Here is a 71,361-nt window from a genome sequence, read left to right as displayed (position 1 = left end):
CACGCGGGGACCAACCTCTTAACCCCTTCTCGTCGCACCCCTAGACCCTCCGACCTCCGGTTTCTCTCCGGGCACCACCTCCGGTGCCCGTCCGAGCCGTCCCGTCCCGCGAAGCGGACGATTAATAACCGAGGTGTTTCGAATAAATTAAAGCACTTACTTATCTTGCGCGGCCAGCGCGGCCCCGATAGCGCGGCCAGCGCGGCCTTTGTCGTGACACGACGGACATATTCGCTTGGATTCGTTCTCACCTATTCACGCGACGCTCCGGCCGCGGGATTGCTTACACTCGCGGCTACTTGGGTGGTTCTAGACTCGCCGCGAGACTCGCGGCGAAAGGGACGAGCCGCGCGCGCGCGCGGAGCGCGTTGACGAACGACGTCCGCGGCCGTTATCTTCGCCGGGCATGGGAGGGTTTGCCGGGCGATCTCGCGTTCCGAGAGCGGCAATCTTCCCCGCTATCGTTTCCGATTATCGCGAGTCGGATAAACGTGAAAACGATCGCGACCGAATGCCGTTCGGATCCCGTCGACTCGTGCTGTGGTAGCCCGAGTCGCGGCTCGGGCGACATTTCCGGCGTGACGCGCGAGTCGCGGCGCGCGAGACTTTCTAAATTTCTTCCGGTGAAATCCGCACTCGAGCCGAGTGAAAATTCACTCCAAATCATGGCAAAAATACCGCGCCGCGGCAAGAGAGTGAATGTCTCAATGAAAACCGGGCTCTCGAGTCGCGCACAAGCGAACGCTTCAGCCGATTAGAAGCAAAGTTTGCTTCACCGTCGATGGTCCGATCGATAGCATATCGCAAGGATTCACTTTTCAATTTCGAGTGAACATACTCCGGAGCGGAAAAGTCACTCGACTCGACCAAGCCGCCGACTCTTTTCCCGACGTGACAAGTTTCACTCGAGGAGAGGAAGAGAGAGAGAGAGAGAGAGAGAGAGAGAGAGGGAGAGAGGGAGAGAGAAAGAGAGAGACAGAGAGCCCAAGATATCCCAAGTTCACGCGACGTGACTCAATTTTCCGACGCGACCGCTCGTTAGCGCGATACCGCCTCGTTAAGTAATGACTTCATTCCCGCTTCGTCCCGATGCGAGAGGGTTAAGCGATCACCGGCGGGGTCTATCGTTGAATTTATCGCCGGGTGCGCCGCGTGTGAACAGTTCTCGACCTCGCGCGCGGCCGCTGCGCGAGAGGACTCGTATCTCTCCCGTTGCCACATCGAGTCGTCGGGTTCAAGATTCCCGTCGTAGATCGATCCTCGTTGCTATCGACGCGCGCGTGCACCGCGCTCCGACGGTAATTAACCCATAAGGAGATGGAGAGTCCTCTCGGCTGCGGCTGCGACGGCTACGGCTACGGCTACGGCTACGGCGGTATCGGCGGCGCGGCGCGGCGCGGCGCGGCGCGGCGCGGGCGGCGGTATCGGCGGCGTGCCCGGCATGTAGGCATAAATATTCTTTGTGCAGATAAACATATATATGCGCTCGCGGAGACAATGGAGCGAGGCGTTCCGATCGCTTAACTTAACGGTATAGAAATATCCTCGCTGCTCCGACCGACAGAGACAATCGCAGGCCGAGCGAGAGCAGGTCGACGACGTCTTATTCCCGTGGCTAAGGTCGTACCCTTATACGACGATCTATATAACGTATACCGCGAGGGGGCGAGAGAGGGGCAGGGCGAAAGGCGCAGGAGGAGAGGAGAGAGAGAGAGAGAGAGAGAGCATCGGACAAGGCTCTAACCGACATCGTGCAGGAGCCGGCAGGTTCAGCGGGGTTTAACCTTGAGGATGATTAGAAAGCAAAAGATCCCACCGTCGTCCTCCGACGGCTCGTACGGTGGATCACGACTCGTTCTCGCTCCTGCGGCCTCTCGCGCGCCGCAGAGTCCCAGCGAGTCGCCGAGAGAGAGAGAGAGAGAGAGAGAGAGAGAGAGAGAGAGAGAGACAGGGAAAGAGAGAGAGAGAGAAAAAGAGAGGGAGAGAGAGATATATCTGGGGCAATATCTTCCGAATCCTGCACGCGAGAGCCCCGTCTATAATCACAGAAATAATCGTGCGAAAAGTATGATGATTGCGACCACCTCTTCTCGTGAAGAAGCTGGCTCTCGCGGTTGCGAATTGCCGGGGCGAATTGCCGGAGTCGAGAGGAGCCGCGCGCGCGGCTCGGTTTTCGGATCCTGCGGATGCCTGCCGGACGCGACCGCCACCGTCGCGGTTCCCCGATCGAAGTCTGACGATTCGAGACGCGATGCTTCGCCAATCACTCTAGAGAGGCAGTCCAAGTGCACTTTCACTCTTCACGAACCGGTCAACTTCCAATCTCCCTCCGTCTTATTGATCCAACGACCCGAGCGAAATAAGACACGAGAAAGAAAGAGAGCTATAAAGAAAGGGAGGAAGAGAGGAAGAGAAACATGTCGATCGATCATCGCTCGGTCGCTCCGCTCTCGTGCTTTCGCAACCGATCTCCAGTTTCTCGGTCTAGGTCGAGAACGCCGGGGACGAAGGGGGGGGGGAGGGGGATTCGCCGGGAGAGATTACCGAGACGCGAGAATCATCCGGCATAATTGAAGGTTCGCGGTCCGACCGAATTATAAGGACTACCTATGTATAGCGACCTTTCGCGGATCATACACACCGAGAGAGGCATTGCGCCTCTAATTTTCGACGGTGCTTCCGAAGGTCGTTCTCACGGCGAACAAAGCGTGGAAAACGGTACCTCCGCGCGGCATCTATTGCGTGGCAGGCGCGCGCGCGCGCGCGCAAGCGCAAGCGCATGTGGTCCTAGATTAAACCTACCATTATCCTGTGTACGACGCGCTCGTAAAGATCACTTAAAATTACTCGCGCTGGTAATTACGGGTAAGTGATGGTTATTATACAGCGCGGCGCAGTCGCCTTCGATTTCATGTCGGGGGATCGGTTTTAGGCGCGATTAGCGGATTAATTGATTTCGCTATCGATGGCTTCCTCCTATTAAATACGAGTTACGACCAATCCTTGCCTCCCGAGACAGAGAGAGAGAGAGAGAGAGGGAGAGAGAGAGAGGGAGAGAGGGCGCAAGCCGTAAAAAATCGTCTGTAATGCCCTTCGCATACTTCATTATGCGGAAAGAGCAGAGAACAATTATCGGCCCGGCCTTGCACTTCCGTTCTATCGGCGCGTTTCATCTACGCGCGCACTTTCAGGCCGGCAAGGGGGGCGGGGAGGGGGAGGTTAAATTAATACATTCGCCACGGCGCGACCCCTCTGCCGTAGCTCTACTACCACTAATACGCTGTCAATAAGACGATGGAAACGACGTCGGCGATGCGTCTTCGGTCGCGCCGAAAGTTCAGCGCAAAGTCTGCACGTCGCGTTGCGTCGCCTTGCCTCGCCTCGCCTCGCTACGAGACGATTCGAGCGACGGGACGAGCGACGTATACTTATCCCGCAGAACGTGTAGCCATTAAACGAAGCACAGGTATCGACAGTCCCGTTCAACGCGCCTAATATCCCCGCGGCTTGTTAATCATATCGGCCGTCGTATCGAGTCCACGTTGATCACTCATAGTTACAAGCGAGAACGAGCGGCGCGCGTGACACTCGTGACGTGTCACGTCTTTCTCTTGCTCTCTTGCTCTCTCTCTCTCTCTCTCTCTCTCTCTCTCTCTCTCTCTCTCTCTCTCTCTCTCTCTCCGTGCGAGCAGGCTTTTTAAACCGCGTTATCGCGGCCCCATCGCGGCCGCTCCTGTGTGTACACGTTCGGCGAAGGAGACGAATCCACCTGTCGACAGGTACGCCCTTATCGAGCGGACGGATCGGCCGGTTTGATTTAATAAGACCACCGCGCGATGACGCGATCTTGACGGACGTCAGGACGAGCGACTACGACTGCGGCGGCGGCGGCGGCGGCGGCGGCGGCGGCGACGACGACGACGACGACGACGACGACGACGACGACGACGACGGCGAGCACGACGACGAAGATGAGATCGCCGCGCGTATCTCCATGGGCGCTTCGCGCCGCTACTCCTCCGCTTCGCTCGTGACTCGCTCCTCGCCGAGGAGCTCGCTCGTGGAATGCGCGCCGGCATCGAACTCGCGGGATTCGTGGCGTCTCATTTGAATTCCGCGCGGGTATCGTTCGCTCCATCGAAGGACCCGCGCTCACGGTATGCGAGGGCCCTTCGAGAGATCGCCTTTTAGGTTTACGAGCTACGTAAAGTTACCTACGTCTCTCGCACGCCGCTTCCACCGTCGCCGACGCCGACGTTGTCGTCGTCGTCGTCGTCGCCGCCGCCGCTGCCGTCACGGATCCGCTCGAGTCACCCGCGGGGAGAGCGATATTTCAGTTTTCCCAAGCCGCGCTCCGCGTCGCCAAATTTTCACGCATTCGCCATTTTCTCCCTCGGCTTCCTCGCTCGGTGTCTCGCACGTTGCGCTCGTGCGGGTTTCGTTTATATCAGGAAAAAAAATTTAGTATCTCTAACAAAACTGTTTGGTTGAGGCATTTTTTAATATGCAACCAAATATCTCGTTTTGTATAACAAAATATTTAGTTGTCTCAACTAAATATATTTTTCTGCTTTGTTCTCTCTGATTTTGTTCTTAGACTTCATATATAAAAATTAAGCACTTTAGTTATTTTATCCATAAAAATTACATAATAACGAAATATTATTTTACATAAACTTAAACAATGCCCAATGGGTACTATCTTGTCTTTCTGTGCACTAAAATTTAGATTTTATTTATTAAGAAAAATTTACAGCACTTTTAACAAAATTCACATAGTTGAAGCTTTTTGGTTGCTATAACAAAAGTATTACGTTATACGAACAAACCGTAATCAAGCAAGATATTTGTTTACAGGAACTAAACAGTTTTGTCGAGCATATTTTAACCAAATTATTTTGTTGTTACAACAAAATTTTGTTGCTTCACGCAACTATACATTTTTCCTAGTGTACTCGTCGTAATCAGCGATGCGAGTTCGCGGGCCGACCGTGAGCGCTCGTAATCCTGCTCGTAAATCCCGATACGATATATTTTCACGCGAGCTGCACTATATGATAAAGGCCAGGCAACGAATAGCGCGTTCGACACGAGTCGTAAGACGCGCGAGCGACGCCTCGACGAGCGACGTGCGTGCGCGCGAAATCATTATCCTATACGCGCGCGTATGTAAGCGCCTGTTACGTGGGAGTTCTGTTTGGAGCATGCATTATCCCGCTGTCGTCGAGCGTCGAGAGGCTGACTAATGGAGAAAAAGCGCGTTCCCAACGAGGTGACGGCGCTGGGCCCGGGTTTGCTTACGCGCGTCGAGCGAAGTCCCAATTTTTACGGCGCACGATTCTCTCGTGGAAAATACGCAGGGTTGGGAAGTAACTCGTTACTTCCTTGACGAAGTTACAGTTACAGTTACTTCTTTTTAGTAACTATAACTTAACTTCGTCCCATTTTTCCATCTGTAACTGTAACTTAACTTTACTAGTTACATTTATTTGGTAACTAGTGACTAATTTAATAGTTACTTTATATATTTCAGACCTAAGTTTCTGGTAGTATCAGCATGATAATGCTACGTGCGATGCTCGATATCCAATAAGCATTGGTTATTCCAGCTGCGTTCGGAAAGTGTGCTATTGCGCCATCTTTATCATTCATTAGATGTAAAACAAGGGTAAAATGATGGGCAATAGCGTTGATAGTCTCCTCCTCTTCAAACGCAATCTGTATTCCTTTCAAAAAATTATAATCCTATTGGACACTTCCGTCGCGCGTCGCCAGTGCTTAGTCGTGAACGTAACCTGCGTTTAGCGTGAAGTACACTGCGTGGTTCCAGTTACTTAAAAATTGAAGCAATGGATAAGACATCGCAATCATTGGAAAAAGATTTTAAAATGCCATGGCCAGCATATGCGGAAGTATTCGAGGTATTATTCATTATTCAATATATTTATAATAAAGTAACACTGTAATGCATAACATTTTATATTCATAATAAAGTACAATTAACTAAGTTGTAATTTAAATTAATTTGAAATTTACACAATTACGAGATTTAAAATAATAGCACACTTATTATAGAAAAGTAACTGAAAAGTAACGGCGAAAAGTTACTTTTTAAGTAACTGTAACCGTAACATGTTGTACTTTTGAAAGTCAGTAACTTGCAACTGTAACTAGTTACTTTTTCAGTGAAGAAAACTATAACTGTAACTAGTTATTTTTACGAAGTAACTTTCCCAAGCCTGAAAATTTCCAAAAGCCTGCGCGAAACTTCAAAACGCAACGAAACTTTTGCGAAACTGAACCGTCCACGTCACTATTGTCACATCCGTTTCAATATTCGCGTCTGAAAATAAAAAAAAGTTCCACGCAACTGAAAAGAGATACTGTCGCGAAAGGTCGCGCCGCCGCTCGCGTTTTTTCTCGCGCCATCGACTCCACGCAACGCGTCCCTCCCACCGGATACAATTGTCCGACCACTAACGATCCCGCCGATCGGTCGATTGATTTTGCACCCGGTTAGATACCTTGTGGAGCCCCGAGAGGAAGAGAGAGGAGGGGAAGAAGAAATCGGCTGTTCGCGCCGCGTCGTCGCGACGATGCAGGTCGCCGTTCGGAGGAAGTGGCCGCCGTAGAAGGCGGAAGATGGAAAGAGGAAGGAAGGAGGATCATGAAGGGCGAAGACCACGCGCGAGTGAGAGAAAGGGATAGAACGAGTGACCACGACAGAGAGAGAGAGAGAGAGAGAGAGAGAAAGAGAGAGAGAGAGAGAGAGAGAGAGCGAGCGATGTGGACGAACGGCCGTAGAACGCCGGACCGTTGGCGCGCTCAAACGCTCCGCGGCGAGATCCCACGGCGCGTCCCGGCGAGATTATAGGGTCAGTAATTAATATATTGAGCGGTAATTAATATATTGGTCGGGCCACGGCGGCAACGTGTTATTACGTGGACCATGGCGTGCGAGACGGGAGAGGTGCGCGCGGACGAGAGACACGACGGCGTCCTCTCTCTCGTGGCGACAGATTCGGCCACGTCGTGACCGACGTTCGACGTGCTCGCTCGCGCTCTCCGTGCTTGGACGAAGGATCGAGGGAACGCGTGAATGAATGAAAACGACGAGAGCCGGGAGTCTCCTCCTCCTCGCGCTCGCGCTCCGCGAGAGCACGGCTGGTTTTACGACTGATATTTCCCGCGGGCGAATAAAAAAAACATTATTGCGGTCGCATTATCAGGTCGCCATCGAAGGCACTCGTGAGAGGCCGCCAAGGAGGCAGCGAGAGAACGCACGCGCGGGAAGTTGTGCGCGACCCCCGAGCGGTAGGCTCGACGAGGCACAATCGGAGACGGAATTGCGCGCGTATCCGAATCGGCGAGTATCGATGTTAATTCGCCGGTGTTACGTCCGGTGGTTAATCCGCAGGTCAGCCGACAAAAGCGCGATCGATCGCGAGAAATCGTCTCGCCGGGTCCCGTTACGCGCGCGCGTAACGCGCTGTAGGTCGTACGTGGAGGAAGAAGACGCGCGTCTGACATCGTTATCGGATCGTCGATGACGACAGCGTTACGGGCGCATCGTCCGCGGCATCATTAATATGTAACCTCCTCTTCCTCCTCCTCCTCTTCCTCTTCCTCTTCCTCCTCCTCCTCCTCCTCCTCCTCCTCCTCCTCCTCCGTCGCCGCCACATCCGCGAGAAAACGCCGAGGAAAATTCGCTCGGAGCGAAGCGGCTATTAGCCGAGAGTTAAGGATCGCGTCTATGTACGGAGTTTATTAACTCGATATTACGACCGGAGGAGCCGTGCCGACCTCGCGCGGTCGGCACGGCGCGGCGGCGATCGCACGCCGAGCGCTCTCGGGCGCGCACAACACATCGCGCGGCCGCTAATGCCGCCGGGTCGCCGTGTGCCGCCTCTTTTCGCCTCGCTTCTCCACCCCCCCCTCCTCCCGCCGCCCGCCCTTCTTTCCCGTGCACACTGCGCTTTCTAATTTCACGTCCCTTATTACCGCCTTAATTATCGGCCTTTAGTCGCCGCCGACGTCGTCGCGAGAGCGGCCGATTTTTCGCGTTTCACCCGCGGCGCGACACGCGCGGATCGTGCTGTGATGCAGATCGAGCCGATAGCGACGACCTGTGTCGCGCGATACGCCGGGCGACGACTCTCTTTCTCCTCCTCCCTCCGGCTCCTCGCTGAGAATCGCTGCCTCGAGCCAACTGGCTCACTTCTCTCTTTTTTTCCGCGTCGTCTCCTTGCGCTCACACATATTTCATGTCTACCGCGAGCATTACGTGATTTTTCCCGCCTCAGTCGCGGCGCGCGCTGCCCCGATTCGAGTGTCGTTGAGAAATCGCGGAAACCCAGCCGATTCGAAAGGTCAGCCGCCGGCGACATTTCGTGCGCGATTCCACGCGCGGCGATGGCGCGCGCGAAATTAATTCGCGGCTTGACCCCGGCGACGTGACGCGACGTGTTAATTCAACTTTTATCGGCCTCTCTTTTTGTTCGTCGCGCTGCGCTGCGCTGCGCTGCGCTTCGCTCGGCGCTCGGCGAGACGAGACAAGGCGAGGCGGGGCGGGGCGGGGCGGGGAAGGCACGAGGTTGGCGATCTATGGATCACGACGAATCGTTCTCTCGCCGCGGCGAGAAAGATCGCTCCGAGATCGAGACGCTTCTTCTCTTCTTAGGCTCGTTGCGTGCAAAAGCTGCCGCTCAAGGCGCGCGAGATCGCGCGGAGATCCGCGCGGGGAATCGGCCTGGCCTGGCCTGGCCGCGCCGCGCCGGCCGAAAGTGCCGAGTGATGAAATCTCTTCGCTCCTCTCGAGAGAACTCGTCCATCAACGGAATGACGTGGAATTAGTAGCTCGGAATGGGATGGTAATTGGGATTTGAATTTCAAGCGAGCCGCGTGTAAACACGATCGATGCGTCGGCTTCGGGGGAGAATTAGCGGTGGTGAAAGGCGCTGAGAACGGATCAGTCGCTTCTTTTCGCGCTTCGGCGCGGCGCGGTTTCGTTCGCGCGTCGCCGTTTTCTCGAGCGAACCTTTCATCGCCTCAATTATTATATCCGCGCTGTGAATGGCATTTATATGCGTATCGCTCGGGCGCGACCGACGCTCTCGCCGAGAGGCGGCCGCGCGCGCTCCTCTAAATTAATTAATTACCGCTGTGACGCTCGTCCCATTCAATCCTTTATACAGATCCGGGACAATATTCCGGGATCGTTAAGAGGAATCAACGACTCTCTCGAAGTGTCTCTTTTCTTTTTTTCGTTTTCGCCGACAGCGACGGTGCAAGACTTTCTTCTTTAGCGTTCGTGAATGGGGCAAGCGCTCGTGAACAGCGCAGAGAGAGAGAGAGAGACAGAGAGAGAGAGACAGAGAGAGAGAGAGAGAGAGAGAGAGAGAGAGAGAGAGAGAGAGAGAAAAGGCTGCAGGTGTTCCTTTTGTCTTTCTTTCGACTTGAATTTCATATGTCAATCGTCGCTCTCGAAGAGTCCGCGATACTTCCGGAGTCGCGGCGCGTCGACATCGTCGTCCGTCGCGACGGACAATCCGTCGAGGAGACCTCAGCAGGTCGAACGCGCGACGACGACGACGACGACGACGACTAGGCGCATCGAGACTTTCGTGCCGAGCACAGCTTCTCAATAGCCGGACGTTTAGAGCGCTGCTGCGTCTGCTCGGCGAATCTTAAGCCGCGATATCTTAAGCGAACGCGGATGTGTGTTTCGTCCGGTGAAACGCAACGCGGCGGATCCCCCCCGTCGGGAAAACCCCTTTGAGAAGCCGGCACAGCTCTCCGGGCGTAAGCGCAGACTCTCGGCTCGTTGAGTGATATAAAAGCGGCACCCGCGAATAAATACTCCATTGCGGGAGTACGGGGCCCTAAATATTCATGGGGCAGCTCGCTCTCCTTAGTCCGCGTGCCCCGTTCTTTCTATCTTCGCCTCGAGATGCCCTCTCCTTCTCCCTCTCTTTCCCTCCCGCTTTGTTGCTCTCCGTTTCTTGTCCCCGCGCTCGCGCTCTTAAGCTCCGCTATGGCCGTCGCGAGAACGCGGGGCTCTGTTACTACCGCGAGTTCCGCTGGATTCTTTGTGCCGTTCCGATCCGCTCGATCCGATATTAGACGTTTCTCTCATTCTTATCGATCGCGAGGAAGCGCGCGAAAGCCCCTTTGTTTCCCGAGATTCCGCGAGATTGTCAAAAGCGCGGGATTTCGCTGCTCCTCGCTAATCGTCCGCGAGGAGAAACGCACGCTCGATAAATATTTAAGCGTCCTCCACCGTGTCGTAGCCTCCTCCTCCTCCTCCTCCTCCTCCCCCTCCCCTCCGTAAAGTAGCCATTGTACGCAGGCTGCAGCGCGACTCGTGAACGAGCTCGAAGCAGCCGGAAGCGAAACCGCGACTCGCAGAAGCCGACACAGCACGGCGATCGGCGCTTTGCGTCGGCGATAATTCGCGATTGCGATTCTACCGTCGTACAGTGGGCCCAGATGACATTCTTTGGTTCTGAATTCTCTAGAGAACTGGATTTCCAAGCGATCATCGACACCAATGGATGAGGTTGATCCTGAATAAATTCCGAAGAGATCTGCCTTGCCAAAATTAAAAAAAAATTTTTTTCTCGAATTACTAGCCCCAAAAGAGGAAAAGTTATCGTTAGACGCGAGAAATTTGTGAAATATTCATTATTCGACGCTTATTTCTATCTAATAGCGTATTCAGCGGATTGAAACTATGAAACCAATCAAGACACCTCGAGATTTATCGATCTTGAAGTAGAAACCCATTAACCCAAAACTCATATGCCCAAAATACAAAAACATCAAATATAGACCCGTTAAGCACAAAACCGAGGGATTTTGAGTCTTAAGCCCATCAACCTAGGAATCTATCAATCCGAGAACTTTTTAGCTCGTGGATGCATGAAGTTGTATGTATTAAGAGCCCCAAACAGTCCAAGAACCCAATCTAGCCGTAGCTCGAGAACCTAATAATGCTCGACGTTGAATATTCAGCTATAAAACATCAAGTTCGAGTCTCGAAACTTTTAAGACAAACCCTAAACCCATGAACCCTGAACCGATCATCTTTTCAAAATTTCGGCTAGACAGATCTCTTTGGAATTTATTCAGGATCAACCTCATCCATTGGTGTCGATGATCGCTTGGAAATTCAGGTCTCTAGAGAATTTTCAACCAAAAAATGTCATCTGGCCCCACTGCACTAGGAAAAATGTATTGTTGCGTGAAGCAACAAAATTTTGTTGCAACAACAAAATAATTTGGTTGAAATATGCTCAACAAAACTGTTTGGTTCCTGTAAACAAATATCTTGCTTGATTACGGTTTGTTCGTATCACATAATACTTTTCGTTATAGCGACCAAAAAGCTTCAACTACATGAATTTTGTTAATAATACTATATAATTTTTTCGTAATATATAAAATCTAAATTTTAGTGCACAGAAAGACAAAATAGTATCCATCGGGCGTTATTTTAGTTTATGTAAAGTAATATTTCGTTATTATGTAATTTTTATGGATAAAATAATTAAAATACTTAATTTTTATATAATATGAAGTTTACGAACAAAATCATTTGGTCCGGAGAACAAAGCAGAAAAATATATTCAGTTGAGACAACTAAATATTTTCTTATACAAAACAAGATATTTGGTTGCTATTAAAAAATACCTCAACTGAACAGTTTTGTCAGAGATGCGAAATTTTTTTACCTACTGTGCACGTCGTCGCGATTCTACGCCTCTCGCTTCGATTCGAGCCAACCGGGCCCGATTCCGACGCGGAACGGGCGCATCGTTAATTAATTAGCCGACTTGGTCGGGCGCGCGCTCGCGACTCGCCTCACAATTAAGTTCGTCGGCTTCAATTACGTCGCGACGCGACGCGTCGCGTCTTCGCCCGGCGCAGCCGGGTATGTATACCCCACCTTCACCCCGCGGACTTTCTTTCTCGCCGCTCAGTCCATCGCTCAGTCTAGCCTCGCCTCACCTCGCCTAGCACGTTAATCTCCCGCGATGGATCGTCCACGCGGCTCAAGCGTGAAGATGCCCGGCGACTTCATCGAGGGACCATCGATCTTTACGACCGGCTCGCCGCTCGCGCAATTATCTTTATACCGTACGACAATTGAGTTTCGCCCGCGAGAAAACCGCATAGCTCGCCGCATTCCTCGCCCCCTCCCCCCCCCCTCTGCTGTGCTTCTCGACCGGCTCCGCGCTTCGAGCGCGTTTTTCCTCAGCGCGACCCTCCCGGGAGACGTCGGGGTGAACGAGCGATCGAATTTCGCGCTCGCGCTCGGTCCGCACTCGCCGAATCTCTTTCGATCGTTGGCAGCGGATAATACGCGGCGAGGTCCGGGGCCTCACCGGGTGAAGAGTGATGCCCCGAGTTGAAGAGTAACGATTACTCTCACAAGCGCCACCAGGCGCGGTAACAAATGAATTTCTTTTCATTGATTCACGCCCTTTGGCGCGCGGTCGCCGAGAGAGGAGCATCTTATACGAATCGTGAAATTGCCGGATTCGTGATCCCCCGAGAGGGGGGCAGGAGGGGGCGCGAGAGTGGGCGGCTCGCTGAGAACATTGGCGCAGCTCTTTGATCGTGATGAAACGATCGTATTAATGCGGGACAAGAAATTGGAAATGGCGGCGAGCGCGGTGGGTTACGATTTAAGATCGGGCACGCGTGATCGACCGTCATTACGGTTCCGTGGTGGAGGTTAATGTCGAGAGAACGAGAGAGAGAGAGAGAGAGAGAGAGAGAGAGAGAGGTTGGCCGCGCGATCGTTAGCGCGAGCGCGTGCGGGGGGATATATCGCGCTCGCGCGTTATATTCCAGCACGACCGAGTCGAATCGGGAGACAAAAATCGTGCAAGTTCAGCCGGCTCGGCTCGGCTCGGCTCGGCGCGCAAAGTGGAACGATAGGCGATTTAACGGGCGGCACGCGTGATCGGTCGCAATCATGTGCCTGCTTTAAAGGTTAATGCCGAGACGCCAGAAAAATACGGGAATTAATGCGTCGCGTGTGCTACTGGTTGCGTGCCGGATGACCATTCCTGGCGACGATGCCGGTCGGCGAAAAAAGGAAAAAAAGGGAAAGACGCGAGAGACCGGGCGCGCTCCCGACGGCGGAAAGAGTAACACACGCCGCGAGAGGCCGAGAGAGCGCGTCTAATGATTCCCTCGGAAGTATCGCGCGAGCTCGTGAGACTTTCGATCAGGCGTTTACACGCTCTTGCGCTTTTTGCCCGGAGTTCGCGTACTAATTTCAACGTCGCCGCTCGCAACGGCCGCCGACGGCGAATTAGAAGAGACTCCCACCTCGATCGCGCGCGTCTATCTCGAGACAAACGACTCCGCACACTCGTGCGCACAGCGAGACGCTTGCTTTCGCGGGCGAAGGCGCGAAGGAATTCAACAATTAATTACTACAATTAATTACTATCCTCTTCCTCTTCCACCTCCTCCTCCTCCTCTTCCTCCTCCTCCTCTTCCTCCGCTAAAATTAAACGATCGCCCACGCGCTCTCGTCCTTCCGGCCAGACCGGAGGAGGAGTACCACTTTCCACCGCGGCTCATCTCGTCATCTTTCTCATCTCGTCGCGAGCTCTCGAGGAAAAACACGCGGTTTCGCGAGCCCCGATAATATCGCGCTTGCGCGCGCGTACGCACCTATCTCGCGGAATATCAGCCGATAACATCGGGACAAGTGCTCGCACACCCCTTGGCACGTCGAGAGGAGAGGAGAGGAGAGGCGAGGTGAGCGAGCATATCGCGCCTGCCCGCTCCGATATACCAGAGACAGAAGAGCACCTACCCTCCGCGCCTGCGACCCCTTCGCTTCCCTAAGTCCCTTCTGCTGGCCGCGCGCGCGTGTATGTGTGTGTGTATAGAAAGAGACACCGGCTCGCGCGAATATCCTCCTCGCGTACGCGTACGTGGTGCGCGCGCGCGTGTGCAAGCGCGAGCGGCCGGTGCATCTCGAGCGCCTCTTATGGGCCGCACGCTGGCGTTGCACCATAATATTATTAGATAAACGGCGCGCCGCTAGATAGTGCGCGCTTCTATATGGTTTACATAAGCGACTGTGACCCCTCGCCTCGCAAGGGCCACTTCTTCTTCTTCTTCTTCTTCTTCGTCTTTTGCTCTTCCTCCTCCTGCTCCGCCTGCCTTCTGTTTCACGGTGAAACATCGTGCCGCGCCGCGCCGCGCCGCGCTGCGCCGCGCTGCGCCGCGTGGCCGGTGCACCGCGGAGGCTCGACCGATATCCTCGCAGCGTGCAACACAGACAGACGCACGCACACACACGCACACACACACACACACACATACACACACAGACACACAGCGTGGCGTGGCAAGCGACAAGTGCGATCCACACAGCGTCCTCCTCCTCTTTCTCTCTCCCCCTCCTCCGCCCCGCTCGATTCTCCTTATCCTCCTCTGAAACCCTCGCGCCGCCTCCTTCCACTTCCCCGTCGTTCATCTACGAAGGGTTAATGGGGTTTCACGGAAATTGCTTCGCGCCTAGCGACGGATAGAAACCGCACGCGAAATCCGCCGCGAAACGAGCTTCTCATCGGGCAACAATGCGCCGAGTCGCGGGGGAAGGAGAGAGTCTCCGGGGGGGTCAGGCGGCCGTTATTATGCCGGGACGCGAAGTTCGTCAACCTAGTAAAGCCTGCTCGCGCTTCTGGCGGATAACGGCCCGATCGGCTCGCGCTCGGGCGCGCGGTCTCGCCGGAATTTCGCGGGTCTCCTTTACTTCGATTCTTCCGCTCTTCGTATACATCGCATATAGTCGGTGTGCTGTCGGCCGCGCGGCGTAATATAATATACCCCGCTTGCGTTTCCGTCGCTCTCTTACGGGAAAGCCCGGCGCGGGCGTCTCGCGCGTTCCAGCGCGGCTTCGCGAGCGAATAGGTGGACGTGACAGACCGGACTCGAGAGAGCAGCGCGCACCGAGTATACACACGAGGAGAATTGGATAATTGCGAACGTTTCAACTCGGGTTTCTGCACGCGTGTGCGCCGCGCGCGCGGTCCTGGGAAACGTCCTGGGAATTCTACTTTTCACGGTCTCGCTCGTGCGCGCGTCTCGGGGATGACGGGCGAGCGGAACCCGCTGAGAGAGATCGACCGGACTTTGCTGCACGGAATGAACTGAAACATTTTTGCCCTCCTTCCGAAGAATCATCTTCGGCGATTCCCACGTCAACTTCTTCATCCTCGCGCCTTGCGCACATTTTTGCACGACGCTGACAATTCACACCCAAGCATCGAAAGGTCGGGGAAGAAGAGCCGTTCGTCAACGTTGGTCGCCCTTGCGGAACTCCGCTAATGCGGAAGAAAATTCGGCACAATTTTATCGCTACTGTCGACTAACCCCCGTCACATCTGCCAAAATTCTCAAAGCCAACCCGGCCTGACACTCGAAGGTGGCAAACACGCAGGTGACGTCGCGTCGGCGCGTTTTAATCCCCGACGTTAAGGCGCCAGACGGACAGATTTCCGCCGGACTGGACATGACTCCGAAAAGCCGATACCGATACGCTCGGGCGCAGCCGTCAGCCGCGACGGGGAGGACGGAACGAGCCCGATCCGCCTAATGAACCGATCGTTGTATCGATTAACGCCGCCGCAAGCGCGATCGCTCGCGTGTCGCGTCAGATTTGTCAACGAGTGCAAACCGGCTACCGATCCCACGCGATCGAGAGCAGCTGCCTCACGAAAGCCTGGAGTCTTGGGTGCAAGACGGAGGGGGAGAGAGAGAGAGAGAGAGAGAGAGAGAGAGAGAGAGGGAGACGAGAGGAGCCGGGCGAGAAAAAAGAAGTTTGACAGGCCGAAGAAAGCGGAGACGAGATAAAGTGGCGATTAGAGGCGTGATGCGACGCGGACGTTACAAATTACCACGCTTGTCCGCCGTCGACGGTAACACGCCGCGCTGGGCGAGATTCGGCTGGTCTCTCTCACCTTCGCGTCAGATCAAACTAATTAGACGAGCCGCGAATCGTGATCGACGCGAGCGATCGCCGCGTGCGCGCGCGATAAACGGAATCCAAGGAGTCACGTTTGGCCGCCGTCAGGCTCTACTTGTCTGCACACGTTTACGTACGTACGTGCGTACGTCCGTCCATCAGCCGGCCGGAGGGCTCTCTCAGCATCGCCGCTTCGACGTGCTCTACGTGCGCGTTCACGCTGGCCGATCGGCAATTTACGATCATCGAAGGGCGCTAAAAGCATCCAAGCCGAGAGTCTCTTAAACGCGAGCCGCGTTACAGCGTTGCTCCTCGGGACGTCTCTCTCTCTCTCTCTCTCTCTCTCTCTCTCTCTCTCGCCCTTTCTTCGCCCTTTTTCCCTCTCGCTCGCTCTCTCTCCCTCTTCACATCGTCGTCCCCTCTCGTACCTGCATGTACTCGTACACACGTACACACGCCACTCATGCGCACGTACACGTGTGCGTGCACGTGAGGCGTCTTAATACATACGAAAGACTCACGAGGAGCGAGCGCTCGGCGCGGCCCAATTACTTTAAATTGAGTTATAACCGGATCAAATTGCCAATAATTGGCGATTGCATAGCTTAATCGGGTGCCATCCCCCCCCCTTCGTTTCCCTCCGAGCCGGCACCGTCAACGAACGCGCCACGCAGCCCCTCGTTCCTCCGTTCCCGACGTTGCTCGCCTTGTGTATGAAGTTATTTTGCAAAGTGCCTTCGAGAGAGAGAGAGAGAGAGAGAGAGAGAGGGTGGACGTGTAGGAGGCCACGACAATGAATGAGAAAGAGAGGAGGAGAGCGAGACCGAGAGTGAACGAGGGTGCAGGCAGAGAGAGAGAGAGAGAGAGAGAGAGAGAGAGAGAGAGAGAGAGAGAGAGAGAGAGAGAGAGAGAGAGAGAGAGAGAGAGAGAGAGAGAGAGAGAGAGAGGGAAAGGGAAGGAGGGAAGAATCCTTTCCGCGAGCGAGCGAACGAACGCGCGCGCGCGCACACCCTTATCCTTCGACAATACAAATTGCTGATTATGCGCCCGGCTTTTACGTGCCTTCTAATTGGGCCGCCTTGGCTCTTGGGAAAGATCGACCGATCGCACGATCGGCCCTCGTTAACCCCTAACGCTCTCCGTGCACGCCAAGGATCGCCGGCCGTATACTTCGCGGCGAGGTCTATCGATACTCTCGCGCGTCGCGCCCAACGACGCGGTTTCTCCTGCGCTCTTCTACGACGTCGTCGAGCGGATCGCGATTACGCCTTGCTTCTCAACGCTGTTTCTCGTCACAATACGCATCTCGGTCGATTATTATAAGGCTGCGTCGCGCCTCGCCGACAACGCGGTCGGAATTCCGAGGGGAATTTTTTTTTTGTTTCTACGGTCACGCCGAGTTGTAACTTTTAGGAAATTAAACGCGAGAGAAAAATCGGGGTACTTACTTTCTGACTCGAGTACGCTCTGTTCCTTGGTAGCGCCTTGACGTGAGTCTCAGCTCACGTCATTCATTGAATGGATAGAATTGGCAAGCGAGAGAAATACGGTTGATGAATCGAGTACACAAACCGGGATATAACAGCATCATTTTGCGCGACTAGGACTCCTTGGACTCTTTAATTAATAAACACCATTTTTATTTATTATTTATCGATTATTAGAAACAGAAGGGGCAATCCTATCAACGTAATACTATTGTCACATTGGTGGTTTTGCGTTAATGTCTAGAAAGAGATTCGTACGATTGCAAAATATTTCGTAATGTTGCGTCGTTATGCCGGTGTCTGTGCATAAATTATAAATATTCGTGCGATGTCGTTTTCATCAGCTACTCAGCGCTGATCCAAAATTCTTTTGTTATTTTCGCGGTTTAACGGTCCGATGGTGACCGCGTCCATGAGTTTCGATAACCGCGATCAGACACATTCTTGACATTCAAGAATGTCGCGTATTTTTTTATACGAACGTTGTTGACCAATCACCGTCACGCGCTCGCATTTATGCCTGTGCATATAATCCAAAATATGCGTGATGTAAAATTGTGCACAAAAAATATCAAGCGAGATGAAAACAATCGATGATGCTGATTAAAATAGCCGGTCAACGATGCGTCGAGAAAAGAAGATGGCAGAGTCAATACCGGAGTCGAAATTTCGTTTCTACGTTAACCCTGCAAATTCCATCAAACTCGAAGAGTTAATGAAGAGAATGCGTGTACAATATAGTCTCTTACCGACGTTGTTTCTTGCTGCTTGCTGTTGCTTGTTGCTGCTGCTGCTGCTCGATGTGACACCTACCTGTCGCATCCGCTTTGTGTCGAAACTCGAAGTTGTTTCGGAATTACTTAATATTCGCTTGATATTACACTTATTTATTTTAGTTTCTGATCTCTCTTTAATTTCAAGAAGCAATATATTAATAACTCTTCAATTTCAATAAACGATATGTTAATTACTCTTCAATCTCAATGAGCAATGTATTAATTACGCAACTTGCTCAATTACCAGATAGAGCATAGGATGAGCGAACATTGAGTAATGCAAATAAAAGTGAAAGAGGGCGAGACAAATAAACAACAATTTTTCTTTATTCTTAATCATCGTTCCGTTTTTTCTCCACAACTGGTGTTGGCCGACAGACTTCGGAGAAACCAAAGACGTAGGGGGAAAAAAGCTGTTAGGAGAAAAACAACAGTTGGTTGCCCAATAATGATGCGTATTGATAGACATTTAATTTTGTATTCGGCATAACAAGCGATAAAAACAGACAAGCGAAGAAACACGTCAGCGGACGTTAACGGACGAAATATGTAGCTCGCGACCAAGCGTTTACCATTATTGGACGAATAAATCAACACTCGCAAGACTATCATTAAACTCAAAGGCCGGCCACTCGTAGCTGTATTATTAATTACAATCTTCGATTGGAAGCATAATGAATTACAGATTCGCGTCCGTGGGCCGTTATCCGGCCGGTCGGCTCGATATTTCTCGTTATGCGCGACGAGCGGAGGTACCCGCCGCCGCCTGAAGAATAACCGGAAATTCACGGAGCTGTAATTATTCGTCGTCGTGACGACAGGCTGCGAATGTCGGCCTAAATTTCGACTCGGGTATTGCTCGATCGATTTCTCAAGTGCCCGCTAAAATCGGACACGCCACGAGCGATAAATTGCTTTCGGCGCACCTGCAATTGTAAACGACGTAGTCCACACGCTGTCCACGCTCCTGCCCGGTCGTCTCCTGCGCGGTCGTCCTGGCTCCTGGCTGCTGCGCCTCCCCCCGTCCTGGCACTTCCGACGTCCACTCATGGCGCTCACTGCCGATGCTGTCAATGCTGTCACTGACACACACTCGCGTAGGTCGACGAACTACCGCCGATGCTAAAGCCCGTGTCACACTACGGATTGAAGATCAAGGATTGCGGATTGGAGATTAGATTTCGACGAATCAACGAACTTCGGTTTTGATTTGCTTCATTCCGATTGGTCAAATATCAATCTTCAATCCGTAGTGTGACACGGGCTTAACGAGAGCGCGATCGAGTAGCGAAACGCCCGGCAGCTTCAAAGTACCGACACACGTGCTCAGCGTCGCCCGTCGGCCCGATTCGCAATGACTCGAAGTACGCGGGACATGAAACCAAAACAAAAGAGTCGGGCGTTTCCCCCACCGACCGGCGCGTGAGCGACCTAATTGCCGCCGGGGAGTCGAAGTAAACAGTGTCCCCGACACATTCCAGGACATTATTCCCTCTCGCGTTTCTAACGCCGCTCTCTTTCACGCTGCGCATAAACACTCCGTTACTCCAGCGGACGAGATTTTTCATTTTTCTCCGTGCAGCGCGAAGAGCGTTTACGGCTGATGCCGTGTTTTGATTTGTATCGAAATGCCGTCATTGGAGCGTCATAATAAAGAGAGACGAATCTGTTGTTTTCTTTGTTCCCACCTGATGACTTACTCGCATTAATTATTCAATACCGGCGTATTCTGTTCCCCACGCGCCGACGGAATCACCGAAACGTGAATCAAACAAAATGTTCGTCGCGCTAAGATGATCCCGCGCAGGATGTATTTTTCACCACCCGGCGCGATTTTTGCGCGCGAAACGGATGGAGCCGCTTAGTGGAAGCGTCGACGCTTTTAGGAATTAATTATCGCGCGGGGGACACGGTTCATTACTCACGGCGCGCGACCGTGTCGGCTCGCGGTGGTTCTGCATGCCGCGGACGGCGCATTTCGCGCGATCAATTAGGCGTCATTACGGTTGTCTCGCCGGTTATTAATTCGCATGATCGCGAACCGGCCGACGGCGCGCGGCGGAAGGAGCGCACGCGGGACGGCCGACGGTTTCTTGTCCGCCTCCGTCCGAACGTCCCGAGCGGCGTAACCGAGCAGCCGATCGTCGCGATAGCTTGTCTATCGCGTCCCAAGAGAGCCGTTAACATTCTGCCCGGCGCACCGCGAGCCGCGGAGTACATTTTGTACGTCGGCCGCTGTCGTCGGCCGCTTCGGGAGATCCCCGGGCCCGCGCGCGCATCTTCCGCGAGCTTGCCTCGGCCTCGGAGAGAAAGCGGCGTTTCCGCTAAAGTCGCGGCCGATTCGATCGGCCTTCTTGCCGATGCCGAGACACTGTCATCGCTTTATTGTCGCGCGCTTGGTTTCTTATTAATGCCGGTTTCGTATTATAGAGAGGACGAGGAGACGTCCTCAGGAGACGTTTTCACACCGCCGCCGCAGCCGCCGCCGCCGCCGCCGCTGCGGCCGCCGGCGTTTCCGCGACGCGAGAGCGCAGCAAATAGACGGCTCTCGGTAGTCGATCACTCGTCACGCTTATGCATTCCATTTCGGAAGATTTATGCCGGCGTAAAGTCTCCGCGGGACCGAGCGCCGCGAGTCGTCCTCGAGAAAGGAAGCGAGAGAGCCGCGGCCGGCGACGATCGCGACGATCTATCGATATTTCACTCGCGCGCGCGCGCGCGCGCACGCTTCAAATCGTCTCGTGCGCGCGCGCGCGCGCGGCGGTGTTGCCCAACTCATGCATAGAGTCATGACGGGTCTAAGCGATTGCTTATTGCTCGGCCGGTGTAACCAGTCGCCGCGGTGGACTGACGCACTGCCTCGAGTCCCGCTCGTTTGTTATCCGCATTAGCCGTGCGTGAACGCGTGCACACGCACAGCCGCATGAGCGCATAATGCGCGCGTATGTACGTACACGATGGGAACCGTGCGTCGTCGCGATTGTACGTCGCGTAGCCCGGCTACCGTGATACATACGTCGTGTACCTTCCGGTCCCCGGCAGCGATTGAATCAACCGGCTGCTCGCCGATGCTCTCGACAAACTCGGCGCGCTCGATTTTTCCAACAAGCTGCGCTTCTCTTCTCTTCTTTTTGCACGGCCGTCCCCCTTCGGAAGATCTTATCGCCGATTTCTTCTGTTTCTTTCTTTTTCTTTCTTCACCCAAAATAGTCCTCCGCAAATATTCGTCGCGTTTTGATCTCGGGGCCGCAGCGGGGGAGAGCGGGGGAGGAGGGAGGCGGGTTGGTTCGCGCGCTGTGTCAAGTTTTTCAAGTTTTATTATTATTGTTGGACTTTATTGTTGGATTCGAGGGTCCGGGTTAATACACAGGTTAAAGTTCGCGGAAGTTCGCCGATGGATCTTGTCGTTGAGTTCGGGATCAGGATTGACCCGTTGTGCGTCGAGTGTGTCTGTCGCTGTGAGCTAGTGATTGGTCGCGGATACTAGTCCCGTGCGGGCTTGGAACCGTAAGGTTCCAACGAGCGCGCGAACGATGACCGAACCGGTCTCTGCGCGATCAGGTGCCGCTCGAGCACGTGGAGGCAGCGCGTCGAAGGCGCCGGAAACGTCGCAGAGACGAAGCCCCGTACGGAATTGGGATGTATCCGTCGAGTCGCCGTGTGCGACTAGTTTATCCTTTTTTTTTTTTATTTTAACACTGAATTTATTTGTTATTCACTTAGTTATATAGACTTATGTATGTATAGATGCTTAGTTACAGAGGCCGTTATGTAGACTCATATATGTAGCGTGTGTGTGTGTGTGTGTGTGTGTGTGTGTGTGTGTGTGTGTGTGTGTGTGTGTGTGTGTGTGTGTGTGTGTGTGTGTGTGTGTGCGCGCGCGCGCGTGTGCATTTATGTGTGCATGACGATATATTTATAACTAATTATATAAATATATTAGATTAAGGCACTTCTCGCTACTGGCCGATGCATTCGCGACACATGTATATACATATTCGCGATACATATGTACGAAGAGGCGCTCTGCACAACGTCGATCAATCCAATGCACAATGTCCGTGTCACTGCCAGGTGTCTGTATTCTCGTCTCACTCGTCACCGATTTGCCACTATCACAAATTACCAATCGATTACCATCAGTATAGTACGTCTATCCAAATTCCCGAACTCGTTCGCGTCTGCGGACACACGTAGTCGGCGAGACCTTGATCCACCGTGCGTGCGTGCGTGCCCGGCGCCAACATCAACAACAAGTCAACTTGCCTGCCGAGGCTCAGGCATCCTTTCATCGTATCGTCAGGTCGAGAGGCGTGCAGGACCTCTGCTCGTCGTCGTTGGCCGTCTCGCTGGAGCTTTTGCTGCCCCGTATGCTCAGGTCTATCGGCTCGCTCTGTTCGTCGGCGAGGCGACCCGGGTTAGGACTAATCTGAAGACGATCACCACCCGCCAAGCTGTTCTGCGAGGTGGTCGGGGTGGCGGCAGCCGGCGCCGGGGACAGTCTACCCTCGCAAGTCGCAGAATTGAAGGTCGTGTGAATCATATCATGGTTCACACGCCCTTCGATTCTGCACACGACCCTAGTGTTAACCGGGATCCTGAGCGATATCTCATGGTCCGACGAGTACGGCGAGTTGATGCGGTTGAGTCGCTCCGAGCTGCTTCTCAGCTCGGTGTCGCGCATGCCGTCGTCCTCGGAGCTGCCCGAGCTGGACTCGCTGACGGAGTCGAATCTCCTGTATTGTTCTGCGTATCTTCTCTGCCTGATGTCGCTCAATATCTCGGTGTGCCGCTTGGATACTAGGGACCTCGGTACCATCGTCGCCGGCACGCTCACGATGCTGCCGAGCGAAGAGCTGATGGTCGCGACGTTGGACCGGATGGAGCTCAGCGGCGAAGAAGAGGTCGTCGAAGCGTTCTCCTCCGGCAGAACGTTCCTCCTGGAGGCCGCGTAGTCCTCCGCGGCCGCGGCCGCGGCTGCTTCCCGGTGCGACCCGACCTCTCCCCAGCCGCGCAGCCGGCTCGAAAGCTGCTCCTCCGTAGTGTCTTCCTCGTCGGAGCCGGTAATCGACCGCCGACACTCCTGCTCGCGAGTCAGCATCGCGAGGCTCGCGAACCGAGACTGCACCTGCTGCGCCAGCTCCTGGTTGGGCGACGACACTTCCACCCGGTTGTCACTGTGTTGATTGTTCTCGTGCTGCCGCAGCAAACTCGTCAGGTAGTTGGACGAATACGGCGCTGCGGCGCTCGCCGCCAACGCCAGGTTCTGGCTGCTCTGCTCCGCCAGCAGGCAATGGATCTTGAACCAATTGGAGCGACGGCCGTAGCGCGAGCTGGACTTGGACATGCCGACGAGGATGCACTTTCGCAGGCGGCAGGACTTGCAGGTGGTGCGGTTCTTCTTGTTGATGACGCACTTGTTGCCGTTCTTGCAGTCGGCGATGTTACCGGCGTTGTTGTACGTGCGGCCGAAGAATGACTGCAACAGGCAAGCGGAAGAAAAGCTCTCGTTAGGTCCTGGCTGTGCTTTCTCTCTCTCTCTTAGCGAGCGTTCGAGCGAGACACCTTCGAATGGGACATCGAGGAAAGAGCGTCCGCTCGAGTGATGCTTGTAACTAGAATAATAAACAGCGACGACACATTGCGACTGTTTGTTCGTTCGAGCGCCGGCAAGATGACTAATAATCTCTCTCTCTCTCTCTCTCTCTCTCTCTCTCTCTCTCTCTCTCTCTCTCCCTCTCTCTCTCTCTCTCTCTCTCTCTCTCCCTCTCTCTCTCTCTCCCTCTCTCTCTCTCTCTCTCTCCCTCTCTCTCCCTCTCTCTCTCTCTCTCTCTCTCTCTCTCTCTCTCTCTCTGTCTCTCTCGGTGCACTCCAAAGGTGGATTCTCGTTCGCGCGCGACCCGACCTCGTGCCATTGCAACCCGCACGACGAGATTAAGGATTCGCTGACGCATCCGCGGAAATTAGCGCGCGCTTAACTGATCGCTCGTTAGACTGATCTACAAACGTGCGCGCGCGCGCGCGCGTTTTTGTCGTCTTCGGCATTTCGCAAGGATCTCGCGTTACGAACGACGATCAAGTCAAGTGCCCCTCGCGCGGTCTCGCGGCCCGACCTTTCGACCCCGACGCGTCCAAGAGTCGCGGCGCGGCTCATCCATATAAATTAATCGGATTATCGAGACACACGGAGCATTATCGCGATAGAGGGCCGCGCGGTACTTTCGCGCCGGATATTACCAGATACGTCCGCGACCGCGCGGAGAAATCTCCATATGACCGAACCATATAAAGGGTCGACGGTCGGTGCCCGTGTAAGCCACGCGCGTTTCTACCGGATTAAACGTCAGGGTTTAATGTTACGCGCGTCACGTGAATTAGCATGCCTGCGCCTAGAAGAGAGGCGTGCGAGACGGAGGGGGAGGGGGCGAGCGGGAAGAGGCTGCGAGCGAGCGAGCGAGCAAAGGGCGAAGGGAGCGCAAAGACGCGACGACGACTAGGGGCAGAAGAAGGCGGTGGTGCAGGAGGAGGGGGTGGAGAAGAAGAAGAAGAAAGAGGAGGAGGAGGAGGAGATAGAGTATATACGTGGCGTGGCCGCTCGTAAAGTTAAACGCCTGTCGGCCGACGATAAAACTGCCCGGAGAAGACCCGCTGCTTCGAAAGGCGCGCGCGGTCTCGCTCGCACGGTCATCGAGCACTAATTTACGACACAGCTTTGCAGTCTTTCGCCGCTCGCACCCTCCGGAAATTTCGAGGGAGAGTGAGAAAGAGAGAGAGAGAGAGAGAGAGAGAGAGAGAGAGAGAGAGAGACGGAGAAAGAGGGAGAGAAAAAGACGCCGCGCAACGAGTCGCGTCGATCGGTTAAGCTTCCGTATTCGGGAGAAACTTCCCTTTCGATCAGCGACGACAAAACTCGCGAGCGCGATTCCGTCCCTCCTCGCCCTCCGAACCGTCTCCTCTCCGCCGCCGGTCCTTTTGTCGGTTTTCCTCCGCGGCGTGGGTCGAGCCGCGGAGGACATCTAGCCTCTCGTGGGGCGATTCTTCTTTAAGATTGAGCATAATCATGCCTCGTTAAAGCGCAGTTACCGCATGCGCCTCTCGCGTGCGGGAGGAGGGGGGGGATGGGGGGAGGGAGAGAGCGAGAGCGATATACAGGTGCTACGCGCGTTCGGACTGTTACGAGATCGCGCGGGATCTACGCAACTTGGCGTATCCGCGTTCTCACGCTTCCCCGCTTTGCCGCTACGATATTACGTCATGATCGATTAGCGCGCTCGTGCGTGTTGCGGAACAGGAGCGGAAGGTGAGGAGGCGGAGGAGTGACGCGAGCCGCAGAGAGCGCGTCGCACGCGACCACGTGGTCCTCGTCGCCAACTGCGAGAGAGGGTCTCCTCGGTCGGGTCGGAAGCCACGTGGGCGGGCGAAATGCCGAAAACTCGCACATCGACACGAGCGACGATGAGGTGTCCGCGAGCGTGACGGCGCTCTTCGAGGTGTATCTCTTTCCGGCTTCCGGAGCTGCCTGATTCACCTGATATGAATCACTCGACGAGCGTTCTCCGAAAACGGAGAAACCGGATCAGAGCCGCGCAGAGTTCGAGCGTCCGGCTGGACGTTGGACCGCTAATTGTCGTGATTACTGGCGGTTATTACAGGCGGATGAGAATGGACGCGTTAATTGTCGAAGCGGACGATGACTATATACCGGCTTGGGTCTCCAAACTCACTTCGCGACTGCGCGAAGGGGGTTGCCATTGGCGAACGATCGACGGCTTCCGCTTCGCAGATGCTCCGAGACGGCACCGAGGACACGCAGGAGACGTCTTCGCGTCTCCGTAGCCTCTGCGCCGCCATCTTGCCGCGGCGGCGATCGCACGCTAATCGCAACGCTAACACGAGCCAGTGTGAAATCGACCTGCGAGCATCACGCACGTTCGCGGCGTTCGCGAGCGTGTCAGGGAGATATCGGCGATTCACGTTCAGCGCGATCGATCGGTATGTCGCGGACGTGGCGCGCGCGCGCGCGCGCGCGTGTAATTGATCCGGACGGCGCGCCACTGCCATAACGGGCCCTGAAATCGGCCCGGGACTGGGAAAAGTGGCGACGTTCTTAAAGCGCCGCGGATGACTTTGTCTTTCGCGGGAACAGCAGCGATTGCATCGCAGGTCGCCCGGCCCAGCCCGGCGCGGCGCGGCGCGGCGGTTGAGCGCGCTCACTCGGTCAGTCAACACGAGCGACACTCGGACAATCCCGGCGAAGGGGGGGACAACGGGATTCGCGGGGGTTACGTAACACCGTCGTGCGCGCGCGCGTGTGAGCGCTCGGCTTTTCAAGTTTTTGCACAGTTCCTTGTCCGCTCGGTCGTTGGACGCAGCCGCGTACGTACGCATACGGGCAGACCATCGGTCTCAGGGATCAGCACGACGACGACGACGACGACGACGACGACGACGACGACGGTGACGTCGGCGATAACAACAACAACAACAACAACAACGGCGAAGCAACCGGTCGCGGTCCGCGGAGAACCGCGCTGAAACGCGCGCCATTTAGGGACGCGTGCGAGAGACGCTGAGATTATTTGAAATCGGACGGCACGCCCGGAATCCCGCATCGATTTGTAACGCCATAAAGGCGACGCGGTGAAATCGTCGTCCGTGATCGTGAAAAGGAGAGCGAAAAGTGTCGGCTCCGTGAGAACCAGCCAGTCGTGTCGAAAACGCGCGTCCTCGTCGTCGTCGAGCTTGGAGCGGTCCCCGAAATTACACGATAATTATGATTATTAGCGCAAATAGGGGGGGAAGCTGTCGTACTTGATGAGGTATAGACGGAAAGAGATAGATGGATCAGGTTGACATAAGAAAAATTAAAATATGCGTGAATTATGAAGAACATGAGAAAACACAATAAAATAAAAGCGAAAAGAGGACACAGATAAAGGCAGATAATGTGAAATCGCGAGAAACGTACAGCAAAGCGCAAGGATTGAAAATTAACACGCCAGGTTACGCGAATCATTTACGAATGTAAGTACACAGCAAGTTCAGCGCATACACGCTACGAAAAATGTATTGATAATTGTAACAACAAAATAATTTGGTTAAAGTATGCTCAACAAAACTGTTTAGTTCCTGTAAACAAATATCTTGTTTGATTACGGTTTGTTCGTATAACGTAATACTTTTGTTGCAGCAACCAAAAAGCTTCAACCATATGAATTTTGTCAAAAATACTATAATTTTTTCTTAATATATAAAATCTAAATTTTAGTACACAGAAAGACAAGAATAGTATCCATTGGGCATTTATTTTAGTTTATGTAAAATAATATTTCGTTATTATGTAATTTTTATGGATAAAATAACTAAAATGCTTATTTTTTATATATGCTTAATTTTTACATATGAAGTCTAAGAACAACATCATTTGGTCCAGAGAACAAAGCAGAAAAATATATTTAGTTGAGACAACTAAATATTTTGTTATACGAAACAAGATATTTGGTTGCTATTAAAAAATGCCTCAACCAAACAGTTTTGTTAGAGATACTAAATTTTTTTCCTAGTGCAGGAGTCTGCGCGGTAAATGGTTTCTTCCGCTTCAAGAAAATGATTATACAGTCGATGTTTAAATTCAGCATACGACGTCAGATCGACTAATTCGCTTGATAAGGAATTCCAAAGTAGACCGCCTGCACCGTAAAAGAAAGAGAGAGAGAGAGAGAGAGAGAGAGAGAGAGAGAGAGAGAGAGAGAGAGGGAGAGAGGGGGAGAGAGGGGAGAGAGAGAAGGAGAGAGAGAGAGAGAGAGAGAGAGAGAGAGAGAGAGAGAGAGAGAGAGAGAGAGAGAGAGAGAGAGAGAGAGAGAGAGAGAGAGAGAGAGAGAGAGAGAGAGAGAGAGAGGAAGAGCGCGCGCTGGGAATCGGCCGAGTGGTCTGCGACGACGCGTTTCTCCGGCGCGCGATGATGATGAGAATGTGACGGTGACGCGCGACGTCCGATAAGTCGATCAACGTGCCCGACGCGCGACGATAATTCGCCCCACGGGAGAGACGCGAGGCGTCCTCGCGCGCGTGAGGAGAATCGACCGGGAGCAGCTCGCGTTATCTGACCCGCCAAATGCAACGCGGGGCAAATCTTCGCTTTTCCGCGTGATCCGTCGACTCCGTCACCGGTCGCCCCGACGGTACCGCGAATGAGTCCCATCCGCCGCGAAGTCGCGGGTTTCGCGCGACGAGCTAAGTGACTCGGCAAATATACGATTGTCGCTTCGACGCGACGCGACGCGACGCTACGCGACGCTGTGCCTCGCGGAGAGCGCGGTTCGACCGAGGAAACTTTTCGGCTCGTCGGCCAATTGTTGGCGACCCGCTAAGAAATTCGACCGTCTGCGCTGAGGCGGTAGAAGGGCAAGAGAAGAGACGGGCCCGTCGCTCCGACGGAAATTTATTGTTCATTTTCTCGAGGGCACATGCCCATTATTCCCGTCATGCGAACGGTCGCTAAGCTGATTTCCCTAAACAAACATACGGTCCCACGCTACACAGTACACGAAAACGTAATCGGCGCGATAGTCACGCTACTTCCTAAAGGGAGACGATTATCCGCGAACGTGAACGACCCGCGGGGAAAAAAGACGAAAATTACTTTTGGAAGGAGAAGAAAAGGAAGAAGAGGAAGAAGAAGAAGAAGAAGAAGAAGAAGAAGAGTAAGCAGCAGCGCCGGCAACAGGAGGAGGAAGAGGAGGAGGAGGAGAAACGGAGGCTGCGGCATTACCGGATTTCTCGTAAACGTTTTACGAGAAAGTCCGCGGCGCATCTCGCATGGGATTCGGCGTGCAGCATCCGTCGTGCACGAATCCGAGGTCACGGCATGAACGCGTGACACGGGGGGAGTGGGATGGGGTTGTTAGGTGCGTTGTTATATACTATGTACGTGTGTGTGCGTTTATGCAAGTGGAGGTGGAAGAAAGGATGCGCGGAGAAAAATGGAAGGAGAGAAAAGGAAAGAGAGAGAGAGAGAGAGAGAGAGAGAGAGAGAGAGAGAGAGAGAGAGAGAGACCAAGAGTCGAGACAGTCGACACGGCCACACCGCGACTCCAATAGCATCGCTGGCATAGCTGGACAGGCCATTTCACATTCCCACGTCCTTAATATAGATTGTTGATAGGCGCGAGCGAACGAGCGAGACGGGACGAGCGGGAATATACATAATGGTACCGACGACGACGGCGGCGGCGGCGGCGGCAGCGGCAGCGGCGGCGGCGGCAGAGGCGAAGGCGGCCGAGGAAGAAGGACAGGCATATGTTCACAGGGTCACGGCGCGGGGCGCGGTGCGGCGCGAAGAGGTAAAGGTACGGGAAGAAATGGACCGAGAGAGGCTTAGAGATGCGCGCATGAGTGCGACGAGGACGAGGCGTCGCGTTACGCCGCGCCGCCGCGGGTGTGACGGAGAAAGGCGCGCACGGTGATGCTTGCGGCACAGGTGCCTCGGATTCCGTGTGCCGAGGGGGCAGCGGGACGTGGGGGACGCCGACATGGACGGGACAGAGAGAGAGAGAGAGAGAGAGAGAGAGAGAGAGAGGAGGCGGAGGAGAGAAAAGTTCACGAAGCCGTGCTGCGGCGACACGGCTGCCAGCTTCGCGGCGGTGGTCGCGATTATGCCGCGCGGAATCGACCGCGCGACTCCTCCTCGCGACTCTGACACGCGCATGAAAGATCGATTCCACGTTTCGCGTTAGATCAACATTTCAAAAGCCGAAATTTACTCCGTCGTCCGTGGCAGTCGTCGTGCCCGGACTAGCTTTACATTTTTCACGGCGCCCGCCGTGCTTTCCAACGCGTCCGGCAGCACGTTACCGTCAGAGTTGACAAATGTCTCGACGAACCCTCGGCGAGCACCCTTTCTCCCGAATTTCAGGGAGTTATGGGTCCTATGCGAGTGGCCCTGATCTGTTGGATCGTCGTCGTCGTCGTCGTCGTCGTGGGCCACCGCGATCGCAAACTACAATCACACACGACGCGGCGCGTCATCGCGACCTCCACATCCTCCTCTCATCCTGCCGTCGTCTCTCCCGCTGCTCCCCGCACCTCGCGCGGTCCGGTCATCCTTCGCCCGTGTTTCCTCGCTCGCTACTCGCTGGCTTTCCCAGATGAGGATGACGCGGTCTGCCGTGAGAGCCGGCGATCTGGATTTCGCGTCCTGGTACTACGTGGCACTCGACTTGGCGCGCGCGCGCGGTCGCGCGCTAATAATAATCGATTACACAGCGTCAGTCGCGCGGCGTTTCCGCCACGTGACGCGCGCCGCGACACCCGTCCCGATGGTTTTCCTCTCTTTCCCGGCAGAGTTGCCCCACGACTTGCATCGCCGACCGATTCCGGCTGGAGTTTACGCAGTCCTCCAGGAAAGAACCTTACCGCGCGCGCGCGCGCGAGCGCGTGTTCCGCGTAAAAAACGTATCTAGATCCGTCTGGCTATTTTTAATCGCACGTACGCCGCGAGCATATCCGCCTTCGTCTTACGCGACGTTACGCGGATAATTGTGCATCCTCGCGATTACGTAGGCGCGTCGCAATGGATGGACGGCCGGCTGCTGGTCGGCCGGTCGGTCGGGCGCGAGTCGCCGCGATCCGCTTCATTACACGGAATCCATACGATGACTTCGAGATAAGTCCAATTTGTCCGCGTCCGCTAATGAAATGCACCTGCGAGGCGCAGCGCGACGTAACGAAATTCAAACACGACGCTGACAGACGTTTGTTTTTAACCTGGAGCTGACGCTACTCACACACACACACACACACACACACACACATACACACGTGTACTCGCAATAATCGCGTTGCGCTTGCTACGAGCGACGACGACGAGCACTTTGGGTTGGCAAAGTCTGCGCAAAATTCGGAGCCCTTCGCTATGAGCTTTACCGACATATTTCCCTCTCCCCGCCCCCTCCCGCGTTACAGAGAGTCTAGCCGTAGAGATTTCAGTAATCGAGAAGAATGTCTCGCGGATCGCTGAGCGACGGCGAACGACGCGAACTTTTGGCGCGACTCCAGGGAATCCAGCGAAACGAGATCGTTCGCTCGGAGACCGCGAATGAGACGAAGAACGATGAGCGGAGCACGTGCTGACGTCATTCGACGTCGCAGACCTTGGAGAGCCCCGTGTAGCACTCCGCATACTTATTCAGAACAGGCAGCACTCTCGTTTTCGTCTCGAGTGACTCCCGATCGAGCCGAACGATCGGTCGTTCTTGATGAATAACGGCCGATCGCTAGAAAAGATGACGATGATAATTCGATAGCGATCGATATTTCCTGATATTTCGGCGAGTTTTCGGAACTTGCGAGACAACGTGTGTGTCGCCGATCGGTTGATAAGAAACATTCGCACGGCGCCACTGTGGGATGTTTGGCCTGAAGAACTGGGCAAAAGTCAATTTTCTTAAAATCATTCCTGCTCCACATGAGCGACTGTCTTAGACAGTTGAATATCTGTGGAATAATGGACCGCTATGCTTCTATTAGTCCGCGATAACGTGAAGCGTTTTCGTTAGTCAGGATCTGGACGTTATTCGTATTGCACGTATAAATTCTCAGCGTTTTATAACACACGGTCTTCGATCAGAATTTTGAGGTTCTTAGAAGTGGCAGTGCCAAATTTTTCGTTACGGATTGCTTCGAGAAAGATATGAAGAAATGTTTCAGACTATATCTATTTACAATCGAATTCTTTTTCACGTGGATATACGATTTTGAAAATAGCATTCAATAACGTATCTTTTTGCGTTCTCGATGTCAAACTCGAAAGATTTAGTTATACTTCAGGGTCTATCCCTGTTACGTTTCTTGGGTGAAATGAAAAAGCAATCTCTCTGGATAAAATATCAGAAAGAATTAGCCGCGGGAAACCGCGGATTTAGCAATTACTTTTGTTCCCCTAAACGTAAATTAGGTTTTGTCCAAAGGTTATTCAGACATGAAGTTTCCTTTTTTGTAATATGAACATATAATCAACAGACTTTTACCAAGTTCTGACCCGTGAACAAACAAATATGAGACCCGTACCAAGAAAAAAATCTAAACCATTTTTAAAGGAAACATTGGATATGGTTCTTCTCACTGACTCCACACCGAGAAGAGGAGATATTTCAATAGACGAAAATGATGTTGATTCTGAAGATGGTATATACTCATTGAAGAAATTTGGAGTTTGTCTATTGAGTACTTATTGATGTGTAATATTGTGCTTTCTTAATTATTAAAATTTTTCTACGTATACATTTGCACTTTATCTCATGAAAAACTTATACAAAATCTTTATAACGATCATATATATAATTAGTACGAGGGCAGTCTGAAAAGTTCTTGACCTGACACATACATGGCATTAGAAACTGTTAAACTATAATTGTATTGGAAAGTGGCATCCTGATATAATAAACCCATGTAAAATTTTAGTCGATCTGTCAAATCATTCGAGTGGTAGCACCAGTTGAAAAAGCTTTGTGCAAGATGGATGCCGCATTTGCTAACAATTGATCAAAAACGCATTCGAATGCATATTTCTCAAGCGTGTTTGGATCGTCTTAAGCAAAATAAAATGCGATTTCAAGCGTCGTTTCATAACTATTGATGAAACTTGGACCCATCACTATACACCAGAGCGAAAAGAATCTTTCGGAATCACACTTTAACGGTGGTATTGAATTACTGGAAACACGTTGGAAGAAATGTATCGAAGTTTCAGGAGATTATATTGAAAAATAAAACATATTTCGCGGCAAAAAAAATTTTCTTTCATTGTTAGGCCGACAACTTTTCAGACTGCCCCCGTAGCACGTTTCAAGCCGAAATTCGTCAAAAAATAATTTTGGCCAGTTTTTTTATACAAACATCCCACTATGCGGGGCGCTTCAATATCCAAACCACCGAGCTATCAAAGAGCGTGAACATCCGATCGCTGTGAACGCTCAAATGGATATTGCCTTCGCGCGTAACGCACTTCCTCAAAAAATACCGTCGTTTATCGCTCCGGTAGAAACAGAGCACGCGTTGATCGCGCGTCGCGCGGCAGACATGAAACGAGAGAGCAAAGTAGCGCGGAAATCGGCTCGCGATCGCGCGCGATCACCCACGTGCCGATCCTGCACTCGTCCTGCTGAACGAAGCTCGCGAGACGCTATTCTCAGTCAACGTGCGAGACGAGTGCGTTTCGCAATCGCGATCGCCTGCGGAGCCCCGACGACTTCGGACACGTCGACTCGTTCTCGCGCGCGCTCGCGGGGCATTTGAGTTTATCACGTGTGACACAAAACGCTTCCACGTCCTACGGTATCGCGCCGATTGAATTGCAGATAGCCGCGCGAGAGCGCGAGCGCGACAGTTCCTAACTACAGAAACAATGGCCGGCGGTTTATTGTATGCTGATTTTCTCTCGCGATTTTGAAAGTCCGTTTCTCAGCGCAGACAAGGGAAGAGAGACAGAGAGAGAGAGAGAGAGAGAGAGAGAGAGGGAGAGGGGGGGGGTGCGCGAGCGTGAGGCACGCGCCGCAATAAAATTTAATAAACCGGTATCCGCGGGGCGCGCACACCGCCGCGCCGCTTTTCACCGCCTCGCGCGTTCACGGCAAAGCGTGATACATCGCGCGTGCGCGCGCTTGACATGATAATTACACCTATATTCGACGCCCGACGTATCGCCGCTCGCGCCAAATTTCCGCGAACAATGCGTCGAGCACGAAGAGCGACCGCGACGAGCGGGATCCACGGAGCCGCGCGCGTCCGCTGCATGCTAAATATTCCTCGTCAAGGGCGCGCCGTCTGCGGCAAGAGCGCGCGATGCGATGCGATCGCGCACAAGCGTGAATTGGGCCGCATGAGCGAGAGCGGCGCCGGTTATTTAGCTCGCGCGATCGTATCGACCCTTTGCGCGATGCCGATGCCGGCCGGTGGTTCCCCTCAGCGTTCGCCGCGCCGCGGCGTTACCGTTTGAATCTTAAACGTTTCAATAGCAGCTCGCGGCGCTCCCCGAGAATGTGCGCGAGGAGACGGACGAGCGGAGGAGGGAATATACGCGAAATGTTTGCGAATAAAATTCGACATAAATTTCGAAGCCAGACGCGTCGAATGAAATATAAGAGTACCCTCTTTTTTTTTTCTCTCTTTCTTTTTTAATAAACGAGCGACTCGCGGACAGGCGGACTCGACCTGCGACGAGCGACGACGACAATTGTGGAAATGGCGATTTCTCAAGCGCCGGTTGTCGGCGGCGGCGGCGGCGGCGGCGGCGGCGGCGGCAGCTCTGCGCGTAACGTCGCCGGATCGACAGATCCTTTCATAGATCGCGATTTATCGGCTCGTAAAGCGCGCGTAAAATTGCCGTCGCCGTGCGGTTTGGCCCACATACGCGCACTCCCTCCCGCCGCCCGGTCGTAAATCGCCGCTTTATACGATCGAAGCGCGGTGCGGCGGTTCGCGGTTTCCTCCTCGAGTGCGCGTTTCGACCGTTCTCGCCGGGCCGAGGCGAGCTGTCGCGACACGGTAAGAATAAGTCGCGGACGCGGTTGCGCGAGAAGCGAATCGCGCACCGCCACTCCAAATCGGTCTCCGTCGATTTTTCCGCCAGTCCCGTTTCGGTCGCGCGCTGACTTTCGCCGCGCGACGTTATCGAGCCGCGATCCAGAATAGAGGATTTATAGACCAGGCGGTATTTAAGACCGGTAAGTGCCTCCGACGATACGCGACGATTCGCGATCGTCCACTCCGCGGCCGATCGCGCGCACTCGAGTCGACTTGAATCGATCGCGCGACGGCGCTAAGCTCCGCGGCCGCTCTTTGCGCGCGCGCGCGCGCGGTCCCTCTGTCCGCCGCTATCTCTGTTTCGCGGCGGCCGGTATTTAAATGGTCGGCAATTAGGCGACGTAATAGCCGCAGTTAAGCGGCCCGTCGCGCTTCCATGAAGCCGCCGAGAGAGCCGATCCCGTCTCGCGAGCGCACGCACGCATGCGAGACGCTCGAGAGCTAGAGAGAGAGAGAGAGAGAGGAGAGCCCGCGAACTCTACTTTGCGGATTCTTGCCGTGTGTTAACACGCGCCACCTTATGCTCGGCTTAATGTCACTTTATGAGAGAGCTAATTGTGCCGGAGAAAGAGAGAGAGAGAGAGAGAGAGAGAGATATCGCGCGCGGAGATTGGGTCTATAATCGCGTTTACGGCGCTCTTAATGCGAGCGCGCACTACGTCCTTTTATCACGGTTTCACCCCGATCTTCTCCCCCCTCGCCCCGTCCTCCTCTCATTTTTCTTGTGCCGTACGTGGATGGTTCGTTTCATCGTTATTTCTTGTTTCTTTATTACAGAAGGTGTCGCGAAAATAAGTTCCGCGATTTCCTGCGAGAAATCTGCTTGCTCCCGCGCCTTGTAAAGGCGCAGCTCCGACTTGGCTCGGGAAATTCGACGTTTGGGTATCACGCTCGCGCCGACACGCAGCATTATCTCTTGCGAAGTCGCGGGAGTTCTGCACGAGCCGCTACGAGGCTCGACGAGCGACAGGATTGCGACAAAAGGAGAAGGCGCGCTCGCGCGCGCGCGCTTCTCTCTCGGCGGTGACACTCGAGGACACGCGGCGGACCTACCTGATCGGCGGTGTCTAAAGGGCGTTGAGCCGATATATATCGCGGTGCGCGAGCCGAGCCGACACGCTCGGCGAGCACGGAAAAGGGAAAATCCAAACTGGTCGCTTAATCTGTCGTTCGTGACGAGACTCCGACTCGCGCGCGGCTCAGCGCGGCGAGCGCGGCTGAGAAATCGAGCTTGGCCGACGCGGGGACGATCTTCAGCACGCTGTTCCTCGAGCGTTATCTCCTTCGTCGTCGTCGTCGTCGTCGGGTCGTCCAAGTCGTGTTAATCATTTCGAGGCTCACCGTTTCATTCGATCGCGTCGGTAACACAACAACCTTGCCAATTCGGCGAGGAGAAGAATCGCCACGCTCGCGCGGCGATTTCACCGCTCGAGGGACGATTTCTATGCACCGCGCGTGTGCACCGTTGACTCCGCGAAGCGTTTCATCCTCTTCCGTTCGCGCCGCCGGAAGCCGTTGTTACCGCCTAAGTGTCTTTTCGAATCGCCGCGCCGGAAGGGCCCGGCGGATTCCCAGCGCCCGAGTGGTCTCGGTGGGACGCAAGAAGAGGACGAGGAGGAAGCGAGATCGAGCGAGACGCTCGAGCGTGTCGCGCGACTCGGACGCGTGGAAAGTGGGGTCCTCCGCTCCTATTTCGGTCGAGAACGCGACGACAGCCTTTGTGCCCGACTGCTCTGTCCCCGATCGCTCGTCGACGAGGAGGTTTCGAGACTCCGAGAGGCCGAGCCCTCATTGTCGAACGATGAGTAACTCTGGTCCCCCGTGTCACGCGCTTCCGCGGAGCGCGCGCGCGCGCTCGGAGGAGAGAGGCGAGAAGAGCCGAAAAAGTTCTCGCGATGTCGGCCGCGCATTATGCGAGGCCCCAAAAAACAATGGCATTTGCATCATAAGCGAACGCGACGCGTTTCTGCCCGCTTGACCCGAATCTCTCGTTCTCCGCCGCCGCGCCGCCGCTGCCGCCTCCCTCACCTTGTCACCTAACGAGCGAGCGAGAATCTGCAAATTGGCGCACCGCATCCTTTACGGAACGACAGACGCGCGAGACAGGAGTGCGAGACCGCGGGGCAGCAGAGAGAGAGAGAGAGAGAGAGAGAGAGGGAAGAAGGGCAAGAAGACTCAGATCGCGGATCGTTTGCGTTGATATTCATATGCGACGCGTCGATTTCGGACCTGCCTCGCTTTTGGCAACAGAACCATCTGCCTTAATGAGGCCCAATTACTATCGGATGGGTCACTTGGTACGCGGTACCGATATTCCACGGTGTAGCGCGCGTTAGTGGGACGAGAGGACGAGAGCGAGGGTCAACACCCCGCAAAGCACCTAAGCGCGGCCTAACGAGACCCGATCGGCCGCCGTATCGACGTCGTCGTCGTCGTCCTTGTCGTTTGTCGGTACGCCGAGCGCGCACTTACGCACGCACGCACACGTCCCGGCGCACGTGCGCAACCCGGAATCCACCTGTTGAATATTACTCGCTACCCATGGCGATCCTCGCGCGACCAACACGCGGAAGCGGCTCGCGATCGAAACGAGACCCCCCTCCCTCCACCCCCTATTCAGCGTCGTGCTTTCTGTAGTGCGCTCGCGCGTTTGTCCCGCGTTTGTCCCGAGAAAGCGACGTGTCCATTTTTTCGGGATAAGAATCCTTCCTCCGGAGGACGTAGTTTCGCGAGAGGGAGAGATACCCACCGGCGAGATGTAATTGATTCGTTCACACAAGGAAGGCAAAAAATGGCCGCTTTCCCCCGAATTGAATGCTGCCGGTTTCTCTTTAGCCGCTCTCGCGACGATCCCCGCGAGATCTGAAGGCACGTTTTATCACCTCGTCGGCGCGCGATTATTCTCCAAACGATTCGCCCTCGCCGAGGCGCAGGCATCGCCGAACGGGGACGATCCGGGGGGGATAATCGATTGGTCGTGCTCGTGTCTCTCGTCCACTTACGGATTCGAGCCGAGCTACGAGATTTTTTTCCCGACGGCGCGCGAGCGGGCTCCCTCACCTTTTCTCCACGTATCATACTTTCTCACCTCTTTCGCCGACCGTGACGGCGGCGCGGCGACGCGTCGGGGAAGCCCCACCACGTGCGCCTTTTCGTCGTTCGCCATCCGTCATGGCTTATCAAGTTGCCTCTTCTTTAAACTAGAGTGCGAGAGTGCGCACACGCTGCCGATTCATCGCACCGGCCGGCGCGCGTCGCGATTTTTACGACATCGCGAATTCCACGCAGCAGGCTAATATCGGCTGGGAAACTACTTCCGTGCGTTTCTTGCCTCGCGAGAAGCTCCATTGCCCTCCCGAGAGAGGAAGACAACGCGCCAATAAATCATTGTCCTTCTCTACCTCTCTCTTTCTCTCTCTCTCTCTCTCTCTCTCTCTCTCTGTCTCTCTGTCTCTCTGTCTCCGCTTTCCGCTTCCCGCGCGTCGAAATTGCGCGCTTCCGAGCGGTCTCTCATCGCAGCAGCCAGTGTCCGCCGTTTCTTTCGACCTCCTCGCGCCGATTTTTCGCTCGATCGGCCGCCGCGCGAGCGAGTCTGGTCATTTCAAGTTGTTCTCCAAAGCGCGTGAAATTTGCATCGCGGGTGTTACGTAACTGACGCGCGCGCGACACACGAACACGACGAACGAAACGAGCTTCGAGAGCTCGTTTCGCGCGAATTCACGACGACGTCACCACGCAGAAAAGTTCCGCGATCGCAAAGTCCAGCCGGACCGACAGTTCGCGGGAACTAAAATCTTATCTCTACACGAGCGAGTCATCTCCTCTCTCCTCGCGCTTACCTTGCAACCCTCGCATGTGAAGGCTCCAAAGTGGTAACCCGCCGCCGGCTCACCGCAAACCTTGCACTGTTGGTTCATCTGCAATTATAGAAATTATACAAGTTACTCGAAGAATAAGAGATACGTCAGTCAGTCGGTCCGGCTCATCCTTGGAAGAATAAAGCGCCGCTGCCGACTGGTGGGGAGGCGAGAACCGGTTTCCTACGTTCGCTTCGATTTTTTATTCCTCCCACGATATCTTACGGATACGTTCGAACAGGGTTTGGAGTACGAGAAAAATGCCTACGAGTATGGCGGAACCTCGATTACGCGACGCTAATGACGACGACGAGAAAGATGAGGACGACGGAGGAGCGCGCTCAAGGAATCGTTCTCGCACGCCCTCGATTTCTTTTCTCTCTCTCTCTCTCTCTCTCTCTCCTTCATCCGAATATTTTCCAAGTCCAACACAAACTCGACGCAACGTTCCCGTAAAGCACCGCGATGATATATCGTACAAGAGAGAGAGAGAGAGAGAGAGAGACAGAGAGAGAGAGAGAGAGAGAGAGAGAGAGAGAGAGAGAGAGAGAGAGACAGAGAGAAAGAGAGAGAGAGAGAGAGAACTTTATACGCACACATATATCCTTTCGCTCGGCGTTTTTCGGCTCGGCGAGGACGATTAGATCTTCGGCCACGGGCCGTCTCGAGAGAAATGGATATCCGGGGAATCATTAGGTTCCCTTCTTTCCGAATCTATGTTTCCCCACCCTCTCTTAATGCTCGAATCGAAACCCGTTTGAACCCAGCGGCGCGTCATAAATCAGCGCTATCTATCCGACGAACGGTGCCATCTGCCCCGGGCAGCACGCTGTCGCCGGGGCGAGGAAGCCATTTTTTCGAGTAAACTGGAATAAAATTAGACCACTGATGGCCCCGATAAGGGAGTTACGGCCGGTGTTCCTCTCGTGGTGCGAGTGTTTCGATCATCGAGAATGCGCGCGGTATAAAAATCTCCGATCCGAAATTGATATCGCGGCAGACACGAAGGAGGAGGGGGAGGAGGAGAAGGAGGAGGAGGAGGAGGAGGAGGAGGAAGAAACCGGCCTCTCCTCGGACTTTATGAATCGTCGCTTCACGGGGACGGTCGGTATCTCGCGCGATTGAAAACTCGGCCGGTCGTTCGTAGCGCGCGTGCAACAAAACGATCGGCTTGGATAGGCCAAAATCACGATGCATCTTTTTCCTTGAGAGCGTAAAAACGCGTCTTTATAGCTCATGGGAGAATCGAGGCGAAGGAAGGGGGGGAGAGGGGTGGGGGAAGAACAAGAAACGGAAACAAAGCAAAGGGATTTCAGACGGAGAAAGAAACGGACCACCTGCGGATTCGTCGATTTAATAAGAGTGCAATCCGCGTGCCGCGAGACGATAAACGCGAGACGGGCTTTCCCCGGGGTGGATGTCTCTCTTTTTTCACACGCGAGCTTGCTGCTTGAAGGACGATTCAGAGCGACGATAATCCAGAAGAGTCCGTCGTCGTCGATTCTCCTTGTGTAATTGCGCCGCCGAGGAAAACGGGTCGTCGCTCTGCTCGTCGTGTCGCTCCCGGCGGGCCGGGAGAGCAAACGAGGAGAACGACGAGGAGGACGACGACGAGGAAGAGACACGACGAAAGGGGAACGAGCCAAAGAGGGTCGAGGCCCGCCAGAGGTTCGTTAAGGGTTTCAAGTTTTTTCGCGCGACGTAGCCGCGCTTAAAACGCTTCGAACAACTTACCACTCCTACACGCACAGGCTCCCCCCGCGAAGTGGAAGGCCGGTTGTTGTCACCGTCCCGCTCCTGCGGTAGTCGCGCGTCGCGATTGTTTTCCTCGATCGCCATCCAACGGACCGAACGCTGGTACTTGAAGACAGAGAGACTGCAGTGCGTTTGCTTCCGATAGCGGAGAATGTTACCGCAACTCGGAGCGTGCCGCGTCGATCGCAATGCGCACACCTGAAACACACAAGAGGACGGACCTTGTGACGTGACGGAGTCGACGAGCTGAGACACGAACGTTCCGCTCGGCGAGTCGTCCCGGCGCCAAAAAGATGTCGTGAGATATGCCACAGAGATCCGTGATAACGTCATTCTCATTAATTGCCACCCGTCCAACCGATTAGTCGCCTCAAGTGTCCCCAGCCCGGCGGCACTCGAAGCCGGCAAACGGTGAGATGAAGAGAACAATATAGTCGTAACATAATCGTATGATATAACGAAGGTACGAGCGAGTCTCGAGCAAATCATTTTTCCTCTCTTTCGAAGCCTCCTCTCTAAAATCGACCCACGTGTAGCGGCTTCTTCTCTGAAGACGAGATTTCCTCGCGTTCGAAATATTCCACGTTCAAACGGATCACGAGAACGACCGCTCCTTCCTATATACTCGTAACACACAAATACGGCCGAGAGGGAGAGAGAGAGAGAGAGTCCGAGAATCGGTTGCTCTAAGTGAGCCTAACAGTTCAGGGAGATATAGGGGGGGAGCCTAACACAAAGACAAATAGAGCACACGGGCATATATAACGGATCGCCACCGGATCGCGCTTGCTCTCGCTCGACGAAGGAGCAAGCGAGCGAAGGAACGCAGGAACGGCGAGAGATGTGTATCGCGATACGAAGAAAACAATAAGCGCGAAAGGTCGGGGCGCGAGGCAAAGGTCGAGACGCGAGAGCGTCGGAGGTGGAGCAAAGCCGACGGCGCGGTCGGCAAAAATACCGTCGCCCTAATAACCGAGGGGAACGGAACGCCTCGAAGAGCGGCGTGAGTACACGCCGTGATTTGCAAGAAATCACAGAGCGCACAAGTCAGGCCCGCTCGCGACGGAATCTCTCTCTCTCTCTCTCTTTCTCTCTCTCTCTCTCTCTCGAGTCGTCTTCGAGATATCGCGGCTTTGTCGCGCGCGCGCGCGAATTTCCGAAACGCGGCGAAACGCGGCGCGGCCGAGAGAGAGTCGAACGCGCGAGCACTCCTCCAATCCGCCGGCGCGGCGCGTCGTCGTCGGTGTCGTTGACTCCGACGACGACGGCTTACGAGCGAGCACGCACATAATGGAACGCGCGCTCGGGCAACAGGTGAGGCGGGAGAAGAGTCAACGGAAAGGGGCCCACGAGTTGGCCACTGTAAACACACGGCACCTCGTACCCCAGTTTCCATCAACGGAGTCAATATTTGCCCGGCACCGGGGCGTTAATGAAGTCGATCGCGACGGTCGGCCGTACCTGCTCCAGATTTCGGCTTACGGGGTCACGAGGGTCACGAAGTCGCCGTCGCCGTCGTCGTCGTCGTCGTCGTTGTCGTCGTCATCGACGTTGTCGACTTCGACGGCGACTCGTCGACTCTTCCCGCGTGCACGCTCTCACACGCGCCCGTATACCTGCGGCATATACGGGGGCACATCGCAGTTTACGCGCCATTAAACACGAGTCCCGTGTGACGTTTATCCCTTTATGAGGCTTTTTTCGCCGTGTCGGCAGCGCCGGCAGAGCGCTGCCTTTGTCGTCGTTACCCCTCGCTCACCGTCTCGCAACCCTTTCTCGGGGCCCGCTCGATCGCCCTCCGCGGTAATCGGCCCCCTCAGCCTCCTCTTCTCTCCCCCCTCCCTCCCCCTCCGGCCTCACATCGTCCGGTAATCGACGGCGGAATTCCTGCTCTTTATGCGCGACGCGCGCTCCACGTCGTTCGCGCACTGGCGAGAGGATCTTCGAAACGCGCCTTCGCGCCGGAAGAAGAGAACGCGCGATGCGCGATTTGCACTTTGCGCGATGATGATCTTGAATTGATTGATCGATCAGATTCGATTGTTCGAATCCGTTTGGAAACACGCGACTCGTTGCAGACGCGAAATTATCACGTGCCAGGTGGCACGACTGGACAAAATGCAGGAGATCAACGGCAGCAGCGAGAGCGCGGCGACGAGAGCGCGCGACAAATAGTTTTCTTGAACCTCGAGCGAAGGTTCACAGCAGTTCGGAGTAGTCGCGTCGCAGGAATCGCGATCATAACGGCCGGTAAAAAGCTCGCGATGATTTATATGCGACACGTGCGGCGGAAAAACGGGCGGAAAAAAGGACCGGCGAGGATCGTTCTCGCCCGCTCGTCCGGGGCGTGGAGTAGGGCGGGGGGCGGGGGGAAGGGGGCAGAGCGCGAGTCTGCATTATTCGAGTGGCTGGCGGAGTGAAGTACGTGGAACTAATAAGGAGCGCTGGCTCCGCGCTACCGTTCAGAGAAGGTGGACGATTTCTCGGACTCATTTCTCGAGTGTTTACCTGTCGGAGCGTGCGCGAAGATCCTTCGCGCGTATAATGGTGCTAATTTCGAAGTCGCTCGCGCGATAGAGCCGCGTCTCGCGATGCCGGCGGCGCGGCGGCCGCGGCCGCGGCGACGAGACGGCGAAAGAGATCGCCCGTTACGAGGAATCTAGTTTTACGCGGTAATTTGCGCAACGTGCGCGCGTTACCGCGCCGTAATCACTTTTCCGCGGCCGTTTCTCGCAGGCGCGTCCGTCGTTATAATTCTCCGCGGCAACGAGAGTTGCGCGCGCACACATTAGAAACCGCGAGTTTGCGCGGGCGCGATATAATTAATCGGCGGTGTATTAATTCACATATTTATTACCGCGTTAAGAATGAGCACTTGATTACTGTCCGGGGGCCGGCGTGATGTACGGCCGACGATTTTTCTCGGTACGTTAATGAGTTAATGAATCTACACACGAAAGAACGGGTCGATATATCACCCGAGATACGCAGCGGCGGCGTCGGCGTGCTCGTCGAGCGCACGAAAGTTCCTCGCGCGCGCGCGCGCGCGCTCGACTTCCCCCGGCCGCGTATTCTCGATATTATCGGCGTTTAATTATGCGCCGAGGGATTATACGCGAATAAACGCATACGCCGTGTGTGTATACGGACGACTATTACCGGATTACATCAAATAAACAGGATCTTGCGCGCGAGCGAGCGCGAGGCGAGAGGCGCCGACGACTCTGCGCGAGAAGGGAGATTTCGGCGCGGCGCCGCGATGAAAACTCGCGATCGTCCCGAAGTTTGGCCAAGTCTCCGGGAAGAACTTTGCGAGTGGAAGAACTTTTATTCAACGCCGAGTGACAAACGCTTGTACGGCGAGTATTCTGTACACTATAATCGTCGGCATCGCAATTATGTGTTTTTTTACTTTCAATATTTTGCGACATTTCACGTCCCGCGCGAGAGGACATGTATCCTTGAACGTTGATAGGTTGACGCTACTCGCTCACTCGGTGTGACGATAAAAATTTAAATACTCCTTCGCGAGCGCGAGTGCAATTTTCTCGCGAGAAAGGCAGTCCCGTGAAATACCCGGTCGGGGAATTTCGGAAGAGCTTCGACGGAATGATGCGGGCAACGTGCGCCTTGCGCAATTTGTATTGGCATCGATGCGTTTTTAACGATCCGTTTGATGGATGGTAACCGCTCATTCACGAGCGCGTCGGTCGAATCCTTGAAAAATGATCCTGCGCATCGACGTGCACACATCTCAGCGGGAGTATGTAGAGACGTAGCGATGCACCGATATATACGGGGTGTATCGGAAATAACATACTTCGACGGAGATCTCCGCGAAGCGGGAGCGACGGCTGATGCGAAACGACCGCGTTGAAAACGGACGCGTCATGCTTTGTTAGTCAAACTTTAAAAATATCATCGCGTACAGTCAATCTTTGACATAAAATCACGTAAATTTCACCTCGACCAAGTTTCTCACCGAGTTCTCACATCTCATCCTCGACTCGAAATATCAAATGTCGGCAAACGACGGTGCTCGACGAAATTTTCAGTCGCGCGACTTTTCCTACACCCAGTATATGTCGTTCGCGAGCATATGGCAGGGTGGATGGCGGAGTTCCTTTTCGGTTAATATGTTTTCGCGATCCACAATGCGCCCGGCCGGGAGCCAAAGACAATTAATAACCTTCCGCAGGATCATTTATCGCGACAGTTTAGCCTCGCGTTAGAGAACGAGCTCGTCCTCGAGGCAGCGCGCTCGACGGCCGCAGGTAGCCGCACCGTCGTAGACGACATTGTCTGTCTCCTCGAGCCGTGACCGATCCGATTTTTAACAGTGATTTTCGCCCGCCACTCGAAAAAGAAAGAGAGAAGGAGAAGAGAGAGAGAGAAAGGAGAGTCAATCGAGAACGGTCGCGACCCTCTCGCGCGCTTGTGGGAATCGCGATGGGTGCTCTTCATGGAAGCACCGTGATTCGTTATGCCCGCGTACATGTCCTCGTGCATGCGAATGCGCTGTCCGTGTGCACGTGCAACGTCGAGATAGATAGAGAGAGAGAGAGAGAGAGAGAGAGAGAGAGAGAGAGAGAGAGAGAGAGAGAGAGAGAGAGAGAGAGAGAGAGAGAGAGAGAGAGAGAGAGAGAGAGAGAGAGAGAGAGAGAGCGCGCAGCTGCTCTCGGCGCATGCAGGACTGCGAGGACGCGTCGCGAGCGGCACGTCTCGCAGCGCCGAATGAATACGTAACACCGCGACCGGCGGAACCTGAAGAAAAAAGGAGAGAATCATCCTGGGCAGAGAGGACTCGGCGGAGAAAAATCGGTCGTCTCGCCTCGAATCAGCCCGGTGCCCAGCCGGGTGCCGTGACGCAGAGAGGAAGGGGGGAAGGACTCGCGGAATTTTCCTGGCTACTTTTCGCGCGGGACGCGAGAGCGAGCGACGCTCGGAAGAGGATCGAGAAGTCCTGTATCGCGAACTGTGTCGCTCGTGCGTACGTGCGTCGCGTGCGGCTGTGACTAAGCGGCGATCTACATCCGCCAAATAACGCACCTCGCGTGATCGACGGGACTCTGCACGGTCATTGGAGTCGCGACACGTACGATGATTTATTCATGCAGAATTTCGCTGCATGTCGACACATTGTGCGCGAGCGTTTCTATCACAGTTTTCCTTCCTTACGACGCGCGAGACACAAGGACCGGCCGAATCGCGGCCGACGCGCCGCGCCGGCTACGTCGGCTGAGAGCAGCAAATTTCCGCGTTAATTGCCTCCAGATTCTCAATATCTGTGCCTCGTCTCAGATCTGATCGTAAGATCGTAATCGGCCAATCCGGAGATCCCGAGTCCCCGAGAACGAAAATCGCGCGCGAGACGGCAGCCCTAGACGGAATTCGTTAAACAACCGCGTGCTGTACGAGGATAAGAAGGAGAGGCAGAGGGAAGGAGGGAGGGAAGACGGTTCGCCCGCGAATAAAAGCTCCGGGTTTTATATCGGTCTTCTGCTCCGTCCGAGACGCGCGCGAGAGACCGGTACGCCTCGACGGTGCAATTTAATCTCCCTTTATTTGGCGATTAAGCGCGCCACCATTGATTTATAATCTCATAAAAGGCCGAAGGCACGGCCCTGTAACGACGCCGGCAATATCGCCAACTGAAAGAGCATCTGGAGGAGGCTCTCCCGTGTGTGTGCGCGCGCGCGCGTGCGTGTGCATGCTCGCGTAAGCCGGGCGATATAAACGCAGATTTCCGTCACGAGACGACAACGTCCGAGATCTCGGAAGTATCGGAAGCATTTCCCGCGGGAAACTCGCGTGCGATAACGCGCGGCGCGGCGGAGAGGAAAAATCCATTAGACCACCCGCTCGTCCTTACGCGCGGCGCGATAAGACGATCCAATTGTCCACTCAGCGCGACCGTGCCTCCCGAACGAGATACATCGTCGTGCAAACGGAAGCGAGGTCGAGTGTGGATCGTTGTAGCGCGCAAATCATCGTCGGCCGAACACAAAGAGCGCCGGATTAGATTAGAAAAGTAACGGGTAATTTGCGTGCGCACCGTTAAACGCGCCTTTTGAAAGCCGTACGATCCGGATGAGATAAGGAGCGACATTTCCATGCCCTCGCACGTTTCACTCCAGGCGATCTCTATCTCTCTCTCCCTCTCTCTTCCTCTAGCTCCCCGTCTCTCTCTCTCTCTCTCTCTCTCTCTGAGCTGCGCGGCGTTTCGCGGATATCGCGACGCGAAATATTGTTTAAATGTTTAGCGTAACTAATAAAACTCTCGCCGCGGGACTCGCTGAACTTTCTGAACACGTGAACGCGCTGTATTAATGCGATCGGGGCCGACGACGGCGACGAGAAGTCGGCGAGTCGAGCAAAAAGCGGAGGTGCGAGAGCGGTTTCGCGCATTGAAAAATTTACGACGCGCTTTTTCCCCGGATTAAACGCGACGCGAGGGTCACGTGAGAGGACTGGATCTGCGAACACCGGACTCTCCGGCGAGTATCCCATCTATGTGTCTGGCCGGGGCGATTAGGTCGGGGCCTCGAGGGGGTTCCATTCGAGGGATACGACAAAAAAGATAATACGCGTATTTGTCACGACTCTCGGTGCTGGCCGCGCGACTGTTGTGCGGAAGGTAGCGAAGGCAAGAAGCCGGCAAAAAGGCGTTAAGTCAGATCACGACCCCGTGACGACGACGACGAGCAACCTCGGAAGGGGTTGATATGCAAATGACAGCCGCGCGCGTTCGGCCACGTTCAAAGTCGCTGAAGACCGCTGACTTTCGTCTGTCCCGCAACAATTTCTCAATCGTCCCCGAGCAAAGTTTGCGCGCTTTTTGCAATCGGCTTCTCCTCTCCCGTCGCCCCGTCGAATCCGCGAGCGTTGGATAAATAAATACTCATTGTGTCAACGCTCGCTCCTCGCGCGTGTCTCGCTTTCTCTTCATCCGTCGAAGCGTCCTCCTCATCGAGGCAAACACAATGCTTTTTCCTACCGTTTGATCACAGAAGATGATCCAGAGAGAGTACACGATCGGCCGTCATCGCTCGCGGCTGTTCGCGTGCTGCCGCCGAAATGAAGAAATGCGTCCCTGAGAGCGCGCGTGCACATGCAGCGCGACGAGGAGAGAATCTCGGAGAGGAGAGGTTCTCTCCTCTCTCGCACGGGTATACAAGTGGGTATAACAACCGTATGAAAGGGTAACAAAGGTGGCTGACGCACCGCCGCGGTCGGCGCGGTGAAAGAGAAAGAGGAAGAAAAAAAAAATAGAAAGAAACGGAGCAAACGGCGAGGCGCGGGCACGAAGGGGAGGGGAGGGGAGGGGAGGGGAGGGGAGGGGAGAGGAGAGAGGGCAGCAATAAATATATTTTGACATGGGAGAGTCTCGCCGGCGGTCTCATGCATAATAATTGTAACGGTCGGTCTCTCTCGCACTTGCGGCAACAAATGTATGCATGCTGGCCCAAGTGTCGTCGCCCTGGGGCCCTTTGTGTGTCACAGAATTACGATATAGGCTACATACCAGTAAGCAAATATTATAGCAACAGGCGTCGGGGGACGAGGGGTGACGGTAATGTTTTCATTTGACGCGACTAACCTCGACTAACCGCACACCGAGGACCGAGGACCCCGTTCTCTCCCCCTCTACCCTTTCCTTCCCTCTCCCCTGCTCTCCACCACTCGGACATCTCGAAAGCACAAAAGCCATAAAAGCTAGCTAGGGGCGTGTCGGAGGGACGAGCGTGCCTTTGTCGACGACACGTGGACGAGCGCCAAACAGTACGAGCTCTACATCCGATTTTTGTCCCCGTTCGAGGGAGGGGGCAGTAGGACCATTAAAAATAGAGCAGGTCAATGATATTGGGTCAAGACTAGACGATTAGCGGCTGAGAAAGCTAAATTCCCGTCGCGGGAGAAAAAGGAAAAGTCCCCCAGGCGGCTGCAAAACGACGAAGTGAAGAATTTTATTATAATTTACAAATCTTTACGCGCTCGTTTTGCAGCCTCGCCGCACTCGCGACGGGCGTGCTCGCGTCGCGGAAAGTAAGGAGGAAACAAACGTCGAGCACGTTGTTTCCGCGACAACGCGCGATCTCGCGCGACGAGGATGAGGCGCTGGCCGGAGACTTCAATGCCTGGCGCGCTCGGTGCGCGCCGAGAGATTTAAATGCCCGCAGTGGGCGTCGCGCGCTGTATACTGAACAAGATTACTCACCGTGATTGATGATCGGTGTTCGCGTATCGGCAGCGCGAGTCCGTCGTTTTCCCGTGGAATCACTAAATCGTCTGCGCCGGCAGCAGTCGCCGAAACGAGCACCCGAGTCCGTTGGCACGCATTACACACCGCAAATGACTCGTTCGTGAAACAGTCTACTTGATCGTCTCAATCGTCTGAATTCTCGATCACACACTGACACCGCTCTCTCTCTCTTTCTCTCTCTCTCTCTCTCTCTCTCTCTCTCTCTCTCTCTCTCTCTCTCTCTCTGTCTCTCTCTTTTTCTCTCTCGTCCCAGAAAATCTATCTTTTTTCCTCGCAAAGAAAATTCGTCGCTTTCACTGCTTCAGCCGCCGCCCGCTATCCGCAGGAGATTCGACTGTCGCCGAGTGAACGAACGATCTCGTTCTGCCTCCTAGATGAGAACTAGATGAGAACTGGCCCTGAAGTGTCTCTGCGCTCGTGTCGACTGATCGCACCGAATGCGATATCGAGTGTACTCTACACAGCTCCTCGCCTGGTCTCTCTCTCTCTCTCTCTCTCTCTCTAATTTTCTCTCCCTCCCTCTCTTCTCTCGGGAGCGTCTACTATTTCCCCGTTGGATCCTCGTGATTCTTTTTCCTCTACCTCTTTTCCTCCCACGTCGCTGCCTCGTGATCGTGATTGTGTACACGAGGAGCCTCTCTCTCTCTCTCTCTCTCTCTCTCTCTCTCTCACCGCCTCCCTCCCTCTCTCTTTCTCTCTTCTTCTCTCTCTCTCTCTCTCTCTCTCTCTCTCTCTATCTATCTATCTGTCTGTCTTTCTCGTACGTACGCGAGTGACGGTGCGACTACGACGATGAACGGGAAAGGACTGGCGCTTCTCGATCAGTGCGACCTGTTCGACTGCATCACCTGAGAGAGCTGTGCTGTACGGAACTGTACCTCTTTCAGCTCTGTGTAGTAAGAGCCATCTGGAGAGGCTAACCATCGGTTCAGGCCTGTACCTTTGGGCACGCCAACGGTCCCAGTCGTGACTTGATTGGTCGACCAAAGACTTCGCGGCGGTACCGGGGTTGTCCATGTGCCACCCATCGGATCCCCACCTGGCCGACTCCACCACTCTTGAATGTCCTGAGCCTACCTGCCTCCGTAGATTCTGAATACACTGCATCGCGCCGCCGATGCACGTTCTCTCGCTCGCCAACTGCAACACGGTGGAAACGCGGCCTGCCCAACGACGAATGAATATTCGCTCTTAGATTCAAGCCGGACGCGTTTCCTCTCCAGCCGATAATAATTGAGCCGAGATGATCGCGGGGCAGGACAGGACCCAATTTTTAATTATGCCCAATTGTTTCCTTAATCGCACGCAGAGTGGCCCGAGATGGTCGCGCTGTTCTGCGCGACCTTTTTTATGCGCACAGCGACGTAAAAGTTGATTGAAAAATATTAAGACTCCATTTATGGTTGTATATTAAACATTCACGACAGATGAGGATATTTCAATCCTGAGGACTTGTGACTCAACGATGCTCGATTCGAGGAAAATTCGTTCACTCGGCTGGACTTGATTGAGTCGTGTATATTCTCGCGACAATCATTCTCGGACGAAAATTCTGAGATCTTTTCTCAATGCGCTCATGCGAAGGAAAGATTCTTTTCCTCGACGAGATTCGCCAACTGATGAAAAATATACGTAGACGAATTCGTCGAATTTCTCCCATCCATCCATCCATCCATCCGTTTATCTCGATCAGCGTGTCATCGGAAAAGCCCGCATTCTATTTTTGCACTGCACGACAATTCTCACGCTCTAATCTCATCGGTAAATATGTGCGACAAGCTCTGCTCCATCGCGTATAACCTGGCGGATTTCCCAGGCCAAACTTTTTTCCTTATAGAGAAGTCGTACGACGAGATGTTTTCGCACAGTCTCCGCGACGTACGCCTGAAACCGCGGATCTTCTCGCTGACGAAATTTCCTCGTCGTCATCTCATGCGTATAAAGCGACTCCCTTTTCCTCTCTCTCTCCTACACACGCATACACACACACACACAGCGCTCCAGAATCCGGCTGCGGCTCGGGCAAAAGCTCTTTTACGGCGCCGACGCTGCTTTTATTTGCGCGTGCTAAACGCTGCTGCGCGTCCGCACGTTTCCACCGCGGCTAATCACATCGCAAATAACCGCACGGCCGAGAGGCACGAGGACTTCGGTATGGTCCAGCCGCGATTTACCGCACGAGTTTGTCGCCACGACACGATCGTACGTATCTCCTCTTGGTACGTCTTTGGTACGTCAGGAGCTCGGCTTCGCCGTGTTGTTGCACACAACAATGCGAGCTCTTTTGTGCGCAGTCTCGACAAATGCTCCAATTTCGCAGTGGGAGGTCTCGAAACTCCCCGCTGAGTCTCATCTCTCAATGGCATACTGTGCCTCGATAATTAAGCATGATCGTCTGTTGTATGACGATCCCTCGGAACACGCCGGGGCTCTTATTCTTCGCTCCGATCGCAACGGGATGTGGCGCGACGAGAGTTTACGGTAGCCGGCGCAACACCGCTGTTTGTTTGCCCAGCGCGTTATTCGGGTGTTACACGTGGCCGGTGTGGCAGGGTGTTACTCTGCGCCGCCTGTGGGTCTCTTGCCTCTTCGGAGGAATAGTGGGTTACGCACGGCAAACACGCGCGCGCCGAGCGTTTCTCGTGCGGTCTACCTACTTGCGAGCTCATTGTGTCATTCGGCCGCCGACTCGTGGAATGAGAAAGGAGACGCGAATTGTGAGACGCTTCGCGACTTTAACGACAGGTTTTGTCGCGCGAGCGACCGATCGATTTAGCGCGATCGCGCGGACGCGTCGAGTGTTGCTCGTCGACAACACGTTCGTGGAGCTCTCTTTTTTCCCTTGCGGAAATGTCCAAACCGATCATCTCCCCCTTTCCCCGAAAAGCGCCCGTCTTTGAGAAAATAGGTCGATACTTTGTTGAAGTTAATGCCCGATCATGAAAGAATCGATCTGGAGAGCCTCCGCTGAGAGAAGAAGAACAACTTATGGGAAGAACAACTTGTGTGCGCTCCAATTGGCTTCTTCCACTTGGCTGTCCCTTGTCGACATGATGTCGCCGCATGTCGCATCGTGTCGCATACAAAACAGTCGCTTTGGGCCAGCTTCGGCCGGTTTTGTAAAACTGTAAGACGCAGCAGGGGCTGCAACAAGATGGTTAGGGCGTGCTGCGTGGACGAAAGTCCAGATCACCACAAAGATGCATCACTTTTTCCGGAGTGCTCGAATCGCCCGGCCACGCGGACGTATTAGACGTTCAACGGGTTGCAGAGAGATAAAAAGGAGGGAAGAGGGGAGAGGGAGGGAGAGGAGAGATAAAAAAGAGAGAGAGAGAGAGAGAGACTGGTCGACCCAATAAAATGTCGAAGGACGTCCGGGGGCGACGACGGGTCGCGACGCGAGACGAGGGGTGAGGACGGCGCTATAAATTAAGGGAGATGTCCACCCGTAGAAATTAAACCATAGGAACTGGTTTCAAACGTAAAACACAGCCGCCCCTCGCCTCTCGCTCTTCTTCACCACCGTTCTTTAACCTCTGCGCGCTCCTCTCCTCCTCTCTGTTCCCGTTTCTCCCTGTCTCGCGTTCTCCGCTCGCTCGGCCGCGTCTTTTTATCCCTCTCGCCTCAAACTCGCGCCCTTTGTCTCTCCCTCGCGCTGATCGCCGAGATGCGCGTCCCGGACCATCCGTCTCGCACACTCGATTAATGATCGAGTCCAGGAGGCACTCTTGACGAAGCGTCGATCTTCTCGACGCTGCATTTCGTTACTCATGCCGACTCGCCGCCACGGTGACGTGACTCGCTCGCTCGCTCGCTCGCTTGGCGAAAAAGATGGAAGCCGTAAACACGTCGATGTATGGCAACAAGAGAGGTGCAGCAGACATCGTCAGATTCGTGATCAATTGGCCGCGCATAATCCGAATGTATCCACGCGTTCGGCCGTCCGCTTCTTTTTGTCTGTCGCAGTCGCGTCCCAGTATGCGTGCTCGCTCATGCAGAAGCCCTTTCGGAGAAGGCAGATGGGACTAATATGAACTCGATTCTGCCCCCGATATATGAACTCATTCTTTCGAAGGTGTCGGAGCTGCGCATCGGCACGGAAACAAACGAGATTTATCGTTCCGTGCGCGCGTCTCTCTCGTCTTGGCGCTCCCTTGCCGTGAAAAACGGCTCTCATCTCGCTCTCGTTCTCTCTCTCTCTCTCTCTCTCTCTCTCTCTCTCTCTCTCTCGTCCTCTCACTCTCTTTCTCTCTCGCTCTCTCGCTCTTTCCCGTGCACGACACTTTTGACGTAGCGTGTTCGCACGGAGACGTTGTTCGCACAAAAGAAGCAGGAAAAGGATCCACACACGAGGAAAGTCGGTCTACGCGATAGGCGTTTTATTTCTGCCCGTGAGTAGCCGAGCCGCCGGATCTCCGAGTAATAATTGGAATACGTCGGCGACGGCGTGTTCGCGGTTAGCCGCTTAACTTAATCACTTAGAGAAGATAAATCGAGAATCGAGAGATGAGGACGTAAAAATGAGATGATCATTAGTCGCGCGCCCGGCGATTATGACACGCTCATTGCGACGAGGACGAAAGACGGTGCGCGTCTTAATGCGAATGCGAAATGTATATTAATTTCGTCGATGAGCGTACGTAACGTTATGTAACGGAGCGAGGATTACACACGCGCGAGGAAACGACGCGCGAGGCGACGTCCTAGAAAACGATTCTTGCCACTTGGCGTGCGTGCTCTAAAACACGCGCGGTCCATTATTCCCAGCTACAGCTCGTAAATCTCGGAATGGTATACGCACTCGTAAACATAAAGTGCAAAGGTGTGTTTTCACGATCGAGAGCCCACTAAAGTCCCGGTGACAGTGATATCGGTTATCGCCGCCTCGCAGACAACGGGAACACTCGTAAACCTCTCCGCGCCCGCGCCGCGCGCGACCGGGCCACGAATTTCGCGTTGTCGCGATCGTATTTCCCTTCCCCCCCCCTCCTCCCTCCCTCCCTCCCTCCGCCGCCGCCGCCGCCGCCGAGTCGGCCGGTAAAAATACGATCCGGGATCGAACGTAATTCGCGAGGTCTCCGCGAGAGATAAATTAGAGTAAAAGAAATTACAGTCTCGCGTTACGAGACCGAGGAGACGAAAGTGGCGCGCGTGAAGAGAGACGGGGTGGGGGAGGGGGCGCCTGTAAAATCCAAATCATCCCGCGAGCCTGCGAATCTCGCATCTCCCGGGCGATAATCGAGAAATGTCGGGAGTATCATTATTATATATCGCTCGCATCTGTCTCGTTGCGTTTGACGGCGATAAAACTTAATAAGAGACACTTTGCCACGCTAATAACGCACGACGATCTGACTAATTGTCGCGGATAAGAGGCTGCACCAGCGAATGCCGAATGCCTTCGTGTCTCTTTTTCGCGGATGAAAAGGTGTCCCCGCCAAATAAGGCAGGTCCGCGGAGAGACGGATGGGGTTAACGGCTCTACGAAAGTGCGCGATCGTGCGCCGGCATTTCTCGAGATAAGACGTATGACCGCTTCTAACGGGGGAGGAAGAGAGAGAGAGAGGGAGAGAGAGAGAGAGAGAAGAAGAGGGAGAGGGAGAGGCAGAGAAGAGGCGCGACACAGGCTCTAATGCCCTTTCGTACCTAAGCGCAGATCCTAGGATGATGCATTCGTCAGGCCGACGTCGCGGCGATGCACAGAGAGAAAGAGGGGGAGAGGCACGACAAAGTCCGCTCGCCGCTTGAGAAATTAAGCTACGACGTGCCTGTCGGCGTTTCGCGATGTCGCGAAAAAGTGGCACGGCATTCGCGAGATTTCAGGAACGCGACGACGAGGCACGGCGCGCCGGAGAGCGGCGGTGCCGCGGGACGCTCGGTCTCATTAATCGAAAACGCAGCGCGGCATGCCGCAAGAGCGAGCGAGCGAGCACACAGGACATTTCTATGCTGCGACCGGTCGCACATACGACCGAGCGAGAGACGCGACGACGTGCGACTCGTCGTCGTCGTCGTCGTCGTCGTTGCCGTAATCGATTACAGCGAGGACATTATTAAACGCGCTCGGTCTCTCCCGTCGAGCAAAGAAATCTCGTCCTACGGCCGAGGTTCAAAGGATCGGCCGACCGATACGGCTTCGTGAAAACTCGTATACCTTCGGGTTACGAGTCCTTTCTAGCAAGGAACGTGCAAAGAAATTTAGGTATGCGAGAAAAAGAGCTGAAAATGGAGGAAATATTTCTGACCCTTTTGTTAGTCCTTTTAAGATACTGCCAATTTCCGGAAAAAAAGCAAGAAAAAGAAAAAACATGGCACTCCGTCTCCCTGTGAGGTCTGTTATGATTTCTCAATTTTTAGCTGCCGCCTTGCGGTGTGAAAAAAACTATCCATCGGATACTCGTCGATTCCTTGCATTATTATCGTTTCATTATTATCGTTCAGCAGAAATTTTAGAAAGAAACGATGGAAGGAAGAAGAAAAGACGGGAGAATTTTCGTGCAATTCGAGGCGCTGTGTGAAATATGCGGAGGGATTGTAGATCTATTCTATTTTCGACTCTTATACGAACCAGGGCACGTCCATACACACACACACACACACACACAAAGGACAAGCGTAACAAAAAGCGCAAGGATGACTTTGCCGAATTTTTAAATGAAATTCCTGGTGTAGGGAAAAGCAAACTGGACTAGAGTAGGTAGGTAAACTAGAACACAGGTAGAGCACGGTTCTGTCCCAGAAATCATAAGAAATCGTAGCAATTGCTTTGTCCCCATGATGGATTCTTCGTACGTTGATCTCGCTAAGCTAATCGCTTCGTAAAAACTGACCGGCAGGCTTGAAGGAGAAATTGAGGGCGTCATTGAGGGCAAGGGAAAGAATGCGTTCACGCGAGAGCTTCTCTTCGACCGTTAACGTTCACTTCGAAATCTGTCTCCTCCAAACACATTCCAGCGAGTATCAACCCAATAATAGGATTTCTCTAAGCGTATTTTCCCCGCTAGCGTCGACTGGCTTCTGTAATCCGGTCTGCCGGCCGCATTCGCGTAAAACGCATACATCCTTGGCTTTCCGAACTGCGCCCGATTTTCCTTTACGGAGGACAATCCGCCGACCGACACGACAATTGGAAAAATCCGGTTTTTTATCCGGGCCGGTGTGTAGAGTAATGATTCGCGGAACGGATGATTTCCGCGATCGCTCGTGGGGGCCGCGACGGAGCTTCCAAGTCTCGCGCCGTGAGCTCTCTCTCTCTCTCTCTCTCTCTCTCTCTCTCTCTCTCCCTCTCTCTCTCGCGAAGATCAACAGGCGATTATAAACAACGTTCCGCGGAAATCCCGAAGATACGGCCGATTAGCCGGCCGATTGTCAGCTGGGCTCGCGTTCGGACGGTTATTAGTTCTTACGAGACGCGCGCGTTCGTACTTGCAGCGACGAGCGTGTGCGCAGACCCCATTAGCATTTTATAATGCACTCTATGCGGTGTCCGCAGTTAATAAATTACATTATCCGCACTATCAGATCGCGAGATATCAATCGGCGGCATAACCCCCGCCGTCTCTCTCCGGCTGTTTATAATATTCACGCCTGTGCATTGTTGCGTAATGGCGAGAACACGTCGTGGTGATTCGCGGCGGCACGCTCGTCACAGCCGCGCCGAATCGGGAGATTGATCATGATTGATCATGATCGATCGGCCGCTCGCCGAGAGGACATTTTGTCACCGTGTGAGGGCGGGCGCGAAAGAGGCGAGAAGGAAGCACGGCGGCGCGCGTATCGATTTCGCGAGAGCGCCGCGGCGCAACGAATTATTTCGACCGAGCCGCGGGGAAACAGGATCTACGCGCGCGCGTCCTTCGGCGGGGATCCTCTCGCGGAAAGGGCGTAGGCGAATCTTCGATCTCGAGGGCCGCTGGAAGTCAGGCTCTCTCGCCGAGACCGGCGTACGACGACCGGCGCGACCTCCTCCACGGCAACTGGGAGCGTATCTCGAATCTACTTTGTGTCCTTCCACCGGCTGAAAGAGAGAGAGAGAGAGAGAGAGAGAGAGAGAGAGAGGCCGAGAGGTGCACGCCCGCCGACCCGGAGGATGTACGTTTCAGTGATGTACGGCGCGGCTGGATCGAGACTCGGCGGAGTCGCGATCTTCGGCGAGACCGCGCGGGATTTCGCGGCCTCGCCGAATCGCCGGAGTCTCCCACGGTTGTCGCGTTGTCAACGAGGGGGGCTCGTCGAGATCGGCTGCGTTGGTACGAAATGCCAACTACGTTGCGGTTCGGCACGGATCTCTGCGATTGGGTGCGTCCTGAGAAAATGAGAGGAAGCTAACTCTGAGAGCAATTACCGGCGAACGTGAAAGATCCGAAACGTATTTCTGACATTTTTCACGGGGCACATGACGGGGGGGAGGGATCTTCCCGCATAGCTTCTAAATGCGCCCCACTGTTACTTACAAGCCTAAACTAACGAGTGCAGCGTATCGATCGAGCCACGTGGAGGAAAAAAACATCGTCGGGGTGCGCGCGGGGCTATCGACGGGCGACGACCCGATGACGAATCAACAACGATCAGATTCGGCCGATTAACGTGCATCGAGAGCCTCGAGCGCGCGCGCGCGCGCATGTGTGTATATGTATGTGTGTGTGTGTGTGTGTGTGTGCATCGACGCGAATCTCGAGCTGCCCGGACGAGCGCGTGTGTGCTTCCTAACTAGACTTCGACATCTGTCCGATTTGTCACGGGACGCTCACCTATACGATATTTCAGGCAAAGTCGAGGAACCGACTCGGTCGCAACTGCCGCACGTAGCAGGAGAGGAGCGTCGGCACGCTGTGAATAATTTCTGAATGCCGCTAACGAGAATGTGCTGGCGACTTCGAGGTTGCATTCTGCCGAGACCGCGTCCAATCGCGGGCCGCGGAAGCGCCGATGGAAGCGCGCGCTTCCCGCGGGAAAATCAAGCGCGCCGACGGCGACCAGCACTTGGCGAAACGCAGGAACGCTTCATTTCGCGTATTCTTTGTCGGCGGGGATCTTTATCGCGTCCGGATAATTTCGTCGGTGGCGATTGAAGCGGCTTTTCCTGCGCTCAGCGAATCGACTGGGGAGTGAAAGTCCGCGCGGCTCGAGAAAAGCCTCCTCTCCGCGATCGCTCGCGTGCGCGCGACGACGTCGCGCGTGTTCCGCCCGACCAGAAATTTTGATCAGGTTCACCTAACACTGATAAGGACCTAACAGAGTGAATGAAAGGTAATCCGAAGTAAGTCAGTCCTTATAATGTCCTAACGACGAGTGAGTAAGGAAGACCTTTATAAGGTTATAATGATTGGGTCCACATTAGGACCTTAACCTTGTACCAATCTAGTGTATGTATATATAATATGGTTCAGTTAATCAGGTCCTTGTCGGGATCTTATTCATTGTACCCGATATGATTTGCATTATCAAGTTTTAACCAAACAATTTTTGGGTGTCATTTCCAGATATAAAGATGTTTGCATTGAATAAACATTTCAGATTTCACTTGAATATATTTGTAAAATGCTATAGAAACTATCCCGTTTTTAGCAGTCAATAAATAGTTGTAAAATTAACGTGACATGCGACTGTTCTCTTTAAAACACTACTTTATGTCTTGTCACCTTGTGATACTTTGTGATCTCATGATATTTATTTTATGTTTCTTTCCCGAAACATTTTACAAGTATGCTCAAGCGATCTAAAATATTATTTCACGCAAATATCCTTTTATTTGGAAATGACATGAAAGAATTCTCAGCGTGTCATTATTTCTTATTTCTCACGTCATTATCCAATACAGCCGTGGCGAGTAATCAGGAGTCATAATTTGAAAGAAAAGAAAAAAAACGTAATAAGGATTCCATAAGGTAACTCAATAAGGACCTGACTATGAATCCTTACTAAGGTCCTGATAGTATTACCTTATTGGGACCTGAAGTCCAAACGAGGTTAACCTGATCACCATAGGATAAGGGGCCGTAGCATAAATTTCTAGTCGGGCGGCTTGGCAAAAGTTGCAAAAGTCAATCGGACCTCGCGACGCGTTGTCGGAGAGGGAGAGAGAGAGACTTTCCAACGCTTTTCCCGACATTCCAATTTGCATGGCGGCCCCGGTGGCCGCTCCGCTCTCTCGTCAAAATGAAAACCAGCTTCGCACCGTGATCTCGACGGACAGTCTGGAAGATCGAAGGCTCGTCTTCGCCGAGAACGACGAGGACCGACGACGTTCTCGCGGCGGCGGCGGCGGCGGCGTTGCGCTTGAAACGTAAGACGCGCGCATGTAAGGACTACCAGAACCCTATCTGAAATTCAACACCGTGTCCTTGGCAGTTTTTCGCGATAAATCGGCTGCCTACCGTCTACCGCGCCCACTCGCGCGCGTCGGGTATATTTAATTGCAGAAAATTGTTCGGGCTCTCTCCTCGCAACAACACAGGGAGAGAAAGAGTGAGAGCGAGAGCGAGAGCGAGAGCGAGAACCTCTCCCTCTGCCCTCCCTCTCGGGCCGATGCATCCGCGTGCTACTCCCTCGCGGACGAGACTTCCTACCGGCCGGAATGAATATCGAATGACGATAATCGCCGGTCGCGGCCCAACAACCCTCTTATGGCCGGTCGTTCAGTGCCGACGACGACGACAAGAAGAAGCGACGATGCGTCTCGTCGGTGACGAGGTACCCCGCTGTCTAAATACGCTTAATGGATGACAACTATAAACTACCGCCGGCAGCGGTATAACACGGAACCACGGAACGAATATGTCGTTCCGCACGATTGAGCGCGTCCCTCTGCCGTCTCTCGTCAGCTTCTCCCCTTCGCGCCGAGTCCTCGATCCGTGCGGATCACCGGGACCCTTGGGTGTCCGTTCGCCGATGTCGCTCGTTATCGTCACGTAGCGTTCCGGCGTATCCGGCCGCTCACCTCCGCGCGCTGATGGCGCGCGGTTGCCCAGCGCTGATGCGCGGTGATTTAAATGCAAGGTTACACTCTCGATAAATCTCAACGCGCGCGAGTATCAGCGCAGCGAGGTGAATTCCCGGGAGCGATGATGACGACGACGACGACGACGACGACGACGACGACGACGACGTGAACGTTAATGTCGACGGTGGAAATTGGAAATGGCTCACGGCCGCCAGACGGGAACGGTGGCTGAGAGCGGTCCGTTGCGGCGATCGGGAGGGTGACGGCTCCCCCTCCCCCCTCCGCCCCTTTTATCCCGCGGAACAAAACCGCAAGAGCCACAAATTTCACCGCGCGAACGCGCGTCGCTGAACCGGCGACACGTCGTTCGATAAATCTGCCTCGACCTCGGTGCGCTGCTAACGTCGAGAAACTCTCGAATGAATGGCGCGTTACGGGCCGGCGAGCATGCTGAATGCCGGCCGAGGCCGGCTCGTTGACACGGTAGTCAAAATATTGGGGGAGGGTCTCGAGTGCGTGCGGTTGGCGTTCGCTTTTTATTAGCTCGCTCAATCGTCGAGCGTGATGCGCCAACGGCGAACGACAGCGGCGGCGGAAACCACCCCGACAAGGGGAGTCAATTCGACCGTCGTCGGGGGGCTTCGCGTCGGTGCCAAGTGGCAATCGACGACACGTTGAAACGCGGAGGCCAACTGCGGCGGCCGCCTCGAACTCGCTCGGCCGTCATACGACGTTCTTAACGAACGCAGCGCGCCGGCACGTTGGCTCCGATGCAAATCTGATTCAAATCTGGCGGAAAATCGTGTCGTGCTTAGCTAATGGTCGCCGGTATGACGCACCGCGAATACGTGAGACAATGTGAGAGGAGAGACCGAGACGGAGGCAATGAGAGAGAGAGAGAGAGAGAGAGAGAGAGAGCGAGCGAGAGCGAGAGGGAGGTGAAACTTTCTCGATGCTGCTTTGTGTTCCGTGATGCGTAGATTAGCATTTAAATTGCCAGCGCTATCGCGCCGACCCCCGCTGTAAACTTCGAATCGAGACCTCTCTCTCTCTCTCTCTCTCTCTCTCTCTCTTTTTCTCTTGTCGGCGAATTATCCTCTCGTCTTTGCAGCGCGCGCGCGCGCGCGCGCGCGTACCGACCGACTTAGGGATTCCGCGTGGCGAAATAACGGTGGCCGATTCTCTCGAGGCCTCGCTCCTGCCGCCGAGACTCGGGGACATTAATCGTAACGTCGTGTCGAGATTAATCGAGCGTTGACCGGGCGGTCCTGCTGTTTTTTACGGCGCGCAGGACGGGTCGTTCGACATCGCAGGACAACGCAGGCGGTGAACGCGTGTTCGTTTCCGGTTGGCGGGCGAGCCATATCGCCGGCCGCGACGCGCCGAAAATAGACGAAAACGAAAAAAGAGGGAGAGACGAGCGCGAGAGAGTGCTCCTCTCGTGACAAGAGATGCGCGGTTTTTAACGACGGTGCCGCGCGAGGCCGCGCGCTGTAAACTCGCGGACGCGCCCGCTGCGCGATTCACGAACGAGCAGCGAAAGAATTCCGACGAGTTCGCGCGAGAAGAAGAGCGCCGGCCGTCCGGGATGTGTAAAGAGCGCGAGGAGAGACGAGAGGCCGAACGGGAGAGAGAGAGAGAGAGAGAGAGAGAGAGAGGGAGAGAGAGAGAGAGAGAGAGAGAGAGAGAGAGAGAGACTGAGACGAGGGAGGGAGGGGGGGAGGGAGGGAGAAGGAAAAAAAAACGAGGCATTCGTTACTTCTCTCGTGAGAGGACGACTCGTCCCGGCGCTTTATGCGAGGGTCGTAAAAAAGACACGGCGATTTATAAGGCGAGCCACCATAGAAATTGGGCCAGCTTACGACACAGCAAAGAAGATACCGTCGAGCGTTCCGCTCGTCGTTGGAGGGCAGACGCGAGAATGAGAAAGAGGGAGAATGCGGGAGAAAAAGTAAACATCGACATTGTCGGCAGCGTTTCGCGTTAGCGACGTACCGATCGTTCGAGGCACCGAGCGCCTCGGCGTCTGGCCACCAACATTGCCCTCGAGCATCGTTCGCGTCCACAAAAGGATGTCTTGAAAAAAGACACCCGCACACGGGTTGCGGAAGCAACGTGCGTTTCACCCTCTCGATGTATATGATATACATTTATTTAATCGACGAACCGAGCACGTTGTTACCGTCGCGACGAATAAAGTGAGTCTTGGCGAGATATTTCGTTGCCTTTGAGAGAGCCGCTGAGGAGAAGACACCTTACGTTCGACAACCTCAGCACCCTCAGCGTGGTTTCGGCAAAGGTCCCAAAGGGTACGGAGAAAGAAGTATTGTGTTTTAACGATCGTATTACTAGACAAAATATGCGGACTAAAGGGGTAACTAAAGTGTCAACTTGGGTCAACGGACTTGGAAGCGGACTGGTCGCTCTTAATGTTGTCATGATTTCTTGTAACTTACAGGCCTACTTTCAATAGAAACACACGTTTTTCCCTGTTCCGCTTTACACGAAAGACGAAAGATGAAGGAGAATCTACAAAACGGTGCGGATACCCTATTGAAGCGATTTAAAGGATTAACTGCGCTCGGACGTACAAATGGCACGAAAGCAGTGAAGGGAAATTTGAGAAGAGGTAATATGCAGTGCGAGAGTAAAGTGTAACGAGCAGAGTTACGACCAGGCCTAAAGAATATAAAATTAACGCAGCCGGTGTTCTTACATCGGAAAACTTCTCCGTCGCCGAATTGCTCATATGTCAACCTGGGGGGCATCTCTGTAATGTTATCAGACGTGCCATTACAAAATTCGTATCATTAACAAATTCGAGCTCTTACATTGCTCCGTCCGTCTCCTAATTTTTCTTTTGATACTTGCGCTTCAAAGAGAAGACCGCACTCGGCGAAAGCGTGCATACTACTCTCATGAAAAATGAATTTGCAAATTGGAAGCGTCACGTTTATCTGGGATAATGAGGTTGAGGCGAGCCGGTCGCTCGTTTGTGCACATCAGTTTTCAGTTAGTTATCAGTTTTCCATGACGACTACGATATCGAGAGAACACGGCTCTTTACTCGGCCGGCTCTTTTCTGTCCCGTTCGGCTAATGTGGTCATTTCGCAATTACAACGTCGCCCATTGTCACGCGTATCTCCATCCACTGAAATACTTTATTTTAGTATCAAGTCACCAGAATACGCGCTGCATGATGGCAGTTATAATCAATCTGCGAATCCGATTCTTCATAATTGTTTAAACCTTCTTTCATTCGAGCGCTGTGTGTAATGTAAAGAAGAATTTTAACTTTAACGGGTGAATTACATGCGGAGTAGGCTGTTTTAAAACTATTTTTACGAATTTTTTTAATAGAAACAGCAGAATCAACGGACTTGAAATTTTCACAGTGTATTCATTAATGTTCAAAGTACAAAATAAATTTGTTACTATCTGTATGAAAAGTACACATAAAAGTTTAAACGCGTGTATCTGGAAACACCATTTTCTTGTCGACACGTTTACGCAACAAACCGAATATTGAACCGAATAACTTGAAATTTTTACACAATATACAGTAGATATGTAGTTTTCGCTCCTACCTCGAACACAATTATATTTTATCTTATTCATGATTTTTATTCATCTTTTTAAACATGATTACAAGTTGAAAAAAGTTTAATTTTCGAAACTTTTCTTTTGTACAGTCATTATTTTTCCAAACTCGGCTTCATTTCGGTACGGGCTATAATGACAATCGTATATTTTAAAGATCTTTCTCATTTTTCGATTTCAGGATAATGAGAGGCCCGGAATTATGTCGACAGTAAACATAGAGCTCGCAAACGAATGACTACATTTTTATCTATAATTACAAATTGGATCGGTTCTTGTGATTCAATAAAATTTATATTATACTTTGAACATTTACGAATACAAAAATGTGAAAATTTCAAGTCCATTGATCTTACCGTTTCTGTTAAAAAGTTCCGTAAAAATGGCTTTGAAAATGACCTTCCATATATGTAATTCCTTTCTGAACTGAACCAAGTCACCGAACTGGGAAAAAGGGTAAAACTGGTCAGATTATTATCTTTCGGGCAGGTCAAATTTCTCGAATGTAACTCTTTACAATGCATAATAGAGACAATTTAGATCCATTTTTCCTTTTTTCACACGGTTGTCAGGAGAGGACAAATATTTCTAAACTTCTTTTTAAACTGTCTCTGAGGATAGCGATAGAATATGATTCTGCAAATACCGTTAGCCTAATACAGGCTAGTCTCTGGAGGATAAATCGCTTTAGCATAATCCATTCACAAGTGGAATTTACTCCGTTGTTGTGGATATCCAAAATTTAAGCCGGTTGACCTACCCTAGTTCCAGTTCCTCTTTTGTGTTGCCACAAGAATGACCCGGACCGAACTGTATCAACTAAACAGAACTCGTCAAACTAAACAGGAAAGCTCCGTGGTATTTTGCAAAAATAATCGCGATAATTATTGAGGTCAAAGAAATAAACGGTGATCGGTTTGACCTTGAAGAGAACGTCGAGACGATTTGTAGGGGAATTCGCGCCGAATAATAAATATTTCGGTGACAACTTTTCACCGCGCTCACGAATTAATCGGCAATTAACGGCGTCTGTGCGCAATCGGGGAGTCCCTTCGAATGCAAACAAACAAAAAGAAAATGGCAATCTCGAAACCCTCTCGCCGCGATACCATCGTTTCCACTTTACGATTTCAACCGCACGACGGTCACCGCCTTCTTTATACACCGAGCGAAATAAGGACGTGGGTTCGCGCTAAATCGTAAATCTATGAGAAGCGGAACGCGAAAGGAGTCTATTAGGAGGAGCATCGGAAGTTTGGTGAAACTTTGTCCGCCTCTCCCTCAAGACCGGGGGGGAATCTTCCAAGATGAAAACGAAGGATCAGCGCGAGGGAAAGAGAAAGATGGATAGATACAGAGAGAGAGAGAGAGAGAGAGAGAGAGAGAGAGAGAGAGAGAGAGAGAGAGAGAAGAGTCCATTATCCTTGTCGTTATAGGGGCAACCCTTTGTCGGGCGCGACTCTGAAAGATGGTCCGTAACTTTCGTAGTTGGCCGCGCGCGCGAATCTTCACCGTAAATTTATTTATGACAGTCGCAAACCGCACATTGGTCGTCTCCTCGCATACCGCTCGAGTGCCAGCTACCTCTCGGCTGCGCTTCTGAAAATCATAAACTCCCGCGTCGTGCTATTTTCATCTCACGCCACCGTCTCTCTCGCTGCTAGACCGCCGCGCGCGCGCGTCTCCTTCACACATTGATTCGACTCAGCTTCGACTCTCAAAACTCACGCTTGCCTCTCGACTCCGCCTGATCGATCGTAACGGAATGTGCATTATACGACGTTACATCCCCCTTGAGTAAACCTTGAATCGCATGGTATGAGGGCGCAAAGAGGGTGGTTTAGGAGGAAGCGGTGTCCGTCGCACGACGAATACTAATTACGGTTTAATCGACCGCATTAATCCGCCTCGCGCTCGCTCGGTTCCGAGACGACGAGCTGCTTGCTAGTCGCGTCGCACGCTCGGCGCCACGTTCCTAACATTAACGTTTTTGTGGCGCGGCGCTCTCGGCGGCGCGACTTTCCCCGACAAGTACAAAGCGTTCCGCGTTCGACAATTAGACGGCCGTTGAGAGAATTTCACTCTAATGAATAATAATCGATCCGGGGTAGAGAGGTGCGCGCTCGAGCGAGCGGGGCGGGACGGGGGGGGGGGGGGTCCGGTGCGTTCCATTAGGCGCGCCACCTCTCTCTACACGGTACACTACGCGCTATCGCGTACACACAAATTGATTTCGCTTTCTTAAGTGAATCGCCGTACTAATGATAGGAGCGCCATGTTTTCGGCCGGACGAGAGCGGGACCGAGTCGTTGGCCCTGATTTCGATTGCCGCGCAGCAGCAGTCTCTCTCGATCTCAGCCTAACTGGGTTAGCATCTGCCCTTCTCTCCCTCCGCCGCTTCTTCCCTTCTTCGGGTGCGCTTCTTTCGAAACGCGAAGGCGCTTCCTTTTAGCCCGGCCGGGATTACAAATCGCCAAATGAGCGTGCTTGCGTAATTAAAATATATAGATACCAATACAGAGAAAGGGAGAGAGAGAGAGAGGGAGATTTCGAATTAGCTGTTACATCGCGATCGCATTATACTAATATACGCGGTATTGCGAAACGTCGAAAGATTGATGACGGTGATAGATACGCGTTGTTTGCGACGCCATATGGTGGCAGATACACCGCGGCTCGACTCTTTCGTTCCGCGCGCTCCGTATTTGGCGCGTCCGCTTCGTTTGCGAGTGATACGAAAGCAGAGTTCCGAAGGGATACACCGCGCGAGGTCTCTCTCAGTCGCGCGGCGTCAGCGTTAGGCCGCGGACCGTCATTCATTATTAATGGACGCTCCCCGCGTAATTTCCCGCGCGCGGGAAAAACTGGCCGGTGACGGGCGAGCGGCCGCCGAGCGGAGGACAATCGCTTCGATATTCATGACGATGATGATCGCGCGGGGGACAGGTGCGTGAGATCAATCTGCGCGCCCCCGAGGGGTCGTTCGGTCGAGATCGGGGGAGGCAGGCGACGTCGGCGTCGGTCAGCTCGGCGAGTGATCTCGCGCGACGAACCGCTTCGACGGTAATGATCTCTCCGGCGGCCCTGATCTTCAACTTCGCCGACGTAGCACCGTATATCTCGGCGCTAAGTAGCCATTAATACGACGTCGCTCGCGTGTCACTCCCAGCGATGCTGAAAGAGACGAATGGCCGAGGTACGGCGGTGCCAACGTACGTTATTTCCGAGAGCGCGATCGTTACGGCTCCGCCTATGTTTGTACGTTGCGAGTTATCGGATGGCCCGGCGACGACGACGACGGGCTTTTAACTGAAAACCGGCCGATTCCCGTGACAACGTGTTGACTCTCGGGGCCTGAAAGCGCTCGAAGATAGATGACGGTTGATGGACAATCGATTAAGATCGATACGCTGTCGCCTCGGTGTGTTTGCCTCGCGGATCTCCGTCGGACGTATCGCGCCACGTCGATCGATTATCGAGCGATCAAGCACAATGAGGACCTCAAGTCGCCCGCCAAAGTGCGAGAGCGGACTTCCTGCGGAAGCCGCGTTTCTCTCGCGAACGCGCGACAGACGGACGCGCGGTAGACGTTGCAGACGACACTGCGGACATTCCGCGAAACGAAGATTCGAAGATTTCGTGGATTTCCGACTAGAAATTTGTCCCATGGTCCTGATCAGGTTAACCTCATTTGCACATCAGGTCCCAATAAGGGTCCTAGTAAGTCATGTAACGCAGCGTTGGTTATCAGGATCCTAGTAAGGATTCATAGTCAGGTCCTTACTGAGTTACCTTATGGAATCCTTGTTACGTTCTTTTTTTCTTTTTTTCAAATTATGACTCCTGATTACTCGCCACGGCTATATTGGATAATGACGTTAGAAATAAGAAATGACACGCTGAGAATTCTTTCATGTCATTTCCAAATAAAAGGATATTTGCATGAAATAATATTTTAGATCGCTTGAGCATACTTGTAAAATGTTTCGGGAAAGAAACATAAAATGAATATCATGAGATCACAAAGTATCACAAGGTGACAAGACATAAAGTAGTGTTTTAAAGAGAACAGTCGCATGTCACGTTAATTTTACAACTATTTATTGACTGCTAAAAACGGGATAGTTTCTACAGCATTTTACAAATATATTCAAGTGAAATCTGAAACGTTTTTTCAATGCAAACATCTTTATATCTGGAAATGACACCCAAAAATTGTTTGGTTAAAACTTGATAATGCAAATCATATCGGGTACAATGAATAAGATCCCGACAAGGACCTGATTAACTGAACCATATTATATCATACATTAGGTTGATACATTAAGGTTCTAATGTGGACCCAATCATTATAACCTTATAAAGGTCTTCCTTACTCACTCGTCGTTAGGACATTATAAGGACTGACTTATTTAGAATTACCTTTCGTTCACTCTATTAGGTCCTTATCAATGTTCGGTGACCTGATCAAAATTTCTAGTCGGGTTCGTCATGGAAAACAAGAAAACGTGTCGATCATTTATTACTTTACGGCGTACTTTACGGTCTATAAGAATAAAGAGAGTTCTCCGGCCGCGCAGTCTTTGCGAATCAGACGAGCAACGAGAAGCGATGAACGCTCGGCGACATAGCGGATACGAAACCGCTCGTGCACGGTATCTGTTTGGCCATCACGATTCCGCTTTGGGTCGTGTAACCGCAAATCGTCGCACGCAGGAAGCACGTGGCCTGGAGGAAATACGGCGGTCGCGGAGAAACTACGAAGAAAGACCGAGGGCCACGTCTCGGGGAGCTTCGAAGTTCGACGTAAGTCAAGGTTTGCCTGTGTGTTAATATCGAGTCGCTCTCTTCTCGACTCTTCATGTCCTCGTTGACGACAGTAATATCGCGCTTCTGAAAGGGAAAGACGCGCTTTGCTATCGCCAAGAAACTATGCTAATAATCGATGCAAAGAGGATCAACTATGAAGATTGGTCCAACTTTTTCCTTGTCCATTTCTGAGAGATGACAGATCTGCTTCACCGTCCTCTACTACCTTTCGACCGTTTTGCCAAGCTCCTGATTAAGAGAATGCGACCGACTCGCAGGGGGAAACTTTTTTACAGAAAGAATTAAAAATAACAATCATTTGTCAACGAGATGTGATAGAACGGAGGCCAAGAAGAAAAAGAGAAGGTAAAGAGAGGAAGATTCCTACCGCTAAAATTTTCCGAAAATTCTCGACCGCTCTACCAGGAGAGAGAGAGAGAGAGAGAGAGAGGGGGGGGAGGGGGGGGAAGTAAAAGCGCAGAAGACGGAAGAAGGACCGAAGGAGTGTGCGGACGGCAGCGTATATCGTTCCACGATCTGAAACGTTTCCCGAGAGCGGCCGTTGCCGAGAGGCCGACCCGGCGGAGGAGAGTCTCTCCCGCTCGACCGCGGCGAAGAACCGCGTGCGCGCGCGGTTGAACCGTTTGCTTTACTGCCGTCACGTATAGGCTGAGCACGGATGTGGTACACGGATGGAAAAGAACGATCGTGTCTACGAGCTTGGCGGAGCTTACCGGGCGCGCTGAGCTACCGGCTGCCGCCGCCGGCTAGTTAAGATAGCGATCCGACCGCGGCGTCGAACAATGCCGTAAAGAAGCGCGCCCGGCAATGAATCAGGGCCTTATGGCGAAAACGTGAACGATTAGCGGCGATCTGTGTTAACACGGATCCGTGTACGTCCGCGAGCGTGCGACACATCGCGGATCCGTAGCGGACGTCGCCTCTCTCTCTCTCACTCTCTCTCTCTCTCTCTCTCTCTCTCTCTCTCTCTCTCTCTCTCTCTTTCTCTTTTTCTACCCTCACGGCGCGGGCTCGCATGTCCGCACGTCGCGTAATTGCCCGCGCGTTTTAATAAATCGCCCTCCCTCCGCGGTGGCCGCGATTAGTTCGCCGGTGGACGACGGGCGGACGCGGACGCGTGTAAACACCGTCGTGTGATCACCGTGCGCGACCACCAACGACGACGTCCGTGTGTGTGCGTGTACTACCGTGCCTCTTCGACGGCGTTGTCGAAGACATCGTGTCGCCCGAGGAAGGAGGGAGCAGCCTGAGCGATTATGCGTTTCAGCAGCCGCCCGGGAGAAAATCACCGTGTCTCTAGTCGCTACGGAGGAGGTGCGCGCTCCTCCTGTCGCTTCTGCGTCCTTACGATCTTACGGCTCTCGTCGCTTTTCTCCTTGCCTTTTTGTCACGAGGACGACCGAGGAGCGGGTCCTGGAAAATCCGCAGTCGCGTAAGTCAGCACCGCGGTTACGCACAGGGTTGCGGCCTCGGTGAAGTCAGCAGAACGGAGGTTCTTCCCGGTGAATCGGCGAAAACGCGAGCGGCGGGACGCGAGCAATTATCGCCGGCGGTTCCGGAAGCGACGCTCTCTCGCACACAGGGTGACGCGCTAACGCGCGAGGGAGACGGCCGACGGGGTGGCGGCGGGGTGGAGAGGAAGTAACGGATGCTGAAAAAAAAAAAGAAAAAGGGCACGACGAGATACACTCGAAGGGCCGCGAAAGTCGAAGGCACAATCGCTCGTCAAGCGGCCGTCAAAACATCCCCCAAGGATCCATGGCGAATCAGATTCTCACAGCAGACAGGCAACGCCGTCCCCGGTGAAATGTCAGCGGCGGCGGTTCCACGATAAACGAAAGGAGAGGTCCGCCGCGCCTTCTCCTGCAGCACCGCGCGACAATATGTGACCGCAACAAACGAGTGGCAGCGATAGGGGGCGCCAATGCGTATTCAAGACCAGACAGACTGTCATTTGTCACGTCTTTCACGGTCTCTAATGACACGCACTGCTTTTGGACGCCTTCTTCTTATGCCAACCGGGCACCTGGCACTGACTCGCTTTATTATTCTCCTTTTCCTACCTCGGCCTCCCTCTGCCTCCGTTTATCTCCCTCTCTCTCTCTCTCTCTCTCTCTCTCTCTCTCTCTCTCTCTCTCTCTTTCCCGCATTCGTCTCCTCTTTCGCCCCATCCTCCCTCCCTCCTCCTGTTTCTATCACGGTAACGCTCGCGCGCGATCTATCTCCTCGTTCTCCCGTCGCACTGCGGTCTCTCTCTCTCTCTCTCTCTCTCTCTCTTTCTCTCTCACTCTCCTGCCTCTCGACGTTGGCGCGGTGCGTTGCGACGGTTAAATTCGATTTGTTAGGATTAAGGAGGACGTCGTAGCCGCCGCCGCCGCCGCCGCCACCGCGACGGAAGTGTCCTATACGCGGATTCACCGGTCACTTATTGAGAGTCGTCGGCGGGATTAGAGAGAAGCGAACATTCGAAAGTTTGACTGTATTAAAAGAAACTGAGTATTACACCGCTCTCTTGGGATAAGTATTACGGTCGAATTTCTCACAACCGTAATCCCTCTCGTAATTTTTTTCCCGTCTCAATTTGCGTCACACCGTAGGCGAGACGCGCACCGGCCGTTCCCAGGAACAGCCCCGAGAGGAGCCGCGCTGCTCTCCGTGCCTCTCTCCTACTACTTAGTCATACCTGGAGCGAGTTCCGCTCCGGTAACGCGCTTCGTCGGCAGTCGGCATGATTTAAACTCATTGGGTGCCACATCCGCGCGCTTACCTCCGACGCGCGCTCACGCATATGCCAACCGAAAAGTGTTCGCCAAAGAGAGAGAGAGAGAGAGAGACAGAGAGGGGGGAGGAGGACGGTTGCCCGTGTTCGCGATGCTTGGTGGTCGCTCTCGATCGTCGTGCAACCTGCTTCACGGCCCGTGCAACCACCCACTCGTTCCCGCAGAGAACGCTCTGATCCCGCTGAGAATAAGTCAAACGACGTCGTCGATAAAAATCACGCGATCACCCGAGTCGAAACGTTTTTTTCTACATTACCCCTGCGGATTCCGTTCAATTTCGAAGAACGTGGACATTGTACTTTGCATATACAGGGTGTCCAAAACCACCCGTCCATCCCTTCTAAAATCTAGAAAATGAATTTTTTGGGGGATCTGAAGAATTTGTATAGCTATGTCGGGTACGCTCTTTCGATTGGTGATATTATCAACTTCCGGCTCCGACCGGAAGTGGGTTATCCAGACCGGAAGATCGTTTTCTTAAATGGAACATGC

At 53.6% G+C, this 71,361-nt stretch overlaps 1 protein-coding gene across 2 annotated transcripts; it reads right to left on the bottom strand.

The window, feature by feature from the left end:
* Window positions 1–22,127: 22,127 nt before the first annotated feature.
* On the bottom strand, window positions 22,128–48,930 carry LOC105191455 (protein embryonic gonad). 2 transcript variants are annotated; one of them, XM_011154878.2, is made up of 4 exons: window positions 48,672–48,930; window positions 40,433–40,651; window positions 38,681–38,758; window positions 22,128–23,739 (listed from the first exon to the last, which is right to left on the bottom strand). In XM_011154878.2, the coding sequence occupies exons 2-4, from the start codon at window positions 40,535–40,537 to the stop codon at window positions 22,549–22,551; spliced, it is 1,374 nt and encodes a 457-aa protein (XP_011153180.1). In that variant the 5' UTR covers window positions 40,538–40,651; window positions 48,672–48,930; the 3' UTR covers window positions 22,128–22,548. The 2 variants fall into 2 exon arrangements, with proteins under 2 accessions (XP_011153180.1, XP_011153188.1); XM_011154886.3 differs by lacking the exon at window positions 48,672–48,930 and adding an exon at window positions 39,295–39,564 and having other exon boundaries at window positions 40,433–40,562.
* Window positions 48,931–71,361: the final 22,431 nt, after the last annotated feature.

The sequence above is a fragment of the Harpegnathos saltator genome, unplaced genomic scaffold (genome assembly GCF_003227715.2).
Source record: "Harpegnathos saltator strain DR-91 unplaced genomic scaffold, Hsal_v8.6 scaffold18, whole genome shotgun sequence".
Classification (NCBI taxonomy): domain Eukaryota; kingdom Metazoa; phylum Arthropoda; class Insecta; order Hymenoptera; family Formicidae; genus Harpegnathos; species Harpegnathos saltator.
This window is presented reverse-complemented; position numbering and strand designations above follow the sequence as displayed.

Bases quoted from the DNA above. Each gene is read 5' to 3' on its own strand.
- LOC105191455 (XM_011154878.2), bottom strand. From the start codon at position 40,537: ATGGCGATCGAGGAAAACAATCGCGACGCGCGACTACCGCAGGAGCGG. The intron at 38,759-40,432 runs GTAAGTTGTTCG...CTATAATTGCAG, and splicing joins AGCCTGTGCGTGTAGGAGTG to ATGAACCAACAGTGCAAGGT. The intron at 23,740-38,680 runs GTAAGCGCGAGG...TGCCTGTTGCAG, and splicing joins TCACATGCGAGGGTTGCAAG to TCATTCTTCGGCCGCACGTA.